Source organism: Coffea eugenioides, chromosome 2 (genome assembly GCF_003713205.1).
Source record: "Coffea eugenioides isolate CCC68of chromosome 2, Ceug_1.0, whole genome shotgun sequence".
Lineage (NCBI taxonomy): Eukaryota > Viridiplantae > Streptophyta > Magnoliopsida > Gentianales > Rubiaceae > Coffea > Coffea eugenioides.
In genome coordinates this window covers 6701112-6759248 of record NC_040036.1, presented here as the reverse complement: position 1 = coordinate 6759248, position 58137 = coordinate 6701112, and the positions used below count along the sequence as shown (strand labels likewise).

At 37.4% G+C, this 58137-nt stretch overlaps 10 protein-coding genes across 11 annotated transcripts in view; 6 read left to right on the top strand and 4 right to left on the bottom strand.

Moving 5' to 3' along the window:
• Positions 1-1602: 1602 nt before the first annotated feature.
• On the top strand, positions 1603-4670 carry LOC113755426. The gene is made up of 4 exons (XM_027299436.1): positions 1603-1686; positions 1960-2106; positions 3547-3664; positions 4128-4670. The coding sequence occupies exons 1-4, from the start codon at positions 1603-1605 to the stop codon at positions 4571-4573; spliced, it is 795 nt and encodes a 264-aa protein (XP_027155237.1). The 3' UTR covers positions 4574-4670.
• A 1232-nt stretch (positions 4671-5902) lies between these two features.
• LOC113762608 (probable zinc metalloprotease EGY2, chloroplastic) lies at positions 5903-11282 on the top strand. Its single transcript, XM_027306139.1, has 14 exons — positions 5903-6011; positions 6130-6279; positions 6418-6484; positions 6605-6643; positions 6797-6892; positions 7182-7232; positions 7347-7457; positions 7743-7817; positions 7901-8006; positions 8142-8235; positions 8497-8650; positions 9859-10066; positions 10341-10501; positions 10718-11282. Exons 2-14 carry the CDS (start codon positions 6134-6136, stop codon positions 10964-10966), a joined length of 1557 nt encoding a protein of 518 aa, XP_027161940.1. The 5' UTR covers positions 5903-6011; positions 6130-6133; the 3' UTR covers positions 10967-11282.
• A 9081-nt stretch (positions 11283-20363) lies between these two features.
• Positions 20364-25949, top strand: LOC113763160 (anthranilate synthase alpha subunit 1, chloroplastic-like). Its single transcript, XM_027306893.1, has 11 exons — positions 20364-20847; positions 21061-21245; positions 21353-21542; positions 22541-22692; positions 23192-23307; positions 23406-23652; positions 23742-23798; positions 23897-24049; positions 24264-24344; positions 24606-24692; positions 25302-25949. Exons 1-11 carry the CDS (start codon positions 20664-20666, stop codon positions 25701-25703), a joined length of 1854 nt encoding a protein of 617 aa, XP_027162694.1. The 5' UTR covers positions 20364-20663; the 3' UTR covers positions 25704-25949.
• A 399-nt stretch (positions 25950-26348) lies between these two features.
• On the top strand, positions 26349-27258 carry LOC113761721 (30S ribosomal protein S31, chloroplastic). Its single transcript, XM_027304827.1, has 3 exons — positions 26349-26644; positions 26771-26835; positions 26921-27258. The coding sequence occupies exons 1-3, from the start codon at positions 26383-26385 to the stop codon at positions 27047-27049; spliced, it is 456 nt and encodes a 151-aa protein (XP_027160628.1). The 5' UTR covers positions 26349-26382; the 3' UTR covers positions 27050-27258.
• Positions 27259-30833: 3575 nt separating this feature from the next.
• LOC113761367 (pleckstrin homology domain-containing protein 1) lies at positions 30834-31764 on the bottom strand. The gene has a single exon (XM_027304325.1). The coding sequence runs from the start codon at positions 31559-31561 to the stop codon at positions 31124-31126; it is 438 nt and encodes a 145-aa protein (XP_027160126.1). The 5' UTR covers positions 31562-31764; the 3' UTR covers positions 30834-31123.
• Positions 31765-32354: 590 nt separating this feature from the next.
• LOC113755415 (probable LRR receptor-like serine/threonine-protein kinase At3g47570) lies at positions 32355-35907 on the bottom strand. Its single transcript, XM_027299427.1, has 3 exons — positions 35763-35907; positions 32887-35571; positions 32355-32717 (listed from the first exon to the last, which is right to left on the bottom strand). The coding sequence occupies exons 1-3, from the start codon at positions 35905-35907 to the stop codon at positions 32365-32367; spliced, it is 3183 nt and encodes a 1060-aa protein (XP_027155228.1). The 3' UTR covers positions 32355-32364.
• A 2444-nt stretch (positions 35908-38351) lies between these two features.
• LOC113762308 (clathrin light chain 2) lies at positions 38352-41034 on the top strand. Its single transcript, XM_027305697.1, has 3 exons — positions 38352-38771; positions 39191-39344; positions 40388-41034. The coding sequence occupies exons 1-3, from the start codon at positions 38377-38379 to the stop codon at positions 40733-40735; spliced, it is 897 nt and encodes a 298-aa protein (XP_027161498.1). The 5' UTR covers positions 38352-38376; the 3' UTR covers positions 40736-41034.
• An 892-nt stretch (positions 41035-41926) lies between these two features.
• On the bottom strand, positions 41927-46456 carry LOC113762915 (mucin-5AC). The gene is made up of 5 exons (XM_027306549.1): positions 45818-46456; positions 45323-45437; positions 44431-44545; positions 42736-43779; positions 41927-42396 (listed from the first exon to the last, which is right to left on the bottom strand). Exons 1-5 carry the CDS (start codon positions 46008-46010, stop codon positions 42139-42141), a joined length of 1725 nt encoding a protein of 574 aa, XP_027162350.1. The 5' UTR covers positions 46011-46456; the 3' UTR covers positions 41927-42138.
• A 4260-nt stretch (positions 46457-50716) lies between these two features.
• Positions 50717-56371, top strand: LOC113763097 (arginyl-tRNA--protein transferase 2). Of its 2 annotated transcripts, XM_027306807.1 has the most exons (7): positions 50717-51023; positions 52088-52126; positions 52295-52445; positions 53083-53237; positions 53382-54231; positions 55001-55322; positions 55783-56371. In XM_027306807.1, exons 1-7 carry the CDS (start codon positions 50861-50863, stop codon positions 55930-55932), a joined length of 1830 nt encoding a protein of 609 aa, XP_027162608.1. In that variant the 5' UTR covers positions 50717-50860; the 3' UTR covers positions 55933-56371. The 2 variants fall into 2 exon arrangements, with proteins under 2 accessions (XP_027162608.1, XP_027162606.1); XM_027306805.1 differs by having other exon boundaries at positions 53083-54231.
• A 518-nt stretch (positions 56372-56889) lies between these two features.
• LOC113762051 (protein yippee-like) overlaps positions 56890-58137 on the bottom strand; it is a 2924-nt gene continuing 1676 nt past the window's right edge. The window contains exons 4-6 of the mRNA XM_027305297.1: positions 57430-57538; positions 57290-57345; positions 56890-57202 (exon numbers count right to left, since the gene is read on the bottom strand). Coding sequence (XP_027161098.1) covers positions 57118-57202; positions 57290-57345; positions 57430-57538 — 250 coding nt within the window. The 3' untranslated portion in view covers positions 56890-57117. The remainder of the gene's footprint in view (positions 57203-57289; positions 57346-57429; positions 57539-58137) is intronic.

The following is a 58137-nucleotide window of genomic DNA, read 5'->3' as shown; positions in this document are numbered from 1 at the left end:
TCTTTAACCCGTCACTAGCATGGATCAAAGTCGCGGTCGCAATCACAGTCACAGTCTAGATTATTTTACATCGATTTCGGCATATCGGTCATTGTCTCGGTGAGATGTAAATTTTAAAGTATTTAATATCTTAAAAATTGTGAATAATATTCAAAAATTTGCTGAACAAAAATAATAAAAAAATTAGCAAAAAAAATCTATAAAATGTAAATTTGCAATTTGATTTGGGCTAATTCAATGAGACTATCTGTATCGGAAACTTCTCTACCCAATTCTCAGTGATTCGGTCGATATTTCGACTGAAACTATCCATGTATCTTGGAGTCATCTCGTCTCGATATTAGAACGGGAGAAATCCGTTCTAGTGATAACTGGGCCGAGACTTTGAACCGTGGTCACAAGACACGATGTTAGGTCGTACATATCATTAAAGCACCTATGAACCCAAAACGAGCACTTGTGACTTTTATTTATTTTATTATTATTTTTTTTTTTGTGTTAAATACAGGATTCGAATTTTAAATTATAAGCTTTTACTGAAGTCAAAATTTTTGATGAGCTTAAAAAGTAAATTTTTTTGATCAGTTAGTTTTCTTTCAAGAATCATCAATACATTTTTCAATCATCTTTTTATCTCACATAGATCACATAAAAAAAAAGAAGAGTGCTTCAGTATTTCTTTCAAAAAACCATCCCAATTAATCTACCATTCAAATGCATTTTTTTTTTGGGGGGTCAGAAAAATGTTAGGAGGAAAAGAGGCTTCAGAAAAAGTTGCAAGAGTGTACTCTTTTTGGGTTGTGTACTCTGTCCATATGGTTGAAGCCTGAAGGAGTAGTGGACCTAGTGGTTGTGAACCCAATGAATCTGATTTCTTAAATTTTATAAGATTTAAAGGTTGTTGAGGCCCAAGCAATTTTAAGTAACAAAAGGAGGAGGCCTACGTGGCTTTTCCCCCATGAAGTGAACATGAACTGGTGAATGCAAATGGGGCCTACCACATCACAACCTCTCCCCGATTGCCACGTACGTACCGTGCCGTGCCGTACGTACGTTACACTCACATACTGTAGCTGCTTACGAGCAAAAGCCAAAGTCGGTCCTCACTCATCACTCTCTCGTTGCCATATTTAGCGCCCACGACGGGACAACGGACAGCCTCCCCCTCTCTTCTCTCCTTTCTGCCAGCTTAACCAAAAATCCCTCTGCACTTTCCCCACACTCTGTTTTGTGTTGATATTCCTTTTTGTTACTCTTCAATTTTCTCCACCCAAAGTTTCTCCCTCTCTTTTTTGACCCTGTTAAATTGTGTTCGCTGGATACTTTAATACCAGAATAGTGGTACCGTACGGGGTCATCGCCAAAGAGCTCCGGTGTCTTTATTTTTTCTCCCTTTTTCTGGCAAAAGGACTGTCTCGAACTGTGAAGGGGGTTGAGAGCTGACGACCTTTGGAGCTATTCATAATGGCCCCTAGAGGAAGATCTAGGAAGGTTTTCTTTCATCAACTTTCTCCAGCTCTGATTTTCTTTTGTTCATGGTTATTTTCCACGCTCTTTTTGACATCTTTTTTGAGGGGGTTTTTTCAGTCCCGGGATACGAGGATGGACGCAGCCGTTGATGCCATGACGAAAAACTATGGGTTTCCTGAGGAAATTGTGAAGAGGGTAGCAAAAGAGCTGCTCAAAGTACGCCCGAGTCTTTTTACTCTTTTTGTTCCCCCTTGTTTGGCCTCCGAAAAACCCTGTATATTAACAAAAATGTAGCTTACATAAGGAAGTCGTAAGTGATTTTAAGGGGGCTTCCCTTATTATCGGCTGACTTCTGCCCTTTTGTTTTACTGCAATCTGTTTTTGAAAGACAAAGATTTATCTTCCTATTTTGTTTTTCTGATTTTTATTTTTGGGGGACGGTTTTGTCGGTGCTTACCTGTGGATGTTTGTTTCTCTGTTCATATTTAGGAGTATGAGGGAGATCAAGGAGATGAGGGCTGGTTTTTCATCGAGGACTGCTCTTACCAAGTATTGGTTGACGCGCTTTTGCTGGATCAAGAGCTAAATGATCGGCACGATGCTCCCCCTAATCAGAAAGAGGATGCTTTGCCACAGGTATTAGTATTGGGGTAATATTTGTTTAGCATTCAGCCTCTTTTTTTATTGTGTTTTAAATTTAATTGCTTTTATGACTGCAAAGTATGAGCTACTCATGTTATTTATTTGTTTTGAGGCACTTAACGAAAAAAAAAAAAAAGAAATGTGAAAACAAATATTGCCCTTTTGCACTGAAGATACTAAGGCAAAGTGCTTGTATTAATGATAAACAAAAGCGTGCATTACTCTGAAGTATAATGTAAAACAAAATGAGGTGTTAGGAGGATGGACATACGTGCCTCGTATATTCTGCCGAGGTGCAAATAATTATTAAGGAAATATGTGGGCATTCCAAATTTTCTTGATTTTGTTCTGTTCTTTCTCCCATACTCTGAAGATATAGTCATCCTGTTGCAGGCTTCATTTTGAAATTTCACACTGTAAGTCAAATGATATGCTCATTAACACTACGTAACTGTTTAGTCTAATCCTGCTATTAGGGATTTTCCTGGTTTAAATACTGTATCGACATTACATTTGAGATGGAACCTTGATGCAAAAAGCAATCCGTTTATGTAGAACTTGACATGTCAGAAATGTATCAAGTTAGCGAAGTGGATTTACTTCTAGTAAGTTCATCTTACAATCTGCTATAACTGATTGCCTCCACTTCAGCCATTCTGTACTAGATTATCATTGTAGCAACACTGGTTCCACTTTGTCATATGAATACTATGGCTTTCGTGACCACTTCTGTCGATGCATGCATGCAAAGGTGTCATGTTTTTTACCCTCTGTTTGTACCTCTTGCATCTTTTTCATAGATTTTATTGGTAGTACTTTCTGGACTTTCAATGTGATCATTCATTTCCTCTTCAAACTTATTTTTTCTGTGCATGTCTCTGCTTTATCTGGTTTTCAATTACAATGATGCACCAGAAGACAGTTGTTTTTCCAACCACCCATGAAGACAAGATAGATCACAAAAAGAATGCTGGATTTGGTATCCAGAAACAAGAACATATTTAGATTCTTAACTAGGGCCTTCCTTTAATGCATGGACAAAATAATTTCGATATGTTCTCAACAATGTTATATCTTTTCGGTGACCATCCAAGGAATTTTTTTTTTCGTATTATTGATTCTATGGTCTGGTCATGTGCTAGGAGTGGACTAGGTTAGGTAACTATTATACTGAGTTATGCAAATGGACAGGTTCATGGTCTTTCTTCATAATTGCGTCTTCAAACCCAGACTAAGTAAGTTACCGCAACATTTGGTCATAATATTTCATTCATTCCACCATGCAGCACAAGCTGCAGTGCTAGAAGTGTCAGATAAGAGTATTAGTGCAATTGTGCCTAATTCATCAGGTTGCATTGGGCAAAAGTGAATTTCCAATTGCAGCAGTTAAGTGGCATCGCCAATTTTTTGCTCATGTTTGCATGTTCTTTCCAGAATATCTCTTTGCAAGATGAAAGGGCTGCAGAACATGCTTTAGCAGAGCCCTCTGGTGTAGTTTCGGAAGCCAATTGCTCTAAGGTTGTTGAGAATAAATTGGAGGCAAACACCAAAGGTAATGATGCTTACTATTCTTTCTTTCTTGTTTTTCCTAGGAGTGGCTTTTACAAGAAGTTGTCAGTGCTGTTTGATCAGCCACAGCTAATGTTCCAATACATAAGATGTATTATTTTTTGCTGATAGTTTCCCATTTCTTTTTCTTTAGAACAATATAATGGCTGGAAACTTCTTTAGATGTTTCAAAATTTGAACTATTGCTCAAGCAGGTGCTAAGTAATACTAATGGTAGAGCAGGATTCAGAATCCTCCTCAACCTTCATTTAAATAATTAAACAACAAACCTTTTATCAAGTCCTCCAATATCTTTTTTGATTCTGTTATGAGATATGCCTGCCATGCTGTACTTAAGATGCTAACATTTGGCAATATATGGAGAATAAGGTCATTGAAGCATTTAATAATTTTGAGGGGCAGTTTTGTGGACTACACAAGTTATATTGCCTATTTTTGCTTTGCAGAAGATGCAGACCGGCTTCCATCAAGTGGCAGGGACGGAAAAGGCTGGAAAGACATTGGCTTGGATCAGTCTTCAAGTGAGAAAGGGAGGGCTGCTGGCATTTCTGACAACGATGAGATAGGTGGCTCCAGTCAGGATTGTGCAAATAGTGTAATACTCACCCCTCCGTCTCTGACTCCTACAACACCAGGAGGTAGTAGTGTTTCAAGCCCACCTGAAAACTGTCCAGTGCTCTCTCCTTTTCCTAAGATCTCACCTCCAAATGTTAAGCGCGTTCAGAGCAAAAGGCGTCAGCCATGTAATGGATGGATATTTGAGAGTGATGAAGAGGAGGATGAGGATATGATAGACCTAAAACCGGCTATAGAGTGGGAAGATTTGAGTTGGGGAACTGTTAAGAAGGCAAAGCGAAGGTCAAGATGGGACTGGAGACCTGAGGATATCTGAGTCTCGCTGTACCTCCCTCCGTGTGTTGTTTCATGGTTTCCCTGTGCTACTGTTATTTAAGAGGTGCATCTGATATAACAAACCTTCTTCTTTTTTTTTATATGTTTTATTCCTCTTTACTTTTAGGAAGAGATGACAAAAGGGGGAGGGTGAATGCCGCTGAGATTCATTCTTGATTAACCATGCAAGCTAGTTTACATTATTTCTCACCTCAAACCTTCATGTTGGGTAACGAAGTTTAGGAAAGTATTAGTTCGCTTTGCTAAGATTATGCATGTTTGTAAAGGTTGTAAAAACCTTTTGATCCTTGATGTTTCTGTTTCTTAATTTAGTCTCTCTCTCTCTCTATATATATATATATGTGTGTGTGTGTGTGTGTGCGTGTGTTCATGCTAGAAAAAGTTGCCTATGATTGGATGAAATGGCTAGCAGAAGGGCAGGAGATTGCTGTCCATTAGTGCAAATGGCAGTTTTAAGCTATAGCGCAAATGCACTGCGCTTCTTAATCACTGCATGTGAAAGGTAACCAACTCACTGTTCTTTGTCTGTTTTCTACCCTCCTTGCGATGTTTGAATCATCTCTGCTATTACTCGGTGGCTTTATTTACTTCTCTTAATTACTAGTAGTCTTTATTGTTTTGTTTCACGAGTTGGAAAGTTCAGTATTCTTTATCTTCATTTGTTAAGTTATATGGTAGAAATTATCTTCATCAGTTTAATGTCAATTGGTTCGTTTTTGCAGTCTGCAAACTCTCTTTCTGCTCTCTCTTCCACGTCCTCTGTCTCTCTGATGGATGTGGAGAATTAGAAAAGGTGAATCACCAAATATTGAACTTGTGTTCTGCCCTTCTCTTGCAGCATAAGACTTGGGCATGCATCCACTCAATTCATTCTCTGCACGTACTCTGAAATTTTCTTTTTTTTTTTGGGCTGTCGAATCAAGCTTATTATTTCCCGAAGTTTAATTTGGACTCTAAAGAATCTTTTTCAGGTAGAATTATTATTTTTTTTTTAAAAAAAAAAAGAAGAAGAAAAACGAAAACTATTCCAATTATCCAACACTAACTATTGACTATTAAGCTTCCCCGTCTCGTTCAAACCAATTATTCATTGGTTGCCGGACACTGAAACCAGGGCACGAGCCCAATTAGGCCCAGTTCTGAAAAAGGATTAGGATTGTGGTGACACGTGGCTCAATGTAATTAGTCACTTAAAGTTTTAGCCTTCCAACGAGAACCATCCCAGCTCAACAGAGATTTCTCATTTTTAGGCGGGCGAAACCTCAACGAACAAAAATTCTGAAACCAAGAAAAAAAAAAAAAAAAAAAAAAAAAAAAGGAACAAAATACGGCACCGAACTCCAGTCCAGAGATATTCTTCCCTTGAGAAAAAGACGGATAAGATATTTCTGTCAAAACCTCCCAATCTCCCAGCAAAGGTTTAAGCAAAACAATTGATTTTCACCTATTAAATTGTCAGAACCCTGCATTTACTCCCAATAAATAAATAAATAAATCAATGTACGCATAATCTTGTTTTTCATTCAACTCATCTAGTAATATGAATTTGGGGGCGAGTTTTCAAGCAAGTCTCCTGCCTTTATCCCAGTGCGGCTCTTGCTCTGTAATCCATTCCCAGCCGTTAGCTTTTCCTCCGGTGATTAGTCGTAAATTGAAGGCCCATTTTTTGGCTACCCAATTACGCAGGTAACCTGAAACTTACCTTGTATGCAGATTATATTCCGGGAATTTATATGTTTTTATATGTATGTATTTTATCCCTTGAGTTTTCTGGGTTTCTTTTGTATTGAATGAGTATATGATTGTGCTTTCTTTGTTCCGTAGAAATGGAAAAGTTGTCTGTAGAATGAGTGAGACGGATATTGATCCTGAAAGCGATAATAATGAGACGGTAAAGTTCAGTAGTTATGTTGATTCAAGTAGATATTTGTCCTATAAAGTATATGTGAGTCGAAACAGCTGATACTTTTTTCCCTGTGACGTGGTTTGTATTCCCACTCTGATAATATAGGACCAAAGCGTACATGAAGAGGAGGATCAGCTGAAGTCGGTGAGTGAGTTAGTTGTGGGAAATGACTCTGATCATGTGATTATTTCTGTAGTTGGTTTTTATTTTGTACGATGCGAAGAACTGTGCTGAGGAAAATTCATTTGTACTTTTGGAATAGGTAGTGTTTCTGATGGTTATAAACTGTTGTATTAGGATACGCACCAGTCTCCCGAGACAGGCATGCTCGAGTCTAATAGCCTAGAAGTGAAGCACAGTCCTGAAACCGATGCTCAGACGGGAGGAGCTGAGGTGCATTTTATCTTAGTTTTATGCCGTCATTGCTTTTGTTTGGGTTATTTAGTTATTACTTATTTCTTGATTCATAGCCTAGACTTGACGCTTGAGCCTTCCTTTTTTCCCAGTTGATAATCTGTTCTTATATCTGCCAATAGTGGGTTTGGAATTTTATACCCCAATCTTTTTTTTTACTTGTAAAGACTGACAAGATGGAGAAACAACATTCTGGAACGGATGCCTGCACCTTGTGCGGCTTCTGAATTATTTCTTAACTTTGTTTCTGTTGACACCTTTCTTACAGGATGGCGAGGATTTACAAGTTTCAATTGGATCACCTCTGCCAGGTGTGAAGGTGATAGGAACTAGAGATACTGATGAAACATCATATGGGTTTACATACCCTTTTCTATGTGGCATGAAGTTTTTAATTTGAATTCTTTCTTTCCCTGTGATATGATCTAAACAGCCACAGCAACTTGATGAATCAATTAGGATCCCAAAGGAAACAATTGATGTTCTGAGAGATCAAGTGTTTGGTTTTGATACCTTTTTTGTCACTGGCCAGGAGCCCTATGAGGTGAGTGAGTTAGGTAGCTGACTTTTTATAGAATGACCGATCTCTTGTTTGAAGATGGATAACACAAAGGGCTTTGCTGCTCTCTAAAGTATATCTTCGTTAATCTCATCGTGCAATATGGAGGTAAAATTTCATGAACCAGTGAAAGATCTTCAAAAAGTAATATACATTTACCTCGTTTACTCTGATGCTGCTCTAATCTAATGTTTTTGATTATATGGAGTGGACAAAGTTGTCAATCTCTGGTATTTCTTTCTTAGTGACCCTAAAAATTAACTTTTAAAGGGTGGAGTGCTATTCAAGGGAAACCTACGTGGGCAAGCTACAAAAAGTTATGAGAAGATAACAAAGAGAATGGAGGTGGGTGTATTTGCTCCTAGAATTGGAGTTTGAGCAGTTCTGTGGCCTTGGACTTTCCAAAATGATCCATTTTTTATGCACAGGACAAGTTTGGAGATGAATATAAGCTTTTCCTTTTGATCAATCCAGAGGATGATAAGCCTGTGGCGGTTGTGGTTCCCAGAAAATCCCTGCCACCAGATACCACTGGTAACTTTTTCTCTATGCAGAGTTCCTTCCAGAAACGAATTACCAAAATTTCCAACACGGTTGTCTATCCAGACAAGATGAACCTGAAACACCTAGATCTGATGCATGACCATAACTTGGTTTCGAATTCTGCAGCTCTTCCAGAATGGTTTGCAGCAGGGGCTTTTGGATTAGTCACCTTGTTCACCTTACTTCTTCGAAATGTACCAGCACTACAATCAAACTTCTTGTGCGTACTCCATCAAACTGTATATGCAATGTGTTTAGGTTAGGCTTGTTGTGCTTAGGAGTATCTGGCCTTATGCAAAATTACTACAAACAGTTTGATTTAAGTTTTGGGCAAGGAATCCCCTTAATTCTACTGATTGCGTGGTTATGTTTTTCATTTGTCTGTTTTTTTTTTCATCTTTTTCTCTTGTGGGTGGCACTCATGTAACAAGAGTCTGAATTTAGATTTAGTGATTACAAGATTTTTCCTGTCATTCTTCAGATTGACTTTTGACAATCTCGAACTGTTGAAGGATGGCCTTCCTGGTGCCCTTGTAACATTACTTGTTCTTGGTGCCCATGAAGTCTGCCACATTTTAGTAGCAAGTGAAAGTGGAATCAAGCTAGGAGTGCCGTATTTTATCCCTAGTTGGCAGGTGAGGTATCCCCTTCCTCTACGCCTTATACTGGAGGGTGGCTTATATTCCATCTCTCTCTCTCTCTCCCCCTCTCTCTGTTATCATAAGATTCAGAATCAATAGATATTGCTGTCATTGAGTTTAGTTCTGGATGTCATTTATTCATTCTTTAGCATGTTCTAAGGTTTTGACATCGAAGGTTTAACTAGGAGTAAATTTAATTTGTATCATGCCTTGTTCATCTGGTATGAATAGTGCATAAGCTCTTTTTTTGGCTTTCCTTATTTTAGAGCTGTTTATCTATGTGCTGATGATCTCAATTAGATATCAGTGGGATCAAATTGTTGTAGAGCTTGGCCTTGCAATAGATTCTGTTTTGTTGAAGACCTGCAATCCAACTTCATCTGTATGACACTTGTTTTAAAGTTAATAGCACTTTGAGGATTTGACAAGTGGTTCTGGATTGTGGTTGAAGCAAAAGTCCATAGTTTCTGAGTTAAACAGTGTTCAATCCTGGCCTAATCTATAGCCTATGTTACTTGGACTCTTTATTTTACCCCAAAGTACCTGTGTCAACATGACATGACACTGGTGCTGGTTTGGGATATGTGTCTGACAGTTTGAAAAATTTTTGGACACTTTGACTTATGTGAGGTCTGATGTTGAAGGAAGAGGAGGAGACCTGGTTGAGAAAACTCATAGATGTAGAAGACTTGTTGTATTGGAATCCTTATTGCACTAGAACCCTTTTGAGCCATGACTTGTTGGTTACTTTAGAATTCTCCAATCCTGAGTGAGCTGTGACTTGTATGTTGGCTGTACTGTATAATTCTTATATTTACTAGATATTTTGCTGCACACGCACATACCCATGTCTGAGTCTTTAGAAGTGTTCCCGTATCCTAATTTTAGATAGTTGACAAATTAGACACTTAGACACATATCCGAATCCAACATCCATCCATACCGGGGTTCAAGTAACATAGCTCTTAGCCACTACATCAGCACAAACGCCTAGCTGGGCCTGCTTCAATCTTCATGCCTACTTTAGAAGCAAATATACATTGCTTCTTCATTGTTTTTTGATTTGTTTGTTTGTCAAGGAGAGTCCAGAAAATCTAAGTTGCAGTCTTATCTGAGTTCCTGTCCCTCTTGTTTCCTCCGTCTGCACTTATTTGTTCATTGAAGCCAGAGCATGTCTAATGAAAGAGCTTCATTGGTGGCAGATAGGCTCTTTTGGTGCTATAACTAGGATTTTGAGTATTGTGAAGAAGCGGGAGGATCTCTTGAAATTTGCAGCAGCTGGACCATTAGCTGGGTTCTCCTTGGGGGTTCTTCTCCTGCTTTTAGGTTTTATCTTGCCACCAAGTGATGGTCTTGGTGTTGTTGTCGATGCTAGTGTCTTCCACGATTCACTTCTAGCTGGGGGCATTGGTAAGCAATTTTCTGACAAAGATTTTTTGAGGCCTTACAGCATATGTTTCAGGCACAAGAGTGAGCTTTCTTGGATACCCGAGCCACAATAATTTCTTTGCTTTTTTCCTGTTGACTTTTTATGTGTTCATTCTTTTTGCTATCGACATCTATAATTGCACGCAATTAGGTTTAATTACTGCAGAAGCTCCGATACAAGTGTCAAGCTGTGTCCTGTAATAAATTTGCAACTGTGAAGGCCTGAAACCTCTTCTTTCTTTTTGTTCATTTACAGCTAAGCTACTTCTTGGAGATGTCCTCAAGGAAGGCACCGCAATATCTGTAAACCCACTTGTACTCTGGGCATGGGCTGGACTACTAATTAATGCCATCAACAGCATTCCCGCCGGAGAATTAGATGGTGGCCGAATTTCTTTTGCCATGTGGGGAAGGAAGGTATGTGACTAGAACTTCATTCCTCTAGCCATGCTGCATTGATGAGGAGAAATATAAGGGAAACAAAGTGATCTTAAGCACGAAGAGCTATTGACATGCTATGTCACCTAGTTCTATTGGACTTGTAACCTAGTCGTTTTTTGGAAGCAGTAGATACTGGCATAAAGATATAACACCATATGAATGTTAAATTAATGAATCTTAATTATTTTGCAGGCTTCAGCTCGCTTGAGTGCAGCGGCTATTGGGCTCCTTGGAATAGCCTCACTCTTTAATGATGTGGCATTTTACTGGGTGGTTCTGATATTCATCTTGCAGAGAGGGCCAATAGCTCCTTTGTCTGAAGAAATTACTGATCCAGACAACACTTATATCACCCTTGGAATTGTTGTTTTGCTTTTAGGCCTGTTGGTTTACTTACCATACCCCTTCCCTTTCACTAGTGAAGCCATTTCTACTTTCTAGAGCTGTATTAGTTAAAGAGTTAAAAGAGTAGGAAATTTTGTTCAATAGCCCATTTAGGCTCGTGAGAATCAGCATGTTATAAACTAGTATCATTCAGACAAAGTGATGTACATTATGGTCTCGTAGATGGAACAATTCCTATTCCTGGAAGGGGATGAGTTGTTCCAAATAATTGTTCCACAATGTAATCAGATAAGGGGGAAATCTGGTGTACATATTCAAGACGGTTGAAGCCGTGCTGCTTTTTCCATTCTGATTTATGTTATATCCTATTTGCCACGTTCAATGAATGATATGAAATGAGGATCTCAGGCTATGTCTTACTTGTTGCAGCCTTCATCTTATTCACTTGTGGAACTTGGAAATGATCACAAAACTAAGCATTGCTTTCAAGGGTCGGTTTACTTCTTAGTATGCAACGGTCTTCTCACTGAGCATCGTAGCATGGTCCTTGCTACGGTGCCTTGTTCATCTATGCAGCCAATTAGTCACTTATGGGAAGCATAGCTGCTACAGAAACTCATTAACTAGAAAGCTTGATTTGATCATTTCTCTATTGAAATATAGAGCAGAGTTGTTTGCTCGCCAGGTCTTTGTACACAATTGGTGAAGCATGCAATCTTCTTCCTAACTACATTCATTCAACCGAAAAATTGGGAATGGGACAAACAAAACATGCAACTAGTCTATCCATCTGATCTAGTCTATCAACTAAAAGTCTTTTATTTATTTATTATTAATTGTAGGTAAATTTGCCAATTGCTGATACAGGGATAATCCAGACGATCTCTTTTTTAAGTTTTTAGTTTTATTTTTTGGTTTTTTGGTTTTTTTTGTTTTGCGGGCCCGGGGGGGCGGGGGGGGGGGAGGATTGGCTTTATCTGAATCTCTGTTACTTCATTTTCGTCTGCCAGAATGAGAATGACGCCCACATGTTCAAGCGGCAGAACACTACAACTATGTCCGTAGACTGTTGGGCTCAATAGTTGAGCTCCGGCCAATTGTCACATTTCTTTTTTTTTTTTTCCCAACAGAAATTTTTTAAAAATAATCACATCAACCTACGAAACACTAGAACAATATCAGCATTTTATTTTAGTAGTAATTTGTTTGTGTTGCAGAATACAAAGACACGTTCTTCAGATGCTATATAGCAGTAGTATGATTTTCTGCAATAGATCAAAGTAGTTAAAAACACGAAACCATTCATTTAAGACTCGGTTTCAAAGCTTCTTCACTTTACAGTCTGTAGGTGGGCAGGACGAATTGGTTCCGATGTTGGTCCACGCCGTTACATTATCCAAACTGATTTAGAGCTCAACCGTTTTTCAACTGATATCCGTCTTTTTTAAGTCCGAAGCCTTTGTAATGAATCATGAATGCGCATATCCCTTGCTCCCCCACCCACCGCCGCCAGGCGATCGAGAGCGGAGAGAATTAGTACTTTTATCTCTTTCGCCTCATTTACAGGTGAAATAATTCTGTATAACAAAAGAAGATGTAACTGCTAACTGAATTTCGCATTTAATGTTTGATTAGTTGGGCAGATCCAGCTGGGAATGGTGGGTGAAGACTGTTCAAGTTGAATGAGACGATAGCTCTTGGCTGTGCGTTTGTTACGCTAGCCATCATGATAGATGCTTTGCGCAGCAGAGTTTTTTTCCTTTTTTATTTTTGCCCTTTAATACCTACCTATTGATAAGTCCTATTTAAAAAAAAAAAAGAAAAAAGAAAAAGGGCAGAACGTGTATCAAACATGATACAATGAGGGATCTTTTCTATTTTTTCTTTTTTGACTATAAGAAGAAAAAGTTAACAAGATGGAAATGGATGGCTAGCGTAACCGATCTAAGGAAAGAAGTACTTTTAAGCATTTCCGTCTAGACGTCATCATCGTTTGTAGTAGGATTGCAAATGAGTTGAATCAAATTGAATTTTGATCTAATCGAATCGAGTCTCGACTTAGTTTTATCAAACTCGAATTTAAACTTGAGTTTGTTGAGTTCTCAAAGTAATAGCTCGAGCTCAAATTTAAAAAAAAAAAAATTATTTTATTAATGTAACAGCTCGAGCTCAATTTTTTAAAAAAATTATTTTTTAAAAAATAAATAAAATAATAAATTTTCTTAACAAATAATAAAATAGTAAAAATTTATATGTAATTTTACTATTAAAATAATATATATATATATATATAATCGAACTGGCTCGCAAGCTAACGAATTAAATATTTTTTACCTCGAACTGGACTCAAACTCAGTATTGACCGAACTCGAGTCGAATTTTGACTCACAAGCAATTCGATTCGTTTGTGACCTTAGTTTGTAGCAAAAAACCTTCAACAAGTTTAAAGTTCATAAAGATTACCAAACTCCAGAGTATAGAGTGTGTACTGGCGTAACTTTCTTGGATATCAAATTCTTGCGAGGGACCTTGGCGTGATATCTGCTGGATATTTGTTACTGTGGTGTCAATTTCACATGATACATGATGAATATATGTATCATGTGTTTTCTAGGGCGAAATTCAATTTGGTTTCCTTCACCGTCTTCTCATGGTCTTTCTCTAGACTCTGGGATTCCATGACAAAAGGATGCTAGCATGACTTGTAAATTGTAATAGGCTTGCTATATTCGATGTAACCATGTAAACCCATAATGAAAAAAATGTAGATGATTTTTTGGTTTTCTTTTTTTGGTTGCCCACCCGGTATCCGAAACTTTGCCCCGACTAATTCGGACCCGACCCGCGTCGCTCGCGACCTGGCTATGTAGATGATTTTTTGGTGGTGTTTAGCTTGAAAGTACTAAGCTAAAGTACGTAATTCAAAGTGCCAGATACGGAAGATCTATCTATATCAGACTGGCCATGCAGGTTAATTGATGGCCGGCGCATAAATTTGAAGTGAGTTTCATGTGGATGTTGGTACCATGGCTAGCACGAAAAATATCATTAGTACATGCATTTTTAGAGCACGTTGGAATCACTATTTTTTAAAATCTTTTTTACAAAAAGATATTATCTCGATTTAATGTATATGAAATTAAAAAAAATCTTTTGCCAAAAAAAAAAGTAATCCAAACAAAATATTCTTGTTCTGATATATTAAGAATATGAGTCGGCAAATTAAATCTATACACTTATGCAATCTAGTAAGTACATTCAATCTGCTATAGCTTACTGTCATCGAAATCCAAAACGAATAGAAATTTGATCAGTTGGGTCACCGTCTCATGCTTAAGTATGTGTAATATTCACGCTACTTAGAAAAAACTGAGAGTACGATTTTGCCGCAAAAGCTATTGCCGATTTTATTTGTGGCGGCACTCAATGAAAAAAACGAGGACAAATTAGAGCGTCCATATCTTTAAGGGAAAAATATCCCTCAAAAAGATCTCAAACGCCGTCATCCGGATGTGTACGGTCGAAGTTGAACTCGTTTAGCTGCTCCGGTCCTATCACGTAGCCCCAGAGAAGAATAAAAGTTTAACAACGGAACTAACTAAAAGTCTAAAACTTTGCTTATATGATGACCAGGATTTTTGCACAGAGCAGATGACGGAAGCTTTGAAGTGGTTCGAAGCGTCAACACGTAGATAATGCTGCGGCTTTTTACCGGATTGTGGCGAAAATTCATGCATGGTCTTTTTTCTTTTTTTTTTTGTCGACACAGGGGTGTCCGGGTCAATTTTTACGGGGCCTGACTAATCCCCTGTGGCCCAGGAGAGGAGCCCCACTCCACACCGAACACGTTAACAGCGGGACTCGAATCCTGGACAAGTCAGGAAGGTCGCCATACCATAAGGAGGGGGAGCGGACCGTTCGAGCTACCCCGCGGGGGCATGCATGGTCTTGTTTGGATTGCATTTTTTTGGAATTTTTTGTAAAAAAAAATTACTGTAACGATTTGATATATGTAAGATAAAAGAATGATTGAAAAATATGTTCACGAAAAACGTAACAAATTTTCTTTGAAAAATTGCTGTTCAAACAAGGCTTTCTCAGTAAAATACATTAAAAAAAACTTGAATTCATAGGTGTATTTGCTGATGATAAGAATCCTAGTTCTCATTGGTACAACAAACTTTGAGAGCAATATTACTAATTGGAGTTTGTTCAGTAACCAATTGGAAAAAATTAATGAGAACATGTATTCAACAATAATTACTCCATGAACTTTCTTTTGGCGCACAATCAATCAGCAATAAATAGACGCTAAAAGTAAATAAATAAATAATGAGACTCTTCTAAGAAGTAATTCGTCTACTTTGTTGATTAGTTTATTGTTAATTTGTTATCCTATGTCTTAATAGTAGAGGTGTCAAATGAGTGATTTGGACGGGGTTGGATTGGTTAAAATGGGTAATTGGTATAAATAAATCAACTCATTTATATCCATTTAATTAGATAGATATAAATGAATAAGTCAAAAAATGAATTGGGTAACCCAATTATCCATTTGTAACTAATTTATTTTAATTTTTTATAAACTCATTTAAATTTATATTTGTAAACTAAGTTATCAATTTTATACCACCCATTGCACCCATCATTAGTTTTAAGTATTTACTTATAATGTTCAATCATCTTAATTACTAATTTTTTTCCATCCGTACTTTATGTCGTAAAATTACATACTATTTAATAATTGAACAATAAAAATATAAAAATCTAAACTAAGTACTATAAAAGTTAACATAAAAACTTATTTCAAAAATTTTGAACTTTTAGCATTTTTTTCGTGTGTAAATTTAAAATTTTATTTTGGAAAGATAGGAAAAAAAGTTAAAACTTGTTATAAATTGGTAATACTGAAAAATTAACAAGTTAACAAACTAAGAGAAAATGAAATGATAAGATAAAACCAACAAATAATAATAATAATAAAACAAAAGTAATGACAAAATGAAGAATTTGAAAAAAAAAATTCGGTGGGTAATGAGAGGAGGATTGAGAAAAGATAATTCTAAATGAATTAATTAAATTTGGTGAGTTACCCAATAATATCCATTTAAAAAATAGGTTACCCAATAATATCTATATATAAAAATTTAAAATATCCATATCCATCTATTCATGAACAGATATGAGCTAAAATTTAGTTAAATAAGTTTGCTTACCACCTACACGTAATAACACGTGATAAATGGGGATCTTTTCTTAGAGATCTCATCGAAAGTTCGTGTCCCGTTCTTCTTCTTCTTCTTCTTCTTCTGAAAGTTCGTGGGGATGATAGCCAAGTTCTGAAAAGTGAAAATTGAAAACCACTCTCGGTCTCGGATTGGGATGCCTTCTATAAAAATACGCAGTTTTAACAACACTGGTTACGGACGATATTACGGCGCAGCTTGAGGCTTTGCACTGATTCAATTGTCACGTTTTTTCAGGACGATCGACACCGGCCGTCGATGTCAAAAAAAAAAGAAAAAATAAAGGGAACAAACGTGGGAAAGTATTTACTTCGGCGGAAAAGTCTTCGAGAAGTGCCGACCGTCAAGATTCTAGGAGACCATATTGTGACCCATTTCGATCCCCCCCGTCTTAGTTCTTTTTCGCTGAAAAGGAAAGAAGCTTGCTTGCTTGACAATACAATAAAGAGTCTTCTAAAGAGTGTGTTTCTATTTTAATCTTGAACTTAATAACGGCGAAGACTTTTAAACACACGTTTTGACCATTGGACCGACATCGGTGGTTTTAAACTTAAAAAATAAGCAAATGTAATGTGTGCGTTAATGAGTGGTATTTGAGGACACTTGCTAAAATAAATCCTTACAACTTAATAGCCACCCTGCACCATCCTATATAAGCCTTCATGATTCTTGGAATTAATGATTTTAATAGGTCACGTAATTTACTACATATTGGTAAGTTTCCAATCCGCTAGAGGCAACACTTTATCAAACCATAGAGATAATCATAGAGATTTAAGAGGTTCTATACTGAAGTATAGAGATTTCACATTCATCTTCTTATCTTTATTGAAACAAAAGTATGAAGTTAAATATGTATTAATAAAAGAAATAAAAAAGAATCTGATTTTGCAGCCTATGATAATCTTCTGGGTTAATTACATTTACTTTCCTTGAAATTTAATCAAGCTACTATTTAATCCCTAAGGTTTAGCAAAACTACATAAAAATCCTTCAAATTTAAAAAAAAAAAAAAGTATAACAGATGCACCCTCTCGTTAGTCAGTTGACGTTGACTGTTAAAATTTTAATGATTGTCAGCCTGCAATTTTAATGAAATTCCTAGACTACCCCCAAAAGCATACCTTTCTTCCCCATGGCCCATTGTGTTGTTATTCAAAAACAATTTCTCGGATATACCACTATTAACACAGCAATAAGATAGCTATGGCGGACTAACAATCAGCACCGTACAATTAATGCCCTCTTCCATGTCAATCCACGAACATCAATCTTTCGAGTGAACACGTGGGAATTCTTTGAGCAGATGTCGACTGATCCTCCGAACTCCAAAAGCAGGTAAAAGTTAAGAGTAAAAGCGTGTATGCGCTTTTGAATGCAAATAGATAAACAAACCCAAATAGTAAACTGTACTCCTTCTGTCATATTTTGATAGTTCTAATTTTTTTCACACAGTTTTAAAAGAAATAATTAATTTTATTAAAAAAAAAAATTTAGATTGCTATTTTTCTAAAATACTCTTACATTAAATAAAGTTGGCTTTTTATATATCAATATGTTTTGAAAAATCTAAATGCATTAATGAGATACGTTATATTTAATACTAACAATCTATATTAAATAAGATAATTTATTGTGCTAACAACTTACATTGAATAAGGGTATTTAGAGAAATTAAAAGATAACCACATTCTTCAATTGAAAAGTGGATTATAATTTGAAACAGATGAAAAAGGAAAACATAATTATCAAAGTGGGACGGAGGAGCATAAAAGAAAAAAAGACAAAAGTGTGGAATGCTAATAGATGTCATAATGTCTTTCAATCGGGGGTTTTTAAACCCGAGTTCTGTGCTGCTTTTTTTGTTTTAGACGTTTAGTGTAGGTTGAGAAAAGAGACGTATGAATTTTGAGAATTCATTAATATTAAATAAACTATTGTGAAATTAATAAAATAAATTACTAACAAGTAGAAAATGAAGATTGTAGAACGGAGAAAAGGAAATAGTGAGAATGTTTTTTTATTCAAATATTACAAATGAGTCTTATATACCTCTATTCATAAATGATACAAGATCAAAGGTATGTGTACTAGCATGAATATATAAGTACATGAATTTACTACTTCAAATACATGAATTTAGCTCCATAATGAACCAACAAACAAACTATAAGAAGATGCTATTCCAATGAACCTTTAAAGATGAATGTTTCAATGTATCTTTTGGGGAGACGAATGGATATTCATACTAATCATTTCATTAATTTCGTAAAAAGAACTAGTATTCTTTGCGTGTCAAACCTACGTTTTTGTCTGAAAAAAATCTTTATTACAATCAAACCTAATAGTTACTAGTTTTTAACCAATGAAAATGCTTCAAATAAAATTATGCCAAACTAATAATTGATTTAGATTGTAATAAAATTTCTCCATTTTGTTTTATTTTTTGTTTATCTGTTTCGGTCCCATCTTAGGGAAAAAATTTATAAATTACATTTTGTTGACATTTCTGGAAAACCTTCCAATAAATGATCAATTATTATTTGATGAAGGAAAGATAGTTACCTAATGATGGCATCGAAAAATAAGTCGGCATATAAAACTTAACTAAACATCATTTGTTTGTTTATCATTTTTGGTCTCATATTAGGTGAAAAATCTGTAAATTATATCTGTTAACATTTCTAGAATGCCTTCAAATAAATGATCAATTATCATTTGATGAAGGAAGGATACAGTTACCTAATGACGACATCATTAGATAAGTCGGCATATAAAACTTAACATAAATTGAAGGTTTATAGCTTAATGACTAGTTCATTTACCTAAATTATATTAATAGTTGTTCGTTTCATGGTTTTGTCTAGAGATGAAGGCCAGAGAAAACTGTCTCCACGGTTGTAAAATCAAGTTTTGTATATGGATTACAAGTCGTCATGGTTGTGCTAAAAGAAGGCATATATTCGAGTAATCTACATAGGATTGGATTTTAAATTCAAATCTAGATCATGCTGAAAGTATATACATTATCATTATATAAAAGATCAATTCTTTATATTTTTCGCGTGAAGTTTCGCACTAATTAAAAAGTCTATACACAATGAATGTATAAAAATTATGATTAATTACATTTTGCTCCCTTGAACTTGGATATTTGTAACACTTTGCCCCTCCAAATTCCAAATATATATACTTTACCCTTTATAGTCAACTTTTTGAAGGAGTTAAGATGAAGTTATATTTTTCACGACAAAAATATCCTTGGCTAATTCTTAAACACTCATAACATAATAAACACCTATTTTTTTTATAGTTGCTAAATGCATCTAAATACAATTACACGAGGCATTTCGATCTTTTAGCCTTAAAATGAATTAGATAATTCGCAAAAAAGAATTTAACCAACTCAATGTATTTATCTCAATGTCGATAGCAATACTTATTTTAAATGAAATAAAATTAATAGTGCATTTGGAATGAAATTATTTGCTTATTTTTTTTATTGTAGCACTTTTTATGTGTTTGATATGAGAGAAAAAAACATAATTAAAAATAAAAATGTATTAGAGAACTTAAATTTTTTTAAAAAAATGTAGAATGTAGAATGCAAATAAAATACAAAGCAACGTATGAATGTGATATAAAATTACCAAATAACGTTTTATTGACTCGTGAAAATCTTGTGACAGCTGCAAATTAAATGAAAATTATCAAAACTAATCCGTTTACAATTTAAAGGAATAAAGATAAGTAATGGAAAACTTGTGCTGATGTTTTAGGATTTTTTAAATTCTTTTTTTCTCCATAAAAAAATTTTCAATTCTTTGGTATTATACCATCTTTTATTTCTAAATTTTTTAAATCATATGACTTTGTGTTTTTTCTAACAAAATGTTTTATATTCCGATTAAAAGTATAGCATTATTGTAGAACTATTATGTAAGGGCATTAATGCCATTTTGTTAAAATTTTGGATGGAGAATTCATCATTAATATTTGACTAGTCAATGAATGGGGCAAAGTATATATATTTAAAGTTTATGGGGGCAAAATGTTATAAAGGGTCGAGTTTAAGGAAGCAAATTGTAATTAATCCTAAAAATTAATTCTTCACATTTTTGGTGTGAAAGTTTCGCCCCAGTTAAACAGGCCCTCTGGAGTAAATGGGCAGAGGCGTGTGACTATAAATAGAGTGGCTAATGGCTTGGAAGCGGTGCATATTAGGAGTACTGAGTACATGCTCGATATAAAAAAATCCGACACAACTTCGAGACGAGACGCACCGTCTCAAGTCTCAACTCTCAACTCTCAACCAGATTCCTAAACTCTCTTCTTCTTAGTTGTACTATCCCCCAAATCTCCTCTGGAGTCTGGTGCCCTCACCGCTGTCCTTCCTGTCCTTATTTGCTCTGAGCTGCATTCGCAGACGGTGAAGTGTAATAAGCTGCATTTCACATTTTCAGCATTGGTTTCCGTTCCTTCTTCTGAGTCCCTCAGACGGTTGAATGCACTAAGCCGTTATAATTAAAGAGAAAAAAAAACTAATAATGCAAGCCCTACATGCTCCCAATCGACTTTCTCCTGCCAATTACCGGTTTTCTCCGGTGAACCGCCGCTTGTGTCCGGTTGTTTCCTTCGAATTCTCCCCTAGTCACAGCTTTAGCTCACGTCTCTCTCTTCGTCGCTCCCTTCCTTCACTCCAATGTTGCTCTCTCCAGTCTTCATCTCCAGGTACGCTCATTCATTGGTTAATGCTCAAATTGTTTCTGTATAATCTGTGCTGGACTTCATGATTTTTGTTTCACTCGTGCAGGTGAAAACGCTGCCATAAATAGTATCGTTATCCCTAAAATGTCGCTTCATTTTTCAACTATGCTTTAATTACATGGTTGTTTCAATCGTGGATCTTTTTTATTTATTCTTTTGTGTTCTCAATTTATTCAGTGACGGATAAAAAAAGATTTATGGAAGCTTCCAGACATGGAAATGTCATTCCGCTCTACCAATGTATTTTCTCGGATCATCTGACTCCCGTGCTTGCATACCGCTGCTTAGTTAAAGAAGACGACCGGGAGGCTCCTAGCTTTCTTTTCGAGTCCGTAGAACCTGGTTTCCGAACTTCCCATGTTGTAAGCCTCTATGTTCCCCTTCAGAATATGGTTTTTCCATTATAGCATGTGTTTTATGATGTTTGTAGATTTTTGGTTTAACTGGTGTTGAAAATGGGAATTGTTAGGGTCGGTACAGCGTGGTCGGTGCTCAGCCAGCGGTGGAAATCGTGGCAAAAGAAAATGATGTCACCATCTTGGATCACTACAGAGGGAAGTTGAAGGAGATTGTTGTGGAGGACCCGATGACGATTCCTAGAGAAATTTCTGAAAGTTGGAAGCCTCAGTTGATTAGTGAACTTCCTGATACATTTTGTGGTATGACTTTAACATTACTCGGACCAGTAATTTCGTTTTTCCTTTCTAGTTGGACTCGTTAACTAGAATATTCTTATTTATCTGTCTATTCTTTTGTTTTCAAGTCGGCTCAGGTTTTCCATTTCTTTTAAAACAAAATTTAATTGTGCATCATTCAAAAAAAAAAAAAAAAACTTTTCTGAAGTTCGAATAAAAACGTGAAGTTTCATAATTGAGTAAACTCGTGAAATACTTTTCCTTTTTTGAGGTTGTATCCTGTAACTTCCTGTTTATTCTGTAAGAACAGTAAGTAATGTTTTTGCACATCAGATTATGAGGATTCCGTGAAGGAGTTAGGGTAAGATTTGTGATGGACATAAACTTTTGGGCTTTTCCTTCCCAGAATTGTGTTCCAGCAGGCTGTAGCCATGGATGAAGATTGTTTTGTGATAGACAGGAATTTGGCCGTTGTAATGGAGAGGTTTTATGGGTTCTCTCTGTTACCGAAATTAGTATCTAGTGACTTCAAATGTAGAAAGTAGAAGATGTAATTTGAGTGTGTCCCAGAAACTTGCTGTTTCTTCTCCATCAGTGGCACTCTTCTTGACTGAACTGGTGGAGGCATCGGAATGTTAGACGTCAAAATTCTTATTTAATACAGGGACAATAATCATGGACATCCATATATTTCGAAGAATCACACACTTTTTGGTATTATTATGTTTCTCTTACTTTCCCAACTACCTTCCATTACTGGGAGTAGATGAATTTAGTTCGGAAGTAGCTATTTTTTCTATTCATTCCTGTTTTGGATGTGCTTTCTTTTGTGCCTGACATGTCTTTTGATAGAGTTACTGCATTTTAGACATAAAGTCAATGTTTGAAACGAATTTTCTGTGAAAAATTGTACAGTAGGCTCTTACTTGAGAGGTGAACAGAAATAAAAGTGGAGACTGTATTGCTAGGTTTACAACTTTTCTTGTATACTTAATTACGAGTTCTTTGGGCATCATGTGCAGGTGGATGGGTTGGTTATTTTTCTTATGACACTGTTAGGTACCTTGAGAAGAAGAAGCTGCCATTCTCTCAGGCGCCACGCGATGATAGGAGCCTTGCTGACATTCATCTGGGGCTGTATGATGATGTGATAGTATTTGATCATGTAGAGAAGGTATTCTTGTGTCACTTTCTGCATGTGCATGCCTTTCTGTGTTTGTCTAATTCTTTCAGTTTTTGTGTTGTATAATGAGTCCAGACAGTGAATGGAATGTACAAGTTAATCAATTACCTATAAGGAGGTCTAAACTTGATTGTTCACATTGTTTTGTTAGCTGAGTTCAGCCAGCTTTATGGTAGTAAAGACAATTTGATAAGATCTATGCTAATGTATTAATGCACAATCTAAGCTTTAGTGAGTTTCATCTTAATAGCTGTTATATCATGGAATCTTTATTGAACGTGGGAGGTCACTAACCACTATTTTTATCCTCCCTTAATAGTTCTTGAACATGAACCAGCTTGTCTTAGCCTCTTATCTAGATTGACGGAAAATAGCTTTTACCCTTATATATTAGTTATGGTCACCGTGATCTCTCTCAGGGCTCACCCAATTGCATTTGTTTCGGAAATTCTTCCTGAGTGATTATTAAGAATCCTTCTTGTTCATGCAGAAAGCATATGTTATCCACTGGGTGCAGTTAGATCAGTATCCATCAAAAGAGAAGGCTTACACTAGTGGTATGAAACGCTTGGAAAGACTAATGTCAAAAGTACAAAATATTGATCCGTAAGTTACTGTTTGAATCTTCTATATCATAACATTTTCTTGGTTCAATTTTGATTTTACATCTTCTGTATCATAACATATTAAATTTCCATTTTCAGTCCAAGGCTATCAGCAGGATCTGTTGAATTGTGGACTAACAATTTTGGACTCTCTCTGAACAAGAGTAACATGACAAGAGAAGAGTACAAGAAGGCTGTCATACAGGCAAAGGAGCATATCCTTGCTGGAGATATTTTTCAGATTGTTTTAAGTCAGCGCTTTGAGAAGAGAACATTTGCTGATCCATTTGAAGTCTACAGAGCACTGAGAGTAATAAATCCAAGTCCCTACATGGCTTACTTGCAGGTTAGTACTTCTATTAATACAAAGAACATCCATTCTCTTAATTGTCTGAAGTAAGTTTTCCAACTATGGTGTCTTCATTATTTGATCAGGCTAGAGGAAGTATTCATGTTGCTTCAAGCCCAGAAATTCTTACTCGTGTCAAGAAGGTTATTTACAGATTAAATTCTGAAAATCATTAAACTTTGGCCTTGAGTATACAGCTCTTGATACAGAATTAATGTGGATGTATCAATGTTATTGACAGAAAAGGGTTGTTAATCGACCATTGGCTGGAACTACAAGAAGAGGGAAGACACCTCATGAAGATGAGATGCAGGAGCTGCAGCTTTTAAAAGATAAAAAGCAATGTGCAGAACATATAATGCTGGTCGATTTGGGCCGTAATGATGTGGGAAAGGTTTTACTGACTTACTTTACTCTCTTGTAAAAAATTTTCTTGCATTTTTGTTATTAATGTTTATATTTGGGAGTTTGTAAATATGATCTGCTCCCTGCCCTAAACATATGGTATCTATTGCAGACTTTTCAGAAAACGTATGTTGGATCTTCCATATTTTTCTATGCTTTCTCTACACTGTCATAAGTAACATTATAAGATTTGTCAAATGTAGGTCTCGAAGCCAGGTTCTGTAAATGTTGAAAAACTTATGACTGTTGAGCGGTACTCCCATGTGATGCACATAAGCTCCACGGTGAGAATATCATCATAAAGCCTTGTTGACTATCAGTTTTTCAAATAAAATTGTTCATCCCTGTTGCAGTAATTACATAGTATGGACAATATAGTTTGGTTTTCATACTAGAGAGTTGCCGGTTTTCCTGCGGGTAGAAGTTGTTTCATTTCAGTAGCTTTAAATGTCTTGGCCTCATAACACCTTCATAAACTCATGAGAGTTGAAGAAGGCTTTATTTGAGTAACCATTTTGTTTAAAACCATTGGGACATTATTACAGGTCACAGGGGAGTTGCTTGATCATCTTACTTGCTGGGATGCACTGCGTGCTGCACTTCCTGTTGGTACAGTTAGTGGAGCACCAAAAGTTAGTACTATATCCTTACTTTGTGCCCAATGTATTTTTAAATTGAATTACTAGCAAAAAATTTCCAAATGATTTAGTCATTTCACCCAAGGGCCAGAAAGAACAATCAAGAAATCTAAAATTAGATATGGTATGGTTACCTTGAAATTTGACATCCTAATAGTAAGGTGATAGTTTAGTGTTCTGGTGTGCTTCTATTTTTGCCATGCTGTGGGACTGCAAATGTAGGTCTCTCTTTCTCTCTCTCTGCCAATACAAATGAGAAATTGAGGAGAAAGAGATGCCTTGTAAACTAAGCTAAACTTGGAAGCGTCATTCTTTTTTTATTTAAACTGGAGACATGCCTTGCCTTCTGATTAACATACATTCCAGCTTTAAAATCTGAAATTTGGAAGTTTTCTCATATACAAGGAAATAAAATTGAAGTTGAATATTCAAAATAGTGTCATTGCCTTTTGTGGCTTTTTACGTAACTGAAGGATCATTTCTCAAGCATAATAATAACATCCAGCACTAGAAATCCTCATGCGAACTTAAACATCTCTCCAAGCTTTGTTGCATAAAGTTGTTTCCCTGTTTCCTCTAACCAGCATGTGCAATGTCTCACAGGTGAAGGCCATGGAACTGATTGATCAATTAGAAGTGGCGAGGCGGGGGCCTTACAGTGGTGGATTTGGCGGTATCTCATTTTCTGGCGATATGGACATTGCTTTGGCTCTCAGGACAATTGTATTCCCAACTGGAGTCCACTATGACACAATGTATTCATACCAAGGTTCCAACAAACGTCAGGAATGGGTTGCTCACCTCCAAGCTGGAGCTGGAATTGTAGCTGATAGTACTCCTGAGGATGAGCAGATGGAGTGTGAAAACAAAGTTGCCGGTCTTGCTCGCGCCATTGAGTTGGCAGAGTCTGCATTTGTGAATAGAGAACAAGAGATCAAACCCAATCAGAGTTCATTTCCCACCCCTGTACTGAGAAAAAGGTCGATATTGCAGGTGGAAAGTTGAATTACTTGGGACTGTAGAGTTACTGAAGGAATATGGTGGTGTCTGTATTATAAAATCCCCCGTGGGGCTGAAAAGAAATCATTTTCTGTGAGTCATGGGTTCCATCATTGTTGTATATTGCAATTTACTGAAAAACTTGTAGAACTGGAATTAGGCACCTGTATTCTCCGAAGCCTCTGATGGAGCATTATAATTTGTAGTCTCTTTTAAGTAAAGCCCAACTTCCTTCCTTGTTAGGACTTGGAACTCTTGGTCTGGTTGTGAAGCTCAGAAAAGTGCACGTTTCACAAAGAACTCAAGTGATGTAATGTTGCTTACGGGCTGGAAAAAGTAGGAGGAGGTTTGAACTTGGAAAGAAAAACAAAGAATCATCAACATACGTATTGTTAACATAATCCTTGTGGGAAATCTTTGTTAATTGAATCATTAATATTATTGAAGGGCACCACCGGGAGGGGGCAAGCAACGCTTTCATTTTGATGATCAAACGGTTGCCCGTTTCTCCCAAGTATCAGGAGTTGGGCCCTAGGACCAACCATCATCATCGAGGATCAAAGCCCGCCCACAAAGTAAACTATCTAAACAAGCCCAAAATCTAAACTAGTAATTTAAGAATTCCCAAAAAAAAAAAAAAGACACTTCATCCTTCTTGACTTGACGGCATTTTATCCGAAAGTTAATGGTTTTAATTTTTAAGCGGCCAATACGGAGGGATTGTCTGCAATCTTTCATCTTCTTCAGCGCTGCATCAACAATGGCGTCTCTGTTAGCTGGAGCAGTCCCAATGGCAGCCTCTCAAACGGCCTTGTGTTTTCCTCTATCTCCTTCCTTGTCTCGTCCTCAATCCCTGCTTTCTTCGTCCTCCTCCTCCTCCTCCTCCTCCTCCTCCCTCTCAACTTCACTCTCACTCTCCTCACCCGCCTCTTCAACACTCCCTTTCAGTAAGTATCAATTAATTATATCTCCTAATCCTTCACCCCAAAAAGAAAAGAAAAAAAGAACTCGATCTCACATGCGTCTATTTCTTCAGTTGCTAAAGTAATTGAATTATTTTCTTGGCCTCTCAGTTTATTGTGGAAGAGGAGACAAAAAGACTGCAAAAGGCAAACGCTTCAATCACTCCTTTGGAAACGTGAGTGAACTAATTTATATTTCCTTATTTATATTTTCAACAGGAGTTATTTACTTTCTCGAATATGGATATACTGTGTCCGTAGGCGAGGCCAAAGAACAAGAAGAAAGGGAGAGGACCACCTAGGGTTGCTGTACCTCCGTCGCCCCCCAGGAAAGATCGATACGACGACGGCGAGGTTGTTAAGATTGAGATTGACGAGTCTCTAGGCTGAGCAGATGACGGATTTTAATTGGTTTTCCTTTTTGTTGTGTAATTCTGAGCTTACATGTGGCTTTTGCAGTTACGCTCTCATCATCTCTCATGCAATTTCATTACCTTGATTACTTTGTTGTTGCCACTGTCTTTTTCAGCGTTCTCTAAGCTATGGAGTATGGACTGCAATTTCTACTATTTTATTCACTCATCACTTCAATTTTACCCCATTTTTCCTTATTTGTAAGTCGAGCTCTGGACAATTAATTGTCCACCCTTTTAGGTCGAGGAAAGAAAAAAAATATAGTATGGGACAGGTAGAATGATTTTCGTCAAGGTGCAAGGTTGTGAACCTGGTGTTAAGATTTTGGGAAGCTGATGCTGAGCGGAGGCTTTGGGCAATAAATTTGTCTGATGCCGGAAAATGGCTGCGAGCTGTGTTGCCTATGGTCAGAAGCAGTCTCTGTAGATTTATTTATCTCTCATGCTAAGTTGAGCTTTCTGCAATAAACAGATTGCAGTTCTGGCTGGTGAGGTAAATTACAAGCTCGATTTCCTTTCCCACTTCTCAAATCTTCAGCAGCAAATATCTTCTCCCTGATTTTCTTGTGTCCGTACACTTGATGCTTCCTTCTTTTTGAGGGCTACTGCAGATTATGCCAGAATACGGTTAGGGCATATAATTTTCCTATTTAACCGACCGGACTGTGGAATTTGATTTGTTTGCTTTGCCCGCATCATTCAGTTATTTCTCAACTGTCGACCTCTGCTTTTACGTCTTCCTTAACATGCAGTCTTACTCTACTAAAGCCTTTGTGTCAGTCCCTTGTGCAAGTTTTCGCTCACACTTGACATGGCCAATGGAGGCAATGGCGGGAAAATCTTCAAAGTCACGGTTCATATCTGAACTGGATTACTCATTCTATCTACTAGTACTAGGTTTTAGTTCTGCTCTGCTTGACTGGCTACAAGAAACTTCAGTAGATGTGATGACTTTAAGAAGAGAAGCTACCTTTGTTGCTAATCCTGGTGTTGCCCTGTTTGGGTTGTCATTTTCTGCCGAAAAATTGCGTCGTTTTCTGTGATCACATTTTTCTATTACCTTTTTCTCTCACGAACATCAAATCGATACAGTAATTTTTCCATGAAAAATCATGAAAAATACAATCCAAACGGGGCAAACTAACAGAAAAATGTCATTATAGTCTCCATGAGAATCGCATTATCAGTTCTCTAACGTTCTAAATCTAATGAATGACACCATATTTATATGGGTATCAGCAAAGCTGAACCTCGTTTATGTCTTTTTTCTTTTTGCTGGGTGTGTGGTATTTTCCTGTTTTTGAGAAGGAAATAGATGGGCTGAAAAAGCTGGCAAGAGTGGAAAGAGGAAAGAATCTTTAACCACCAAGCTACGTCTAAATCCCGTTTTTACTGGCTAATTAACAAGGAGTTTTAAGTGGCCACTTACCTGTCCTTCGTAGCATATATGCAGCTTGACGCAAGTTCGATCAGCCTGGCCAGACCAGTTTCGTAAATTTCATCTCTCAGAACATTGTCGAACAGTCTAAATCATGGCTGATATAATTCACAGCATTGGTGTGTAAACAAGCAAATGACAGGACTGCAGTCAGCTGCACCATCTCTTTTCTTCTTTCTTAACTTCTGAGCTGGTGCAAGTTTGCCCTTTAAACATTGCATCACCCGTTGAAGTTAGAAGCTTACCATCCATGTGTATTTAATCCCACTAAGTAGTGCTCTTCGTGAAAGTGATTCACTAATTTGAACACATCGTCTAAACAAGATGGCAAAAATGGGTCAACTACTTCATCTCTTCCAAAAGTGCACATGGATGGTGATTAAGCCATGCCACAAGTAGCTAATTACATGCCTGTTTTCCACGACAACATGTTACGGTACTATCAAAGAATTGCCATCTTTGTTATTTTATGGTAATTTCCATGCAGATAGTCGGAAAGTCATTCAACTATCAAAGAATTGCCTTGATAGCAGGAACCTGTAACTACTCGAGAAGCACTTAACACGATTTTATCAGCAAATACGGCTCATCTGATTATTAAACCAACCTGTAATCAATCACATGAGTTGATATAATGCATTTTCCAATTCAGATCTCCGCAATAATTAAGGGTGCCAATGCAAGGAAAGCAACTGAGTTTCAGGAAAACTCAGGAGAACACAAGTTCCCATCCAAAACAACTGCATCGATAGAGTTCCAATTGGGCATCTTTGCACAAAGTGGATGTCAATAAACTCTACCAAACAATCAAAACAAAAGAGTTTAAAGCTTCCATTTTTTCCTTCCAATACTTCTTTACTGATGGCATTCCACTATTTTATGGCAACTTCCCTCACCCTAATTTGCAAACTTTTTACAGGCTTGCCGCTTAACTTCCATTAACAATCTTTAGATGCATGATGATTCTGACAACATGTTCCATGCCATAACTAAAGCAACTTAAGCAACTGAAAAAACAACGAAAGATCATAATCTAGAATAAATTATTTCTGGACGCATCCACCTCCTCCAATTCCTTGCAGGAAATCAAACAAAGAAAGAAAAAACTACTCATGATGGCTTCCTGGACATGGTAACGTTGATCAGAAATCCAAAAGGCAATGCAATTTCAGATTAATGCTGCTTACCAAAAATCACACCGTTTTAAGAATAAATAGTAGATAAGCAACAGCATAAGGAAGTTTTCTGGAATATTACCATTTGTCCATTTGCTTGGGTGCTCAACATCTTTGCAGACGCCAACTATTGACCAAGTCCTACTTCAGACTCACAGAAGGAAGGTAGTCAGTCTTGCTTATTTGTTACAAAAATTACACATGTATCAAATTACCAAAAAAATTTTGCAGAGCGTCCAATTGGAGAAAACAAATGGAGAAAAACCCCGCCTCTTGGGGGGGGGGGGGGAGATTTTACTCACATGATTCAGCTATTGGAGATGGTGTAAAAATAGACCAGCAGATGGATTCCATTTTTAGCTCTTCATAACTGCTTATATAAAGTCCAGTTGGACTCTATTACATTGAGTAACCACATATAATATCAGAAAAGCCCATGCATGGTTTACACTTAACAGTGTGGCAAGCTTAAGTAACTAAGAAAGTCAAGATAAGTGAATGGGGTGCAATCCCAGGTACGAGTTACTAGAGCACATTTCAGGAGTCGAGAACAAGACATAATGAACCTAATCAATTTGGTGGAGTTAAACAAACTGCAAAAGGCAATAGTGAACTTATTCCGGCAGCATGGAATAGAGATATAAATGCTTTACGCTGTGGCAAGCTTAAGTAATTAAGAAACTCAAAATAAGCGAATGTGGTGCTATCCCTGGTACAAGTTACTAGAGCACATTTCAGAGTCTGACAAGAACCCACAATGAACCTTACCAATTTGGTGGAGTTAAACAAACTGCAAAAGGCAAGAAAGAACCTTTTCCAGCAGCATGAAACAGGGATATCCACCCCCATATCAAGCTCTTTCAGGTACAGTTCACTTCTATATCTCAATTCCATGAAGCCACAGTCTTTATAAAAGTCTAGCTTTAGGCATTATACATAACTTCAGATACCACGAAGTCACACACAGACTGCCCTTCCAACCCACTGATTACCAAATCCGATTACCTCCATATTAAGCTAAAAGTGAAGAAGATCTCTACATAGAGACTCTCATTCATCCATCGAGCTAACTCTGACATTCCAAAACAGTTGTACACAAAAGAATCATCAGCAAAACCAAAAAGTTCCTCAAAACTACCTTTTAACAGTTACCATTAAATCTCCCGCAAGCAACTAATTACCAAACCCTAACAGGTGCAAATATACATAGAAGTAAAATATTTAACTTCAAACAAAAGATCACAAAACAAAGTACTTGCTGCTGCAGTACATTGTTCATCATGTAATATATCCATATCCACAATTGCACACTCAGCAGAGTACACAACAAAGATCCACCCTTTTTTAGGAAACCAAAATGCACACTTACAACAGAAAGAAGAAAGAAGAAAGCTTTTCTTCTGTAAATTTGATTTGACTCGGTACTCATCTCAATCGATTATTTCCTGTTGCTGTCATAATCAACGATCTCGTTATCAGTAACGGACCTGGAGTGCTGGACTATGGATCGTCCGATGGAGTTGATCCAATCCTCCTTTTCTTTCTCGGAATCAGCGATGAAGTACATGGTCTCGGAGCGGGTAGAGAGCTCGAAGGCGTTCTGCTTGTTAAGCACATCTTCAGCTCCCTTGACGGTGAGGCAAGTGGCCACCGGGATGACGCCGCGTGGCTGTGAGCCGCGGGTGACGGTGGACTCCTTGAACCAGAAGAGCTTCCCCTGTTTGAGAACGAACCAACGGCGTCGCCAGGTCTTGATATACTCCCCTTGTTTTAAAAGCCAGCCGGTTCGCTCCGGGTTGGACCAGAACTCGACGCCGCCGTGCTCTTCGTTGGACTGGCCCGCCGAGCCCGTCGCGGCCCGCCATAGAGACGCCATATTTGTTTGGGGAATCTCAAAAGCCCTCGAAACGTTTTTCAGAGAGAAGAAGACACAAAGGGCAGAGGAGGCAGGTTGTTGATCCCTTTCCCCCACTCTTGTCGGTTCTAATTTGGAGGCATATTAGGATAGCTTGCGTCGGGTGGCTGTTATGTTATGTTATTATGTATATGCAACATTGCAACTACAAAAAAAGGTGATTGATTGTAGCAACAGAAAATAGGCGTTGAAGATTGAGAATTCTGTCGGAGCCTTAGTAGCAACAGCATGATTTGTTAGATTGTAATTGAGCCATTTTGGATCCTTCGCTAGTGTGTGTCGAATTCATCAACTGCCCAAAAAGGAAGGGAGGAAAAAAAAAAAACCTCTACACAATTATGTAAAATTTTCTTTTATTTCGTCATAGAATCGAATAGTTAGAAGAAACTTGAAAAAAATGATCAATTAGCTAAACCTTCTCCATCATAATTGACATCAATCACTAGAGCTCTTTTTCTTAAAGTCGATGTTCCTAAACTAATTTTACTCTGAATCCCTCATCGGAGCAGCAAGTTCTTCTAAATAGTTCCCTACCAAACAATGCTGTGTGAGCTTTTTAAATGAGCAATTGGTAGACAACAACATTAATTTACCGGCTAGCGTTCTACTACCAAATGTTTAAGGATAAAACAAGAATTTCAAGATGAATAACTAATGTACCGGCAAAGATAAAAAATACTTCATTTCTGTAAGCAAATGAGACGTTAGAAGATTCAAGCACAAATGTATTTGAATTTGAAGGACTAGTGTTTATAGCAGCTGTTTCAGAGTCCTGCCATGCTAAAAGTATCCTTGATGGATTTCAAAGAAGAAAAAACTTCAGCCATGTTCATTCTGTCTTGCGGCAAGTCCGTGGAGCAAGCCAAGCCAACTTTAAGCAATGAAATCGAACAGTCCTCCAGTTGACTGCATTTGCTGTCACCTGCAAAGATAACGAGTACGGGATCCACGATGTCCATCACGCGGTCTGGGACTGCCATTTCAACAAACTTGTGAAGATCAAGGCCTTCGCTGAACAAAGCATGCGTAGGTCTCTTCCCTGTCACCATCTCCAGCAGTAGAATCCCAAAGCTGTAGACATCTCCATAAGTTGATACCTCAGCACCTAAGCCATACTCTGCATATATTTCGAAACTTCGTCAGATGGCAAGAGTATAACAACTAGACAATAATGTCAAGCATAGCGATCACTACCAAAAAATGAACTTCGTGGCCTATATCATGTTGCATACTTTTAGCTTAATCTTATTAAATACTAATCAGTTTATAAGTAAGTTCTTTCTTGCCTGGAGCCACATATCCTATGGTTCCTCTAATTCCAGCGCTGCTGCTCTCCTGTAAATTAAGAGGTGATTGAAGAAATTTGGCTAGCCCAAAATCTCCAACATGAGCTGTGAGATCATTGTCAAGGAGAATATTGCTTGGTTTGAGATCGCAGTGAACAATCTCTGCGTGGCAATGGTGATGTAGGTAATCAAGGGCACAAGCCACATCAATAGCAACATTAATTCTTTGAAGAAGGTTTGGTCTACCAGATTTGTTCTGCTGATCTTCTTCCCACGAATGCAACCAGTTATCTAGACTGCCATTGGGCATGAATTCGTAGACTAAAGCCTTAAATTCATTCCCCTGGAAATCTAGGCTCGAGCATGAAGTTATGATCTTTACAAGGTTTCGATGCTGAATGTTTCTCAATACTTCACACTCAGCACAAAAGCTCTTGAAGGCTCCGTGGTGGAGAAGATTAAATACTTTAACTGCCACAGTTAAGTTTCTTTCTTCATTCAGGTTGCCTTTATACACTGAGCCAAAACTCCCAACTCCAACTAGATTCTCTGCAGAGAAACCATTGGTTGCTTGTAAGAGTTGTTTGTAGTTGAGTTTCAGGAATAATCCACCCGATAAGCATGTTTCATAGCTTCTCTTTTTCAACGAGCGCTGTCGGAAAATTGAGATCAGGATTACTCCAAGGAAAACAATGCTGGTTGGAATTATTATGGGTATGATGACTCTGAGAGGCTTCTTATGTTTCTTTGAGTCTCTCAGGATGCGGCACTTTGGTAGCTGTAGTTGGAAAATGCCTCCACAAAGTCTTCTGTTCCCAACGACTGATATAGCACTAGCATTTGCAAAAACACCTTTTTTTGGTACCTTACCCACAAAATCATTGTAGGACAAATTCAAGGTCTTTATTGCAAGTTCTTCCAAAAAGTGGGGGATTTGCCCAGAGAAATTGTTACGAGAAAGGTCAAGAATTTGAATAGCTCTCATAGAACTTAAGAATTTTGGGATAGAACCCTCGAACAAGTTACCTGCAAGGGAAAGGCTTTCGAGGCTACTACAACTGCCCAAGGTTTCAGGAAGTTCACCTGACAGTTGATTTTCAGAGGCATCGAATTCAGCTAGATTTTCCAAGTTGCCAACCTCTAATGGTAAGGTTCCAGATAAATGATTGTTAGAAAGGCCTAAATAAATTGATAGAGAAGAAATCCCAAAGATTTCTTTCGGTATGAAACCACTAAGATTGTTTTGAGAAAGTTCTAAGAACAACAAACCTTGGCAGTTACCCAGAGATGGTGGTATGGTTCCGTCCAACATGTTACCGCCCAGATATAGCTTGTTCATCAATGAGAGGTTTCCTAAAGAGTCTGGAATTTTTCCTGACAATTTATTGGAATCAAGGGCTAGCATCTGAAGCTTTTGAAGATTACCAATCGTACTTGGGATGCTGCCCGTGAGCTGATTACCTTCTAGAATTAAATTATCTAGGCTGACGAGATTACCTAGTACTGAAGGTATCCCTCCATATATATGATTATCACCCAGTGACAACATACGGAAGAATTGAGACAGGTTACCAATGTTGCTGGGCAACACCCCTTTTAATTGGTTGGACCCCAAGTCCACACCAACCAAATTGCTACAGTTTGTCATGGTACTCAGAAAATGCATTTCATCCAGTTCCCCACTCCCAAAATTATTACCTGGCGCAAATAGGACAACGAGATTGGGCAGCCCTCCAAAATCAACAGCTATTTTGCCTTTGAATCTGTTGTGTCCAATGTCAATCGTGGTTAGATCAGAGGCATTTGTTATTGAGACTGGAAGCATTCCTGTGAATTGGTTATCAGCCAACAAGAGATACCGAAGATGAGGACGCATGAGGCCTAATGCTGAAGGAAGACTTCCATGCAGTTGATTAGCAGGCACGGACAAGGTCTTAAGTTGGGAAAGATTATAAATCGAAGGTGGGATAGTTCCATATAATTCGTTCCCACCAAATCCAAAAACCCTTAAATTTCTCAACTGTCCTAAGGTTTCGGGAATATTCCCCACCAAATGATTATCTACTACAGCAAGTGAAGTCAGGGAAGTAAGATTTCCAAGGGAAGAAGGGATAGCTCCTGTTAGGTCGTTCGTGAGAATGGCAAGAGTTTCAAGATTACGCAAAAAACCAAATGCCGGCGGTAATCTCCCAACTAGCTTGTTATAGCTCAGAGAAAGTTGCACAAGACTGGAGCACCGGGATAGATTTGCCGGAATTTCACCCTCTATTGAGTTCCATGACAAAGACAGAATCTGAAGTCTGAATAGCTGGCCGAATTGGGCAGGAATTTCACCTTGAAAGGTGTTGTTGGTTAAATTTAATGCACGAAGAAAGCTTAGATTGCCCAGAAAAGGTGACAAGAAGCCCACTAAGCCTTTGTCTTTCAGATTTATGCTGGTTACTCTTTTGTGCTTGCGACCACATTGTATACCCTCCCATCTACACAAGTCATGAGAATCATTCCACGAGTTCATGATCCCATAAGGGTCATGCTGAATTATGGACTTGAACGCCAATAAAGCAACAACATCACGATCATCTGCTTCTTTTTGGCCCTTCATGGTGTTGTGTCCAGAGGTGTGAAATATAACGCTGTAAGCAGCGCCAGAGGTCCAGTAATCTCGGCATTGCCCAGTTTGGAACTCTGTGATTCGCTTCTCAAAGTTTTCCCAACTCTAATCTTTTTGGTGTTGCCCATAACGCCGTACCTTGTTGCCGAGGTGACGGTAATTCGGCAGCTCGGCTCGATCCATGGTCTCCTACTTGGATGACCTCTGCACCCCTGGCTACCACCTCGGCTCTGATGATGTCAACACCCCTGACAACACCCAGGACCAATCTGAAAAGCAGATCTTAATGTAGGATCATCGGCTACAGTGTCAGAGTCAGGCTCTGTAATGTTGGAACTCTCCGTCCTGGTAAGCTGTTCATTTGACAATACTACTGTCTCGTTCTCATACAATCGTCTAACTTCTTTCATCTTGCGTTGCCCAGTATGGCCGGTTGACTAGCAATTATAAGACGAAGTGATCACGTACAAATAATTGAATACAATTTGAGCAGTTGAGCTATGGACCACCGTCTAAATTTCCAATTCTACCAGCCCAACACTAAAGTCGTTCTTTGACTTTTTCGTAGAAAGAAAGATAAGAAAATGACTCTGAGCATTAATTCCCGTTGAATCACATGAACAAGGCGCAATTTTGCCTGGTCAGAAGACTTTTGTCCATCGATTTGACGATTTCTTACTTGTCCGATATTTCAAGGGGAAACCGGTGGGTAAGATACTAAGATGTGCCCAAAATGGGATGCATGGGATCAGCAGCACCCACATGCCATGCTTCCAACCATTACATCGGTTTTGGACTGAAGATAGCCATGAAACTACTGTAACATGCTTGACATCGAATAATCTATTCTGACAGATTTTTTTTCTGTCAAATAATGTATTCTCATTTTTCTTACCAGGAAGGGCGTTTGGATGTTGTATTTTTTAGATGTTTTTGCTAAAATTATAATCTAATGTGTTGGTTTAACATGATACATGTAGTGATTTTAGTTTTATAAAAGTTAATTTCTTTTTTGCTATCTATATAAATAAGATGGTAGAGGGTATCCAATAGATAATCTGAACATCGGCACTGAGTAAAAGAGTTTGGTAGCGGGTAACAAAGTAGGGTGACTCGATAACAGATTTAGATAAAAACAAGTTAGAATTCAATTAGAGGCATTTTCAAGGATGCTGGACTGACTCCCATCCCTAGACAAACTTTAATGTACAGATGAGAATCTCATAATCAATTAATCACCCAACTAATCCTTCTTGGTGGCAATTGGTTTGGATTAGCTTTTAAGCCCAATAACATTTGGTCTCATATCAAGCCTACTGAACCCAGAAAAGCTCATCAACTCCGCCCAGCTAAATCAATCAGCCTTCACTCTTCTCCCCAATCTGCAGTACTGCACTGAGGCAACTCTGACTCGAAAGCCGAAAGGCCCAAAACCAGAGACATCAGAGGAGAAACGGTCGTCTTCATTTATGAACACTCTTTCCTTTTGTTTTGTTTACAATAGATTCGAAGCCTCACAATGATGAAAGCAAAATGAACTTCTTGAGATTAATGTCTCCACCAGCTAGTCCTGGGGAGCGTTTACCAAAACTCTCTCAATTAAAAAAAGAAAATGTTTTGACGGAAAAAGAAAGACAGAAACTGATTTTAACACATTGAATAATTCGAGCCCTGTAACATTATAAAGGGCCTAATGTCAGCCCATTAAATAGGGAAATGCTTTTTAAGGTCCAGCCTAATGTACTCGCCCATCTTTAGTACAGTCAGTTGTCCACCGATATAATTGCTCGGGTCGGGTCACATGCAGTTAAATGCATTCCCCGTGTCCGCAAAATCTCGGGAGCCAGCACAAATGCTCAATGAGTCCCCATTTTATGTAGTGCTGCACGTCCAAGAAAACTATGACCCGAAAGTCAAAACACAAAACCAAAGAAATGAGAGGAGAATATGGCGTCTTCATTTTTGAAGACTCTTGAATTTTTCATGGTTTAAAGCCTTAAAAAAGACAGAAAGGAAAGACTTGAGAAACAAGACATTTACCGTGATTAATGTACCTAGCAGTTGAGCTGCTGTTGGAGATAAGATTGTAAATGAATCAAATTGAATCAAACTTTCAACCTATCAGGTTGGATTCAAATTTTTTGTTTGAACTCAAATCCTATATCAGCTCAAAATTTAAGTTCAGGTTTGATTCAATTTAATATTCGATAGGTTCGAGTTCGATTCAAAAGACCAAAAATCTATTTAATTAATATTAAATTATCACTAATACATATATAATCCATATAACAAAGCGATAAATGTACAATTTTATATAAATTATTAATAACTATTTTTAAATAAATTTTATTTAAATTTATTAGAACATTATCCAGCCAAATATGTAAAAGTTTGAACTCAATTCAATACTTTAATTAAACCTTAATTCCTATTGGAATTTGTGTTCGAACTTGTTAAAAATTGAAATCGAATTGAACTCTTAATGAATCAAGTCTAAAAGGACTCAATTCGTTTACGATCATTTACCAAATTTTCATTTTAGAAGAGAGGAATGAGTTAGGTGGTACCAAGGAAAAAAGTGTAAGTAAAAGGTTTCGAATTCGAAATCTTACACATAATATTAAAAAAAAAAGAAAGAAAGAAAAATTCTCCAATGTAAAAGGAAACTGATGTCGAAAGTTGAACAAATTAGGCCCACCTTTGCAACATCCGAAGGGCCTAATGCCAGCCCATTAAAAAGGGAAAAATTTTTTAGATCCAGCCTAATGGACTCGCCCATCTTTAGTACACTTCGTTGCCCACCATATAAAGACTCGGGTAACCCGCAGCCAAACGCATTCTCTATTTCTGCAAATTCAGAACCAGAGGGGAGAGAAACGATGTCGTCTTCTTTTACGGACTCTTACAGCCAGTCGGGCGGCGATGACTCACCGGCCGGCTCCTCTCGTCCATTCGACGATGGTTACTTAGGCTACGATCCTCGCCTTTCGTCCCAGCGATTTGACTCGTTCTCAAATTTCGTCGAGTCGGAGTCAGTCAAAGACTCGGCGGCGGATGACTCCCCGGTTTTAACCTCGCACACGATTGCCGAAAGTTCATCTCCAACACCGATCCATGTATCCGGTGGAGGATTTAGCTCCGATTTTGCCGAATTATCTCCTGAATCTAATGGAAAGCCGTTCGAGGGCGAACACTCGGAGTCTAATGGACCGATTCTGCCGCCACCGGCGGAGATGCAGGCCGAGGAGGGATACGCTCTTAGAGAGTGGAGAAGGTGATTTCATAGCCTGGTGTCACCTTGCTAAATTGTGTAATTTGTCTTGGTTTACTTCATTTCATTTAATCATAGTATAATTTCGAACTTTTTGGATTGAACGATGATTGGCCAAACTTGATTTTCAACCAGGAAGTTTTGGTTTTTCTTTTAACTGTTTCAAAAGATGGTACGTAGACAAAACTCTTAAGAGTCTAGACTTTTTTAGTCCATGAGCAACGTTAATGATCTAATGTATGCTTTGATTGAATTAGGAAGTAGTGATTAACTCGGTTACAAATTAATCGCTTCCATCCTACTTTCAGTTTAGTTGTTGTCAATCCTAATTTTATTAGGAATTTCTTTGATATGGTTGGACTTCTTCAAACGTGAATAATTTCCTTTTTCAATATTATTAAATTGTTCTACTGCATACTCAGACAAAATGCCATTCGACTAGAAGAGAATGAAAAGAGGGAGAAGCAATTGCTGAGCCAAATTATTGATGAAGCTGACGTGTACAAACTTGAATTCTACAAGAAGAGGCAGATTACATGTGAAAGCAACAAGTCCACTAATCGGGATAGGGAGAAGGTAAATTTTCAGTAGCAAACTGAGATTCTTCCAGCATTTATTTTGCATGAGAATATGTTAGGCAACAATTACAATGTCTATGCATATCTTGTTGTCTCAAATACTGTTAGTCATGATTGCTTCATGACTGCTCGTGGAATCGAAATGGCACTGAAAGAGTGAAAGTGAGGTATTGTAGGAGATGGCTATGAAGTGATTATAGTTCCCAAGGTCTACTACAGTTGATCACTATTTGTCATAGTTACCATGGGGAGCAATTATGCTGCTAAGGCATTGGGTTTGAAAATTCTGCTTTCTGTAGGAATGTTAATGAGTAATTAATTTGTAGTAACTGGATTTGGTAACCTTATCAGACAAGTCAGGCAGTGTGCCTCATGGGTTGAGTGACATTCCAGTATGCTGCTTTAGTTGGTAATTGCGTTAGTAATTTGAAGTTGTGTGTGTAGAGGTAAGACGTGATATGCAAATCCCGTATGGAAATATTTAAATGTCTGAGTCAATTCAAATGTTAGGTGTCATATTTTATGTAACCTAAGCACATCATATCAGACTCACAAGAGGGAAGAAAAGGGGGTTTTTTTTTTGTGTTGAGGTGGGGGTGGGGGGAAGCAACATGACTAACATAAAGAACATCCATTTAGAGGTTCACTAACCCTGTCTTGGAATTTATTGTGTGCAATCGTAGCTAAGCTTTGGTTTTGGCTGCAGCCATGTGAATGAGGGACTTAACATACTTTTAGCCATGTCAACCTCTAGAGGCATTTGCCCTGGCTTGGCACATTGTGAGACTGACTTTTGGTCATTGTTGTTCTAAAACTGAACATGTTGGAGAACTGACATATAAGTTTGGAGTTCCACAGTCTAGTATGAATTTGCTTAAAGGCGGGGATGCTATTCATGTTTAGTTCTGTATAACATTTTTCTCTACTTTTTTATGCTCCAACACGAAGGCATGAGTAATAGCGAATCTCCCAAAAAAAAAAAAAGAGTGGGTGAGTGACATTGCTTGTGCAAATTTTCTGACCAGAATATTGTTTGATTAGGTGTTTCTGGCAAGCCAAGAGAAGTTTCATGCTGAGGCAGACAAGAATTATTGGAAATCAATTGCAGAACTCATCCCTAATGAAGTGCCTACCATTGAAAAGAAGGGTAAGAAAGACCAAGAAAAGAAGCCTTCTTTAATTGTAATCCAAGGGCCAAAGCCTGGTAAGCCCACTGACTTGGCGAGGTTGAGGCAGATACTCTTAAAACTTAAACATAACACTCCAAGCCACTTGAAGCATTCTCCACCTCCAGCCCCTGCAACCACAAAAGACTCCAAATCTGCTATTGCTGCTACTTCTGATGCCACATCTGCAACAGTCTCTCCTGCACCGGTGATTGTTGCTTGATTATGTTCTTCTTTGCTCTATCTTTTGTCGTGGTCTGTGTCGTGAAATTATTTTTTTACCTGTTTTGTATAAAAGGTGGGTCTAGGGAAACTTCTCCATTGTAGTATAATTGCTTCTAGGCTCCTCTTTCTTTTTTTTTTTTAAGACTCGTCATTATGCCTGTATACTTTGGACTCTTCTATAGGTCTGGAAATTTTCACTTACAAGGGATGATATTTAGCTTGTATTTTGTATGAGGTGCTTTTTTGTGTACCTTTTTGTTCAGCAATCGCAGAAGTATGCGCTTAGAAGGTTTAGCCTTTTCTTTGATATGATTCTGCGCAGGGTTTAATGTGGAATATGAAAGCAACCAGCATGATTCTAATAATTTCGTCAGATGATGGTATTAATTTCCGGAGGTCACCATGCTAGTGAAAAGGTGGGTCCGGAATTATCTCCTATTATCGTTGATTTTTTTTTTCTGTGATGAGTAAAATTTTCCATTTGAGAGGCCAGCAAAAACCAAGCATTAAGCTAACGCGTTACAAGGCGCCGATCAATCCAACCAACTTAGAGAATGCGCTCTAAATGGTGAAGAGCTTTTGGACTTTATTCATTGCTGAAATTATAGGCCGGTTAGAAATCACCAGCAATCTTCTAATTTCATGTGAACATACAGAGCGAAAGTGGGATACCCCCTGCGGATGCTACGCGCAGCTACAGAAGAAAGCAGCAAACCTTTCATGAAATATGACCAATATCGCTCATTTCCATCTGCCCATCCACACCCGGTAGTCGGGTACGTAGTTGTGCAAACAAGATTAGTCTGTTAACTGATGCAAGAGAATTCTACAAGGGCAATTCCGCATTCTTGAGTATTTTTTTTAGTACAAGTGAGAGGACTCAAACTCGAAATTTTTCACTTGTACTTCTTCTCTCGCTCATATTCTGTTAGTCGATTCCTTTAAATGCAAACAACCTTCTAATTCTAGTACCCCCCCCAAAAAAAAGAAAAAAACAACCCTCAACCCAAAAAGAATAAAAAATTAGAATGGAAACAGCACATAACTAACAAAGGGGATCCCGAGTACTGTAAATTCGGGCAGCTACACATTCACTTCAGTGAAAAAAGTCCGAATGTGGCAGCATTCAAAGCTCATCAGAAATGTTGAAACGAGATAGAAACCAAACCTTTCCCCCACCCCCAAACGGTAGACAAGAAATATGGTTAATCATATTACTTTAATTGCTGATTATACAACGGGTTCAAGTGATACAGCTATCAGTCCATGAACTTTACACGAATCATGCAAGCCAAATTTTGGTCAGTGCTTCCAGGAAACAGGTCTTTCAACTTTCACAGCCTCATAATGGAATAATAGAAAGGCAAATATATCGACTAGTTATCAAGTTTTTATTTTTCTTCACCTGGCACGCATGCTGGCTGGAGATCTAACAACTTTATCACTGTTAACGTCATCTTCTATTTCACTTGCATCAGCACACAGCGCGTTGTTGTTGACACTCACTTCAGAACTAGCATTGCTGCTTGTTGCAAGGGGGGAATCAGAGACACTGAGTGTCCTGCTTTTAGTAGATCCTGATCTCACACTATACATAGAGGAGGCAGGGATGTTAGTCATCAGAGGCCGAAGATTACCTGGAATTGTACGCCGTATATCCTGCTCAAGAGGAAACACCAGTTAAATGATGCGAAGGGAAGAAAAAGAAGCAAAGGAAAAAGAAAATCCAGTTGACTTTTGACCACACTGTTTACAAAAATCTAACCTCTCACAACTAAAACCACACAAAGTTAAAGAAGACCATGGTTAAGAAATAGAACACAGAAACAAGTTTCACCAAATGTGCATTGGAACATCTAGTAAGTGTGACAATCTGGCTTGATCTAACAATGTATTACCAAATAAACACTTCCAATGACCTATTTGTACCAAAGCACAATTACAAGATTCTAAATGAAAATGCTTAAATAATGAAAAATGGAGGAAATGGAGCCATACCATATGCCTTATGGCCATATCCAAGGACTTCTTAGAGAGAGTTCTTCCAAACCCGGAGCTGTCAGGAGATGAAGACTTTCCGGATAAGTTACTTAAGGGTGAATGCTTGTCATCTTGTTTTGGTGGAACCAGCTTGCGCATATTTATTACCCTTTCAACCATTTTAGTGCCAATTAAAACAGGGCTCACATGGTCATTTGCTTTGGCATGCAATCTATTCCCAGCAGGCACAGAGCTTCCACTGCTGTGAATAATGCCATTAGGAGGTCTTCCTCTTGATGGAGAGCATGATTGTCGCCTGACCCTTCCGTTTGCCACAGGCTCGACAGATGAAGATCGAACAGTGGGACCTCCAGGCCGACCCCTACTTGCTGAAACAGGCCTATCTGTTGGTATTGATGTCCTAAGATTTGGAGGCGCATCAAGGGAGAAGCCAGGCATATCTGAAGGCTTCCATGGCCTAGGTTTCACAGTCGGAGAACTTGAACGTGCTGGCACTGGGTTTTTTGTGGTGCTAGAGACCAACTTGGTAACTGATGAGGAGGATGGAGATTTAACTGATGGCACAGATGTAATTGTTGCACTTGATGTTGTTGCAGGCCTACGAGTTGGAGTTGCTGACCTTGATGTAGGCTTCGATGCAGGTATACTTGGCCTAGCAGTTGGCGTTGACGATCTCACCATAGGTCTGGAAGTAGGTGTAGAAGATCTTGGTGGAACTGTTGGCTTGGCTGAAGCCAAACTGGCACGTGAAGAAGGTGTTGCCGACCTTGTAGGTCTAGACATGGCAGCTGATGTTGCTTTGGATGTTGTGGTTAACGACGGCTTTGAACCTGTACTTAATGTTGGTTTAGGTGCTGAGGTCATGGTAGATTTAGATGTTGCAGTTAAAGTGGGGCGCCCAGTTGGTGTAGAAGGCCGTGATCCCCCTGATGAGGAGGGTCTGCGAATTCCTCCACTCGAAGTGGTCAACCCAGTAGATGAAGTTTGCTGTCTAGATGGTAAGTTGCTCCTTACTGCATTCTCTGTCTGTGGATTTGCTAACTTCAACAAAGCAAACAAATTGCACAATAGAGTTACTGCCACATTCACAAGTACATACTCAGGACGTGTCAACTACATATTAAATTACAGTCATAATGATAGTTCTAAACTACGGAAGCCTTAAACAGGATGTACTGTTGACCCACATTGTCTTAACAGAATATTCAAGTGCTCTTTAAGAATATATTCAGCAAATCATATGATGACATCAATGTTGTACTAAAACACAATCAGATAGGAAGTTTACTTACTTTATTTATTTTTTATCCTTTTGGTTTTGATAATCTCAACCTCCCCGATATACTGCATTGCCAATTTTCCTTTAACGAAACCCCTATCAAGATCCCAGATAAAAAGACAAACAAACTACAATTTCAGCAGAAAATGGAATGGTTCTCATCCAAGGAGATCCAAATTTCATTTGGCATACAATGCTTTAAAAAATGAATTGAGCGTGAGTTTACACACTGCTTTTTACCATATAGGAGTCTAAAGTGGCTTTGGTCAATCACAGGACATAAGTCAAAAACTCAATATTCTAACTCCTCAATTTAGGCCATATAATACTGTAGATTTCATATTACCAAAATCCTCAAAGATTGCAAAGTCTGCACACAAATACTTATAATCTTATTCTTCTTAAGCTCTTACCCTAGATTTGAGTGTTAAGGGACGAGCTTTAGGTGTTCCCAGCTGACTCATAACAGTTTTCTGAGATTCCATCTCCAATGAAGGAAAAAGGGGAGTACCAGGAGGTGTAAGAAGCCTGAAAACATTAGATAAATATAGAAATAAATAAATAAAAACGCTTATAAGCACCTTGTATTCAAATTAACAGAAAACCATCAATTTCATGTTTCAGCTAATCATCTTTAAAAAAAATTGAAGTAGAAATCTCTCATCGTGAATACCTAAGAAAATACTACCATATACATATGATAGTATCCAATGTTCTAGTTATAGTGCCTTGAAGGACAAACATTCCAGATCATTAGAACTCCATGACTATAAGCTTCTTGCATGCGACTCTACTAGCCAGACTAATGTGTAAAGTGCAAGATACCACAATGGCCACAAGTCATAAAACAAGTACTTTAACCTCTCAACTGAATTAAAAAGGCAAGGATATAGGAAAAGAAAATAATACATAATTCTGTTGATAAACATACAAGGGTAATGCTGTGTCCTGATCCACTAAAGTTGCCAGCAGCATAAAAATTTTAATTGACAAAGGAATTTACAGCAAAGAGTAAAAAGAATGGAAAGTGCAAAGTGCATAAGCAAACAACACTCACAGAGTCCTCTCTTAAATGTGGAAGTGTGAAATAATTTTTGAGCATTAAACGTATCAGCTATAATCCGTAGTGAAAAGTTTCATCAGTGCAAGGCTCTAAACTCCCTCTCACTTATAGAGTTAATGTTAGGCATTAAACTCCCTTCAAAAGCTAGTGGTAAAACAATTACCAAGCACAATAACTCCATAAATTACAATACCCAATAAGCTCAAGACCAACTAAAAAAAAATTCAAATTCACCAATGTACCAATCATAATCATTTTTATCAGTGTCAGAATTCAGGAAATCATCGGTGGCTGTCTTTCGCACTGGTGCAGGCGTTGTAGATGCAATATTAAAAATAGAACTACCAGATTTTGTGCCTGCAAGCAGAAAAGAATTAAAAACAAAATCAATAATCAAATTAAACGATGCTATAATTTGAAGAGAAAAGGACATATGATTAACAGAACAGTGATCCAGAAAAATAACCGGTAAAGCCCACGAACCTAATGCTAGTATATATCCACTTTATACAATAATTCTACGACTACGCACTTGTTTAATTGGAGAAAGCCATCGGATTACGTCAACAAATGGCTCAATATTCAAATCAAATCTATCAAAAGATCCATGCACCACCCAACAACTACCACAAACACGAAATTTCCATCAACTTCAGAACAAATTCCACATAAGCCTTAGAGTTTTTAATAGAAGAAAGAAAACAACATAATGTTAATCCAAGATCAACATCTCATACCAAGGGGAGCATCGAAATCGTCGGAGTTGTTAAGTAGAAGAAGATTGTTCCGCTCCTTCTCGCGTTTTTGCATCTCGAAAAACAATGCCAGCTCCTCATCTTTCTCCTTCATCATCGACGTCTTTAGACTCCCCATTTGCAGCTGCTGCCTCTGCTTCAACCCTGTCTCTTCGGCCCTAAAACTCCGATTCATTTCGAGAAACCAAAAAGTTTGCACAACCACACAAACCGTTTCCACAGCCACGCAAACCCTAAAACACTTAATTCATCACTGTTTTTTCACCTCAAAACCCTAGCTTTGTCGATTCACCACCTCAAAACATAAACATTTAATCCCTATCCTTCTCAACATTTTATCCAACAATCACAGATCCGATACTAAACCTCGAACGCTCTCAAAATTTCAGCCAAAAATCAGCTCAGACTCATCAAGCTTTTCGCATTCTCCAGAGAAAAAAAATCCCTCGCTTATTTCGATAATGTCAAAAACTAGGATATCAAAACATGCTCTAGGATGAAATAAATAGCATTGGAAAACATATATTCAAAAAAAAATTTTGGAGCTAAAGGAAAGGAGGAGGAGGTTTTAGTTTAGAGAGAGACGGAGAGAGAACCTGAGCAAGGACTTTGAGATCAGAAGAGTGGCAGCGAATGTTAATTGGAGGGGTTAAAGGGGGGAAATAACAATATAACGAGGGTTGATTTTGATATTTTCGGGGCGTGGGCTCCACTAGATACAAAGATTAGAGAGAGAGAGAGAGAGAGACAGAGGGGAAGTCACGGGGGTGGGGTATTATTAATGCAACTAACAAAAACGAGTGTTTGCTTGTTCATCTCCTCTTCTCTTAAAAGTTACGTTATCAGATTTTCAGATTGTTCTTTCTTGCTTTCTTTCCTGCGGGACGGATAATTGCGGATCCAAGCCCCCTTTAGTTTTATGTATTTGCGATCATGCTCCTTGAAACTTCCAGATTTCTTTTAATTACGTACTAGTAGTATGTTTTTTTATGAGACTTAACAACTAATCTAGTCTACTCTTAGACCTACTTCTACCTAGCTTACCGGGGGTTTTAGATTTAGAAGAAATCACAAATAGTAACACATTGATAGGAGTTAGGGTTTGAATCCTTGACCTCCCAACCCACTAAAATTTAAAGTTTTTTATGGTGGCCAACAACTCTTTACATACTAGTAACATGTTATATGTAGTTTTTTTGGCTTACAAACCGACTCGGCTAACAAAGCAATGGGACGAGTACGTAACATACTCAGGATTTGTTTGTTTCAGTGTAAAATATTTTTCGAAAAATCTTTTCCAAATTTTTCAGCATTTGAATGCAATTAGACCACTAAAAACCTTTTCTTTAGGAAAATAATTTTCATCCTCTAGTGGAAAACAACTTACACAAATAGATCTTTTGAAGTTACTTTCCTTACTTGTCGTGAATTATGAATTTAACATCCCAAACTGTCTATTTGTATCATCACTGAAGATCTATCCTTCTTCCGGCAACCCCATCACCAACTCCATCAAATCCACTCTAGGGCTCCTCGTTAATTATAGATTCCACTTCTCTCTCACGGATCACGAGTATTTGCAGATATGATAGAATTATACCTGAGGAGATTTGGTGAGGAGGAGGGGATGAGCGACGAAGAGATTGTTGAGTTTTGCTTCACTAGTTTAAATCTCCATAACTGCTCAAATCTTTAAATCAACCTAAATTTGACAGCTTATTCTTGTGGGATCTTACTTTCTAGTTTGGGAAAGAATCAGTTTATGCCTTCATGAATGGTAAACAGAGTAGAGTACTTGCAGACATTCTGTCAAATTTATATGTTAAAAGTTGAACCAAACATCACACAAATCTTGAAAAATCAAAATTTTTTTACAGAAAATGTCTTTCGCTGAAAATATTTTCTCATGGAAAATATTCTATGTTGAAACAAACGGACCCTTAAATGTGTAAATTCTTAAAATGGAAAATGATTTCCCCTTTTTTGAATCATCAGCACAAGTGATAGTTTTTCTATTTTATATCTACTCTTACTCTATACTAAGGGGGAGGAGTAGGTCCAGATAACTTTTTTATTCTATATCTACTCATACTCTGTATTAAGAGGGAGGGGTAGGTCCAAATGGCCAAAGAAAAATTATGAGGGAATCGGACCACCACTGGACAAAAACGAGTGCCTTTGCACTATTGATAAAATTTTCAAAAAAATTCTGAATATGAATGCAAGTCAAGGGATTTAGTCCTTCAATCTGCACCGAAGAAGAGTCTAAAAGCTCTCCCTAACTGCCAAGGACTCTAAAAGTAGTTGTTAGAGTAGTTGGTTATCATTCGGGTTTATCTAATTGTGCTGATTATTATAGGTTACTTTTTGCTTTTCAATCTTTTCTTGAAGCAAAGGGTGGCATGTTTAAATTTGCCTGTGCTAGTATTCTTTTATTATTATTATTATTATTATTATTTCTGCAATCACGTTCCGTAGGCTATTTCATGTGTAATGAATGCATCAATAATTATTTAATGTTGTAGTCCATCACGGGACAATTGTTCTTGAATTTTCTGTATCATCAGATGTTTTACTTTGTACCCCAAATTAAGTTACTTCCAATTACATAATACTAGTACTATGTAAGTTGGATTACCATGGAACTTTGCTTGAAAACCTCTTCATTACATTCATTTTGACAGTTTGGCTTCCGTTGAGCTAAAAGCTGGCCTATTGGAATTTGGATGATATTCCATTTTTGCCTCTTGGGTCGATCTGGATATGGCTTTATTTATTTGTTTATTTGGCCTTGTTTGGACAGCCATTCTCGAAAAGAAAATTGTTACGTTTTCCGTGAACATATTTCCCAAACACCTTTTTACCTCGTATATATCAAATCGCTACAGTAATTTTTCTACAAAAAATCTAGAAAAATGCAATCCAAACACAACCTTATTTTGTCTACTTCATCTAAACCTTTCGATTATTTCTTTCGTTTTAATTCACCACTATAGTCTAAAAATCTCTCAGTGCTATTGATGAATGTCCTAAAAACCATCTTAATCAGTTAAATTCGGTGGTTAGCATTGTTAATGCATTGAACTGGGTCAATTTAAATTTTAATATGCTGTATATGAATTCTACAGAAATGAAATAGCAAGTATTAACTAATTTAATACAGGAATTCGTGAACACATTTAACAGTTTAAAACCGAATCGTGGTTGTGGTTTACGGTGAACACGTATAACAGTTTAAGCAAGGAAACAGAATTGATCACTTTCTCTTGCCTACACGAAGGTGTTTACGTTCTGATAAGAATAATGTGATGGGAACCGAAGGAACTTTTAAAGTTCGACACGCCAACGATAGGCGTATCTCGACGTTGACAACTGCTGCAGCTCCAAAATGTGATTGAGAAAGAAAGGCAATGCATGGTGACTTTTTCCTAATTTCCGGAAGCATAAGTTGGTGAGACACAAAAGGCTCAATAATACCTACTACTTTAAAAGGCTTTTACGCGGAAGCTCAGCAACGCACTAAAACAGATTAATTTTTTAAAAAAATTACTGTAACATTTTTTTGATGTAACATACGTAAGATAAAAAAATGATTGAAAAATATATTGATGATGTATATAAATACAAAAGAGCAAATAATTCATTCACTATCTAAACACACCAATGCCTTCTAATACAATTAGATCAGTGCAGGTATGGTTGGAATTTTGATGCAATTCTATAGTATCATATTTTTATAATTTGGTATACTATTATATAATTATTCGTTGTACGTGGAAGTTTTATTCGTACATACCAATTCAATGTATACATATAACTTGATTTGTAAATATACAATAAAAATTTAAAAATTATATATAACAATAATATATAATTATATCAAATTCAACTGCACCTGCAAGAATCCCTAATACAAAATTGCTTATAATTTTGACGAGTATCTCCTTTGATTTGTGTTTACAAGTCCTATTATAGCATAGAGTTGATGTCACGTTGTTTAGATATGGTTAGAGCTTTTAATGAACGGAGGTACTCGAATTGTTTGAATTTGAAAAAAAAAAACATTTTATAAATGGCTCGAGTTCAAATACAATAATAGACTCGTTTAATAATCGAGACAAACACAAACTTATCTGCGAACTATTTGAATAGTTCATGAACACATATGTAATTATAAAAATAAATAAATACAAACATAAATACATTTAAAATTATTTAAAGTATATTACATTTTACTAAACAAAGTAATTATACATAAATTTGTATTATTTACTTCTTTAAAATCAAGAAATACCATTAAACTTATTCTAAATAAATATATATTACTTACTCCAAACTTAAATTTAGATCTCAAGCTCAAATTAAATCATCTCCAAACTTAGATTCGATTTCGAACTCAAATTCGGCTCGTTTAGTTTAACAAGTCTAGCTCAAACTTAGACTCGAATATTTGTACAAATAAATGAAATGAATCGAATTTGATCAATACTTATAGTTCATTTAATATTTGAGTCAAAATTGACCCTGCTCGTATAATACACAAACAATACCTGAACATCTTATAAAAATGTGCATGTATAGAGTACGTCATACTTTCTAAATTGCCATAATTCCTCAAGAACCTAACTTAAATAAGCTGAGTGAACGCCTGTGATTTTGTTCATGTTCATTGGGGATGGGTTAATTTGGTTTGAAACACTTTAATAACAATTTAGGGTGCACTTTTATTTTTTTCTTTTTAAAAGTTGAGAATGCAAACTGAGAATCTTTGAAATCATTGAGGGTTCAAAGTAATTTTGGTCGATACAAAAAAAAAAAAATGGCCATCTCAATTACAGTAGGAAAAAAATATTTTGCTACAAATTAAATTTTTTTGGTCAAATGCTACAAATTAATTGGATTAGTGCAACTAAACATTATCGATACTGGTAAAACAGTGACAAGGCTGCCGATTGTCTCTCCTTCCCCATATAGCCCAAATCATCATTAATTGTTCTTTTTTTTCCGGGTGCCTGAAGATCGGTTATGGCAGAAAAGAAGAAGATGAAAAGCGAAGCTAGCAGCAGTAACAGTAATAGCAGCGGTGGTCAAAATAGTAGCAGAGCAGAAAGCGTCGTCATGGATGTTGGCCGCCGTCGGAACTCTTGCGGTTACTGCAGATCCGCCAGTCATACAAGTATTTCTCACGGTCAGTCTCTTAATTATGCTTAATTTTGATACTTATCCAGGTAATTTTGATGTCATCGCGCTCTCAATTTAGTTTTTTGTTATGGCAAAGTTTAAATTTTTGGGAGAATTGTTATTTTTCTGTCAGAATTATGTGTTCTGTGGAGGTTAATTCTGTTGAAACGATCAGAAGTTTGTGAGCAATTAGTTAAGATTATTTATTACTCCTTCACCCTCTCTCCTCATAAAAAGCTGCAATTCTCGGCTTCTATCTTTTTGGTTTTGTTTTGTTTCTGATCGACATACCGGTGATAGTAAATTTTTCATCACTATGGCAATAGGCCGTCATTATGATTGCCAAAATGTAAACGACAGCTACTCGATCTTAGTCTGAATTTGATTATTTCCAAATGGTCATGCAACAATGACAAAAATATCACTTCTGCAATGAGACCGCTATTAGTCCATGCAATTCTTTTGATTTTTACTTTTTTCCATGCGAAACCTAAGGTAGTTACGGGGCGAGGATATTTGTACAAAAGATTATTTTGATAGATTTAAATGGTCATGCGATTATGACAAAGATATCACTTCTGCAATAAGCCAAGTTCAAATGGTCAATGCAGTTCTTTCTTTTTGTTTCCCCTTTATTTATTTATTCTTGTGTCTGTATAGAAAAAAATATATGTACGTCACCAACATTCTCTTCTTTGAAATATAATCCATTTGAATTACCTACTTTTGGAGCTCAATTGGAAATACTTGGAGAATGATAGAAAGTTAAATTAAATACCTGAAATCCAAATATTTGATTCTTGGAGCTCAACAGTTGATCTTTTATAGAGAAGGAATGATTAAGGATGTATTTCTCTTGGGATTATTGGACCACTAAAAGGGATATCAGAGAAAGAAGAGATTAATAATGTTATTCAATGTTACATGCTCATAATAATTGCAAACAAGTTCCACTTTGGAAATTAGTTTGATATGACGTTTTAATATCTTCTTCTGCCTTTGTTGAATATTATTATTTAAAAGGTTTTGGTGTCACCTTCTCTTTGAAATTTTGTTGTTCTTAATTTGCAGGATTATGGGCTCTGAGTCTGACAGTTGATGACTATCAAGGTCTGTATCTCCTGTTTTTCTAACAAAGTTGTTCTGGAGAACTTTAGATAGCAAATACTTGATCTTTCGTTGTTTAAAAAGTATAATAGGGCCTTTTTGCTTTGGTATTTTATCTTGGAGCCTTTTCTTGAATGTTACGAGTTTTAGTGAAATCTCTCTACATTGTAGCTCTTCTTGATAGAGGTTGGAGAAGGTCGGGCTGCTTTGTATACAAACCTGAGATGGAGAGGACATGCTGTCCGTCGTATACCATCCGTCTCGAAGCCAGTGAATTTGTTCCAACTAAAGAGCAACTTCGAGTATCAAAACGAGTGCAAAGGTTTTATTGTGTTGCAACTCCTTCTATCTCCTCATGTTTATTCTTCGGTTTATCGTTGAATGTTCACCCAAGGCAAAGAAAAGTTTGGGCAAAGTTAACATAGATACACATGCATCTATATACCATTGGGAAGCGCATAAGTGCCTATATCGTTTTCTTTCTCTGTTGGATGTGCTGTTTTGATTCGTACGTGCATATATTAGTGAATGTGAGTAATGACAACCTTGTATTTCTCCAGAGGTTTAGATCCAACTATTCTTGGTTGATATAAATGCCAACTCTAGTATAATGCTACATTTTTCATGTCAGCTCCAGTTCACGGCTTGCCAGGAAAAGAATTTTGCACCGTTTGGAATCAATCTTGAAGTATTTGCTACTGTCTGTTTGTCCAATTTATAGAATGTACTTGCTATCATAACTCTGGTTCCTTCTTTTCCAATTGGTGCTTTCTTCTTTGTATCCGGGTTCTTTACAATTTATGTGTTGGAATTCTGGAATCCTCAATGGTTCATTTGCTAGTCTTTCCAAAATTGTGATTCCAAATTGAGTGCAAAATTATACAGTGAAATATAAGTTATCTAGATACAATGAAAAGTTTCAGTGAAAGTAATTAAATACAAAAATGACTTTCTTCTAGGTTTCTAGATGGCACATTGGATGTTAGAAAACCAGAGAAAGTAATGAATGAATGGAGTATTAGTGGGGGATCCTGCAGCTCTTCCCAAAATGAAAGTGCAAACTGCATGGCAATGGAGTTTTCCTCAGGTGATCACGAAGAACAGAAGAACCAAGGTGAACAGATTATACACTGCTTATCAAACCAGATAGATATTGTGGTTCAAGAATATGTTAAAAGCGCATTTTCCTGTGATCTTGAATTGCCAAAAGCTTCTGTCAAAGTAGTTGCACCAGCTAAAAGAAAGTTACTTGTTGAAGGGTCAGAAGACTTATTATTCACCAGCAATGTATCATTCCAGATCTCTGCTGCTTTAAGACAAGCTAAGAAGGGCGTTGGACATGTACAATATTCAAAGTGCAGTACAGAGGAAAATGGTCAGTATCCTGAGATTTCTCCAAAATTGATTGCAGAAATTCTTGCAAGGCACCTAAAGGAGGTGCCAGAATCCTGTGGTTTGTCAATTAGAGCTTGCAATGGGCACATTAATTTCTATTCTACTGGCAACCAAAATATGTACAATGATATCGTTAAAAGTGGGACAATGTGGAAGCAGCTACCTGCAGAAAGTGGTAGGAAACATAGCTGCTTGAATAAAATCTTTGTAACTTCTCAAGGCAAAAGAAGGCAGCTTGAGATTCGTTTGAGAAGGTCCAGTTATGATCCTGAAGAATATTCCTTGTACAGGAAGTACCAACTTAGAGTGCATAATGATACTCCCGATCAGGTCTCTGAATTCTCATACAGGAGATTTCTGGTTGATACTCCCTTAATATTTGTTCCTCCTACTGGAGATGGTACAGTTCCCCCTTGTGGCTTTGGTTCTTTCCATCAGCAGTACCTGATCGACGGGCAGCTAGTTGCAGTTGGTGTAATAGATATTCTTCCTAAATGTTTGTCTAGTAAATATTTATTCTGGGACCCAGACCTTGCCTTCTTATCACTAGGTAAGTATTCAGCCCTGGAAGAAATAAGATGGGTGAAAGAGAATCAAGTACATTGTCCCAGTCTACAATACTATTATCTTGGTTATTACATTCACTCATGCAACAAGATGAGATACAAAGCAGCTTATCGACCCTCTGAACTCCTTTGCCCTCTTCGCTATCAGTAAGTTATTCTTCTTCCTTGTGAAAATGGGACAACTAAGTGAAATATCATAATCAATTAATCTCATAGTTTGGAGCACCACAGCATGGTTGTTTTCCATTCTTTTTGGGTGTTATATCATACTTTTAGCCCCATAAGATGAACCTATTAAATGTTACCAATATAAGTTTGTTCTATGCACTATGATTTCTATTGCTGTTAGGAATTTGCTTTTGTCCTCGTGAAGGCTACGGTTTTGGGATGAGTTACATCCAATTCTTTTACTTTAAAGGCATATTTTTGGAGAGGTGGATGTGCCACACTAGTGGCATCAGTTGCACTCCTTTTTTTCTTTTCTTTTTTTGGTGGACCATTCTTGTACATTTCAGTTGCATGACCTGAAAGATGTATTCCAAGGCTAGCTTGGGATGGTCAAATCCACATGGTCGCCCTTGGAATCCCTGTGTGTGCAATATTAGTTAGAAAGCTTTATATTAAATTTAACCATTTAACATTTGTGTCAGACAGATCGATGTGAGGTTTTGGGAGATTAATTATGGCCTGAATATCATCATTTTTCGTCTAAATAATCATGAAGGTTTAATTAAAAACGAGTATTTTTTCCCCAGTCTATGAAGCCCAATTTTTCCTTAATGTAACGCAGATGTTATTCTTCCACATATTCACTAATAATTGCAATGGATTTTACTTTGTCAGCAAGTCACAGTCTTTGGAACCCACCTGGTCTTCAAGCTTTTAAGTTATTTCTAACTGGCATTATTTTCTGTAGGTGGATTCCATTTGATGTTGCGAAGCCCCTGCTTGACAGGAAAAGATATGTTGTTTTATCTGATTTTGCCTCATTAACAAAGGGGGAGCCGTTGCCACCTACCACTCTTCAAAACCATATGGAAGATCTCCATGGTGATCTCTTCAGTGAATGCAAAGATGATGTATTTATTCATGAGGACGTGGAAATGATTGAACTTGATTCTGAAGATTCTGATGTTGACTCAGAGCCAGAAACTAGTTCTTCACCACCTGCAGCAGCTGAAGATGGAGATGTTGGTAATATCTTGATTGGTATGAAGTCATTGCGGTTACGATTTAAGGTATTTACATGACATTCTTTACTTTAATTATGGTATATTCTAATTGTCAGTATCCTTTATCGTTAGAGAAGACATTTCTTTTAAGTTGGTATCTTCCATGTTAATCTAGTAAGACAGTTATGGAAATATTAGCTTTTCCTTTCTAAATAATCTAGATTTAAAAAGGCAAAAAAAAAAAAAAGAGGAGTGCCAGTCTATAAATGGTAATTCTGTTTTCAATATTAACACATTATCCTGTTTGTAAAGATTACCTCTAGTTGCTGCTGACAACTCCTTGAATTCAGCGACCCTGACACATTACACATGCCTATGCTTCGATCTTAGTCATTACCTAACTTGTACTGTTTTCAATCACCCTGGAATGTCTTACTGTAGATCGCTAAGAAACTCACTAAGGTAGATCAAATTTCCCCACTTTGTACTGCAGTGTAACTTAATCTAAATCTTATTGTGCTTGAAGGACCTGTGTCAAGCTTTTGGTTCCAGCGAAAGGAGGTACATGGAAACCCAATTGCAGAGATACATGAGAGCTGTTGGTGCCGAACTCTCTGAGCGCATTGTGTATCAGCCTGATCTGCCATTGACAAGAATGCAAGAAATAGACGAGTGATTGAAAGGAAAATCGGGACAGATTGAAATGAAACTTGCTGTCTGCGTGGAATTTTAGAGTAACCGATTGCTGATCAGGTTGTGGAGTCTTGAAACAAAAGAAGAAAAATTGGTGCTTATTGATTTTGGGTGAACTGATTTTGAGTGGTTCACTTAGCAAGTTGTTCACCTTAAGTCTCAAATTGCCTGTAATCTGCTTCAAAGATGTAATCTTGACCGACCTTCATGTTTTAAGTTAAATGTATGTCTTAATTGCAAGACAATGACCGAACACTTGCAAATTCGAGACTAGCTATAGATGATCATTTTCAGTTTCAAACAGGGATGATACTATTTGTGTTCTACTTTTCATGAGGTCATGCATGACTTTCTTTTCTACAGTTTCTTTTGTAGGTGTTCTAGAATATTTATGAAAGAGGAAAGACGAAGGATTATTGATCGATTTGACTTTCGAGTTGCATGATTTGCCAAACGCGGGTTGTTAATTAATGTTATTGGTGTTTACTGTATTTAGTATGCTAAGCAAGCAAGAATATCAACCTTCCTTTTCGTCGCGATGATAAACCTTCTTATCCATTTCCTTAAGTAAGTCTTTTTGGGCCAAATCTCTTTTAACTCTCGCACGCAAATAAAAAAAATCTGTGACCAAGAAATTCATCATCCCAGAAGCGGTTTAGGACAATAGCTTCCCTAATATCATGCGGAGTAGGTTTCCTTGGACCAGGACCAAGAAAGAAGTAACATATCGACAGCAAGTCTGTGGAATGCAATTTTCCACTTCTGTTAAGCAACTGGTAACCCAGGTTCGTAATCTTGGAATCTCTCGACTCCAGTACCGAAGGTAAGGTAAGACATTCCCGTGGTTGCCAAGTGCTGACGTTGATCAAAATACAAGCAAATGTGAAGCCAAAACAAATGAGGCATTCGCCAACCATGTTTTGATGATCAGATGCATCTCTAGTTATAACCAAAAGAGCTTTAGAACTTGTGATCAATGGCCATAAGTTCCATGTTCGGTCAAACAATATGAACATTGTCCAGCAGATTTACATACATGATCCCTTTCAGCAAGCTGAGGAATCCAGGGCACGAGGATTTACCAATTTAAGAATCCAATAGTCCAATAAAAAGCAATAACAGTAGCAAGAATGTACAGTTGGAAATGGAAATTGGCTTTCAATCATAATCAAACATCATCGGCGTCACTTCCTCCTACATATGCTTCATGGCTCGTCCAATAGTTGCTCCCATCGGGACCTGAAATCTTAAACCTGCTCATCATTCAAGAGAAGCAAGTCAAGATTCACGCGGTGCATTCAAAAAGATATCCAAAACATTTTGATCTAGCATTCACTGACCGTTCAAGTACAGATTTCCCTTCCTTGTACTTCTGACTCTTTTCATGGGCAGTTTCCTGGAAGCAACCATTTGAAGCAATTAGTACCATAAAGAAGAACGTGTACCACAATTTTTAACATAACATGCCTCTGGATCTTACATATTTCCATCCAACAATGGACCCACAACGGACACAGAAAATGTCAGCAACACTGTGCAGTCCAGTCATCATCATTCTTTCTTCTTTCTCTCCAGCAGTTACATTTGCTCTGATAAAATCAGCAAAGGACAAGGAATCACTCAAGTGAAATGAACATAAGATAATTTTCAGTAAATTTTAACTCTGAAGCTGGATATGTGGCAACTGAAAAGATATGACACCGCAAACTGTATGTGGCAACAAAGCCAGCTGAACTTCAATCTTAATCCACTCAAAAGCATTGGCGTAGAGATTCCTAATCGAGCTCCTCTTGGCTTTTTGATCAGGTCTGTTACATCTAAATGTGTAGCTCGTCAACAAATTTTTTCAGGCAATCGCTGGTGGTGGTCAGTTGCAAATCATGCTTGAATCCTAAAGCGAATTAGAAGCCTACCACATGATCTCTTCATGAGTTGTTAAACAACAAGTAGTTTCATTGGAAACTACAGGGCATCCCCAAGAATTTGATGCACGAATACTAGCAATAAACAAGCTACTACAGGCAAGCATGAACATCAACAAAAGGCAAAACTCAAGCATGAAACTTTTGCATGGCTAAGAAACTTAAGAATGCAATTCATTTCCTGGTAGCCATTATGTAAAATCATCAGATGACTCCATTAAGTGTAAAGGTAATACATCTGTAACGCACTTGAATCCATGAAATTG

Bases quoted from the DNA above. Each gene is read 5' to 3' on its own strand.
- LOC113755426 (XM_027299436.1), top strand. From the start codon at position 1,603: ATGGACGCAGCCGTTGATGCCATGACGAAAAACTATGGGTTTCCTGAG. The intron at 1,687-1,959 runs GTACGCCCGAGT...GTTCATATTTAG, and splicing joins TAGCAAAAGAGCTGCTCAAA to GAGTATGAGGGAGATCAAGG. The intron at 3,665-4,127 runs GTAATGATGCTT...TTTGCTTTGCAG, and splicing joins ATTGGAGGCAAACACCAAAG to AAGATGCAGACCGGCTTCCA.
- LOC113762608 (XM_027306139.1), top strand. From the start codon at position 6,134: ATGAATTTGGGGGCGAGTTTTCAAGCAAGTCTCCTGCCTTTATCCCAG. The intron at 6,893-7,181 runs GTGCATTTTATC...CCTTTCTTACAG, and splicing joins CTCAGACGGGAGGAGCTGAG to GATGGCGAGGATTTACAAGT. The intron at 7,233-7,346 runs GTGATAGGAACT...TGATCTAAACAG, and splicing joins CACCTCTGCCAGGTGTGAAG to CCACAGCAACTTGATGAATC.
- LOC113763160 (XM_027306893.1), top strand. From the start codon at position 20,664: ATGCAAGCCCTACATGCTCCCAATCGACTTTCTCCTGCCAATTACCGG. The intron at 21,543-22,540 runs GTATGACTTTAA...CATCATGTGCAG, and splicing joins ACTTCCTGATACATTTTGTG to GTGGATGGGTTGGTTATTTT. The intron at 23,308-23,405 runs GTAAGTTACTGT...TTCCATTTTCAG, and splicing joins AAAGTACAAAATATTGATCC to TCCAAGGCTATCAGCAGGAT.
- LOC113761721 (XM_027304827.1), top strand. From the start codon at position 26,383: ATGGTTTTAATTTTTAAGCGGCCAATACGGAGGGATTGTCTGCAATCT. The intron at 26,645-26,770 runs GTAAGTATCAAT...TTGGCCTCTCAG, and splicing joins CTCTTCAACACTCCCTTTCA to TTTATTGTGGAAGAGGAGAC. The intron at 26,836-26,920 runs GTGAGTGAACTA...CTGTGTCCGTAG, and splicing joins TCAATCACTCCTTTGGAAAC to GCGAGGCCAAAGAACAAGAA.
- LOC113761367 (XM_027304325.1), bottom strand. From the start codon at position 31,561: ATGGCGTCTCTATGGCGGGCCGCGACGGGCTCGGCGGGCCAGTCCAAC.
- LOC113755415 (XM_027299427.1), bottom strand. From the start codon at position 35,907: ATGAAAGAAGTTAGACGATTGTATGAGAACGAGACAGTAGTATTGTCA. The intron at 35,572-35,762 runs GTCCTGGGTGTT...AGCGAATCACAG, and splicing joins AAGATCTGCTTTTCAGATTG to AGTTCCAAACTGGGCAATGC. The intron at 32,718-32,886 runs GCAAGAAAGAAC...AAATATATGCAG, and splicing joins CATAGGATATGTGGCTCCAG to AGTATGGCTTAGGTGCTGAG.
- LOC113762308 (XM_027305697.1), top strand. From the start codon at position 38,377: ATGTCGTCTTCTTTTACGGACTCTTACAGCCAGTCGGGCGGCGATGAC. The intron at 38,772-39,190 runs GTGATTTCATAG...CTGCATACTCAG, and splicing joins GCTCTTAGAGAGTGGAGAAG to ACAAAATGCCATTCGACTAG. The intron at 39,345-40,387 runs GTAAATTTTCAG...TTGTTTGATTAG, and splicing joins CTAATCGGGATAGGGAGAAG to GTGTTTCTGGCAAGCCAAGA.
- LOC113762915 (XM_027306549.1), bottom strand. From the start codon at position 46,010: ATGAATCGGAGTTTTAGGGCCGAAGAGACAGGGTTGAAGCAGAGGCAG. The intron at 44,546-45,322 runs GTACATTGGTGA...TAATGTTTTCAG, and splicing joins GATAAAAATGATTATGATTG to GCTTCTTACACCTCCTGGTA. The intron at 42,397-42,735 runs GTATGGCTCCAT...CCTCTTGAGCAG, and splicing joins ATATGGCCATAAGGCATATG to GATATACGGCGTACAATTCC.
- LOC113763097 (XM_027306805.1), top strand. From the start codon at position 50,861: ATGGCAGAAAAGAAGAAGATGAAAAGCGAAGCTAGCAGCAGTAACAGT. The intron at 52,127-52,294 runs GTCTGTATCTCC...TCTACATTGTAG, and splicing joins GACAGTTGATGACTATCAAG to CTCTTCTTGATAGAGGTTGG. The intron at 54,232-55,000 runs GTAAGTTATTCT...TATTTTCTGTAG, and splicing joins CTTTGCCCTCTTCGCTATCA to GTGGATTCCATTTGATGTTG.